Source organism: Malus sylvestris, chromosome 17 (genome assembly GCF_916048215.2).
Source record: "Malus sylvestris chromosome 17, drMalSylv7.2, whole genome shotgun sequence".
NCBI lineage: Eukaryota > Viridiplantae > Streptophyta > Magnoliopsida > Rosales > Rosaceae > Malus > Malus sylvestris.
Genome location: NC_062276.1, coordinates 33523409 through 33593832, shown reverse-complemented (window position 1 = coordinate 33593832; position 70424 = coordinate 33523409). Strand labels below are relative to the sequence as shown.

The 70424-nt window shown below is 38.3% G+C and overlaps 8 protein-coding genes across 10 annotated transcripts in view; 3 read left to right on the top strand and 5 right to left on the bottom strand.

Moving 5' to 3' along the window:
- Window positions 1-119, top strand: part of LOC126612074 (two-pore potassium channel 5-like) — a 2397-nt gene extending 2278 nt beyond the window's left edge. Inside the window, exon 2 of the mRNA XM_050280377.1 lies at window positions 1-119. This exon is cut by the window's left edge and continues 458 nt beyond it. The gene's annotated coding sequence lies outside the window, so the exon portion shown is untranslated.
- A 13153-nt stretch (window positions 120-13272) lies between these two features.
- On the top strand, window positions 13273-16380 carry LOC126612374 (uncharacterized). Of its 2 annotated transcripts, none has more exons than XM_050280777.1 (4): window positions 13273-13698; window positions 13834-14417; window positions 15178-15693; window positions 15824-16380. In XM_050280777.1, exons 1-4 carry the CDS (start codon window positions 13410-13412, stop codon window positions 15956-15958), a joined length of 1524 nt encoding a protein of 507 aa, XP_050136734.1. In that variant the 5' UTR covers window positions 13273-13409; the 3' UTR covers window positions 15959-16380. The 2 variants fall into 2 exon arrangements, with proteins under 2 accessions (XP_050136734.1, XP_050136735.1); XM_050280778.1 differs by having other exon boundaries at window positions 13275-13653.
- A 2217-nt stretch (window positions 16381-18597) lies between these two features.
- Window positions 18598-34386, top strand: LOC126611443 (uncharacterized). Its single transcript, XM_050279738.1, has 14 exons — window positions 18598-18750; window positions 19023-19305; window positions 19651-19767; window positions 20560-20627; window positions 20850-20967; window positions 28625-28696; window positions 29371-29430; window positions 29539-29668; window positions 29757-29950; window positions 30097-30281; window positions 30966-31093; window positions 31604-31899; window positions 32674-32917; window positions 33324-34386. Exons 2-14 carry the CDS (start codon window positions 19042-19044, stop codon window positions 34097-34099), a joined length of 2652 nt encoding a protein of 883 aa, XP_050135695.1. The 5' UTR covers window positions 18598-18750; window positions 19023-19041; the 3' UTR covers window positions 34100-34386.
- Window positions 34387-35434: 1048 nt separating this feature from the next.
- LOC126609907 (protein RADIALIS-like 6) lies at window positions 35435-36592 on the bottom strand. The gene is made up of 2 exons (XM_050277837.1): window positions 36103-36592; window positions 35435-35902 (listed from the first exon to the last, which is right to left on the bottom strand). Exons 1-2 carry the CDS (start codon window positions 36474-36476, stop codon window positions 35875-35877), a joined length of 402 nt encoding a protein of 133 aa, XP_050133794.1. The 5' UTR covers window positions 36477-36592; the 3' UTR covers window positions 35435-35874.
- A 5995-nt stretch (window positions 36593-42587) lies between these two features.
- LOC126611992 (pectinesterase-like) lies at window positions 42588-44330 on the bottom strand. Its single transcript, XM_050280279.1, has one exon. It carries the CDS (start codon window positions 44328-44330, stop codon window positions 42588-42590), a length of 1743 nt encoding a protein of 580 aa, XP_050136236.1.
- A 2155-nt stretch (window positions 44331-46485) lies between these two features.
- On the bottom strand, window positions 46486-50335 carry LOC126610399 (uncharacterized). Its single transcript, XM_050278453.1, has 3 exons — window positions 49890-50335; window positions 47857-49339; window positions 46486-47767 (listed from the first exon to the last, which is right to left on the bottom strand). Exons 1-3 carry the CDS (start codon window positions 50179-50181, stop codon window positions 47617-47619), a joined length of 1926 nt encoding a protein of 641 aa, XP_050134410.1. The 5' UTR covers window positions 50182-50335; the 3' UTR covers window positions 46486-47616.
- Window positions 50336-54913: 4578 nt separating this feature from the next.
- On the bottom strand, window positions 54914-57994 carry LOC126610400 (pto-interacting protein 1-like). Of its 2 annotated transcripts, XM_050278456.1 has the most exons (8): window positions 57708-57991; window positions 57353-57441; window positions 56912-57162; window positions 56693-56819; window positions 56183-56456; window positions 55781-55913; window positions 55508-55594; window positions 54914-55292 (listed from the first exon to the last, which is right to left on the bottom strand). In XM_050278456.1, exons 2-8 carry the CDS (start codon window positions 57435-57437, stop codon window positions 55161-55163), a joined length of 1089 nt encoding a protein of 362 aa, XP_050134413.1. In that variant the 5' UTR covers window positions 57438-57441; window positions 57708-57991; the 3' UTR covers window positions 54914-55160. The 2 variants fall into 2 exon arrangements, with proteins under 2 accessions (XP_050134413.1, XP_050134411.1); XM_050278454.1 differs by lacking the exon at window positions 54914-55292 and having other exon boundaries at window positions 55300-55594; window positions 57708-57994.
- Window positions 57995-61974: 3980 nt separating this feature from the next.
- Window positions 61975-64203, bottom strand: LOC126611319 (S-adenosylmethionine synthase 1-like). The gene is made up of 2 exons (XM_050279541.1): window positions 64049-64203; window positions 61975-63319 (listed from the first exon to the last, which is right to left on the bottom strand). The coding sequence occupies exon 2, from the start codon at window positions 63314-63316 to the stop codon at window positions 62135-62137; it is 1182 nt and encodes a 393-aa protein (XP_050135498.1). The 5' UTR covers window positions 63317-63319; window positions 64049-64203; the 3' UTR covers window positions 61975-62134.
- Window positions 64204-70424: the final 6221 nt, after the last annotated feature.

Below are 70424 nucleotides of genomic sequence, written 5' to 3'. Positions count from 1 at the left end.
ACAAAGAAAGCCATGTGGCATTGGCGCGTACACGGATTCCCTTTATTTACATCGTGTCACTGGAGATACTCATACTCTCATGAAGGCATTGAATAATCTGATATAGTTTCTCACCTTTACCCATCCGTTTTCGTGTTTTGACGTTATAATTCTTTTTTGGTAGTTTGCTCAATCGTAGATGCAGTGAACTGGTTCCTCGGTGTGTTTTACTATACAGCTTGTGTTATAGTCTAGGCCGACTTGAGCAAAACTTAGCATTTGTGGATTCTCCTGGTGGGCACGGCGTTCCTCTTTAACCCATTGCATCTTGAATTCAAATCATCCCCTCTCGTAGAAACATTGCATGTATTAAGATAACAAAAATCACAAGGGATGTTGTTGAGATTGACATGTGTGTGAGACAGTATCAAACCCCCTTTCCCTCCACATGTTCTCTGTAGTTTAGCTCACTTCACGAGTTATCGCCATAGTTTTAGGAATTTAGGAAGCGAATATCATTGGGACAACTCAATATACCGTAGTTATCCTAATTGACCTTCCAGACCAAGTGTTGGGGACCTTTTGATCAAGCAGAAATTGGACTTTGAGACGCCTAACTCTCCTGGTTCATTTCCGGCATCAGACCCTGAGATACCTTCAAAGAAAAGCATGTTTTCGGAGATATTCCAGATAAATGAACAACTTCTTTAGTAATGATTGAATAATTATAACAACAAATTGTAACTTGCTTGAGTGATGCGTGGTGTAGGAGCTAAAAGCCTACTAAGTTGGCGTGAGAGATATATCATTGATGGTTAATTAGGATTTCTAATGGGGATAATTTTGAAGGGTAAGGGAGGCTTATTGCAAAGGTTAGAATGAAGGAAAGGCTAGAGCTCATGAATTAGGGTTTTCCATTTCTTAGAGATTGCTTGCTCTGCTTAGTCCATCCCCTTATTCAAGCGTGTTGAAGGCTTCAATTTATAGATGCGGGAATTCCTCAAAATCTTCCTGGAGAATTCTTGGGCTTTCTCTCTTCTTGTTTTGTTAAGCCTTCCCTTATCTTTTCCATTGTTGTAGCTACATCATGTCTCATTGGGTTAGTATTGTACGAGTTAATTGCCTCGTGAAAGCTAGGTTGAACATTCTGCTAAGAATCCCCTCTTTCATGCACCTAGTCCCACAACAAAGCTCCATTTTTTGCTACGCTCATTCTCTGTTTTCTTCTTCATTTCTTGCGCGAGCTTGATAAGATCTAATTCTCAATTCCCTTAATCAACCTGCAAGTAGCACAAGAAAGCTATGGAAGAAGAGGGAAGGAGAGAAGAAGGAGCAGAGCTCCAATATTTTTTGTATTGATTTCTTTGTTGTAAATTCTGATCTGATACATTTGGGGGAGCTGGGGCTCCTTTTATAAAACCTCTACACTTTTAAATGCCAGCTGGCATATTAACAATTCCTCACAGTAATAAAGCATAAAACCTCATTAATAATTTGGGTCATAACAATACTTCCCCCTTGAAAATTAGCCTTGTCCTCAAGGCTTAAAAATGGAATTGTAGAACTTGACTTTGAAATCATTATAATCCTTCCAGGTATGGCAGCTCGCTTGAACTGAGTGAGTGAGTTCTTGTTTCCTGTAGCCTCTCCATAATTTTCTTGTGACATCTCCTCAAAATTTTCAACCCGAGAGAGATATGAAGATTCATCAAAACCAGAACTGAAATTAACCACCATGAACTTTCTTGTGACAGCTCCCATTTGCAGCCTTTGCAGTTGCTTTTCCCATAAAAGATTTCTGCCCATAATGTCAAATGGAGACACACCATGGACTTGCAACCCATCTTTTGATGCTGCATCACCAATAATGGAAGTGGAGTCCTTAAAGATTGTCACCTTTCTGACGAAACCAAGCTGCTCAACTGAAGTGTTCTCAACTAGTAGACTCGGATCACCGGTTCCCAAAACAGCATCCACATTTGCTTCCTGAGTTTTGTTTGAACTAGATAGGATGGATTTACCAATCATCAGCAGTTGAGATATAGCAGAACACCACCAATCATCGGAGTGAAGTCTCTCCAATCTTACAGTAGTACTACAAATTATATTGTTAACATGTCCTACCAATGCACTTTCGAACCTAGTCGCCATATCCACAGCCTTGTTCACGCTTAAATCATGCAATCTCTTCATCTCATCACCATATCCATCATCTCCAGTTTTTTGCTTTTTGCCCTTATTCAAAGTTTCAACACTTCTATCCAATTGTACCATAAAACTACCAAACTTGGTTATTTTTGTAACCCTGTTAAGCCACTCTGCCTTGACATTTTTAAAATAGAGTATCATCTTAACAGTTTTAGCCATTGCATCTCCTGGATCCCATAAAAGCCGACAGTCAGGGTTACAAGTGAAAAACAGAGAGAACTCAACATGTAAATCAATAACTAAGGCACCACCAAAATTGCTTTCCAGGTGACTAAGAGAGCATACTAAATCTAAATAGGTGCCCATAGCGCATTCACTCATCTTCAATGTATTTGTTGTTCCGTGCCCAGCAAAGTCATTGCTCTTGCTAGCTACCTCTCTAATTAGAGCTTCAACAACATTTGCCATATTATGCCTTGTCACATACATCACATCTGAAAATAACCAATCTCTCCACCACATGTAACAATAGCCCATTGCAGCAAGTGCAGCAAGTGGAACTAAATATGAAGCATAATTCCCACTAGAGGAAGAATTCTCATTGTAGATGGTTACAGGTCGAGATGAGGTTAACTCCCTGATTTCTCGAGCCAATTGTGGAATCTGAGCTTTAATAACGGCATTATCAAACTTCTCCGGCAAGATATCAGCTTCATTTACACCTTCCAATATATCCTGCAGCTGTGCAATAAGATCAGACAATCGCCCATTCCCCAAAACTATCAAACTAATCAAGCCTTGTTCCATCTCCTTTAGCTGTTTGGCACTAGCAGTAACATCATTCATGTTCCCAACAACCTTCTTAGCCTCTTTTGGTGACCCAAGTTTAGTAAACCCAAGACTTTTTGCATTGACACCATAGTTGCCCATGGCGTTGTCTGAAAGATTAAGATACCTCAGAACACATTTTTCATCGGAGCTATGGTATTCAGTAATCTTAATCTCAATGTGAGACACATTATCTTTTTCTTCAGAAGACACTTCTTTAACCCTTGGCTTGCTGCTACTACCATCCAGTTTAGGGCTAGCTTCTAAATCATGCATATCTAAAGAGGCCACATAAAGCACATGTACATTTGCACTCCCTCTCTTAGACAGACGATCAAACAGTTGCAGTGCATAAAAATTCTTCTTCACAAATTGTCCCACAAGGTACCAATTACCCCATCCACATTTATCAGTTAAGAAGTCGTCATACATTATCACAATAACACCAGTATAATATGCCAGAATAACCTGCAAAACCCAATACCATTTGTCCTTCCGATTTGTAGAATTGGAAAGCAAGGATGTCAATACCTTGTGTCGACGCTTCGTGGTGTTTGTATGCGTTAAGGGCAACATATAGAGACATATAGTATGTGGGTTGAAGCTCCAGGAGAATGGATCATCGTTGAGTCGAGGAAATTCAATTCGTTACGGACACTGAATTCGCTGTGGGCTGTCGTCCCCGTCGTGGATCCCAAAACCCTGCACAGTTGTTGGAGCTTCCTGGTTGCGCGAAAATGGTGTGCTATTGTTGGTGTGAGCTGCCATTGAAGCGTTCGAGTTCAACTGTGGTTTGACGGACGGAACTGCGATTTCTCGCAACAATGGTGATGACGAAAACAACGGCGGAACGGAATGGACTTCGATTGGAGATGGAAGTCTCGGCGGATTATCGTCTCCTTGAAGTTCGGGATGACCGAGATCGATTGATTGCGTGTGATCGAAAATCGTCGGGACTGGATCAGAAACTCCCGCAGCTCTGAGAGCCGAGTCGCGGCGGAGCAAGGCCCAATCACGGCTGAAATTCGTCGTGAGATTTGCGAATGCAGAATCGAAAGCTTCGCGAATTGCATCACGGAGCGCAGCACGCATCGAAGCTTCAAAAGAGTCGATTGCAGCGGAGAGGCGTGCATCCATGGCAGGAAGACGGGTCGGGTGGGCGTCCACAGGAGGGAAACCAGGATTCGAGAAGGATGATACCATTGATAAGATCTAATTCTCAATTCCCTTAATCAACCTGCAAGTAGCACAAGAAAGCTATGGAAGAAGAGGGAAGGAGAGAAGAAGGAGCAGAGCTCCAATATTTTTTGTATTGATTTCTTTGTTGTAAATTCTGATCTGATACATTTGGGGGAGCTGGGGCTCCTTTTATAAAACCTCTACACTTTTAAATGCCAGCTGGCATATTAACAATTCCTCACAGTAATAAAGCATAAAACCTCATTAATAATTTGGGTCATAACAGAGCTTAAAATGGTTAGGTTCTTCCAACACGTTAAAACTAGGTGCATGGCTCAAGGTCGGACTCTGTCAACGCATAAATCTAGGCGAATTGGATTTTTAAATCTTGTTGGTTTTGAAGTGTTTTAGTTGCGTTGTAAGGGAATGAACAAAGAATGATCTCTTACAACATTTCCACGTGAAATTAAAGTTGTGGTTCTATTTTTTGGTGCTCCCATGTAGCCCAAAAGATCCACAAACTTGAATTCCACATAGGCCCATTGAACTTTTGTAATTGTCCACACCACAACTCACTCGACAAGCCCTGTTATGTGGCTCGGGCCTACTTAAGCATGTCAGGTAAAGAGTAGTTTGGCATAATTGGAATTAAAATGTTAATGTATTAATATTGTAAGCTTGTTTTGATAGCCTGGCATGATGAATACACGGGGGTTTGTATGGGCTTAGTGTGAATTTTCTGAATGTTTGGATTATGAATTATCATTTCTTTTGGCGTGTCATGATCCTAAATTTTCTAAATATCCGAATATAATTAAGCTATAAACTTAGTTTCCAAAAAAAAAAAAAACTATAAACTTTTGTTGGGCCCTACCACCAAGAGGTACACGGAGGCTAGAAGGCCAAGAAGGTTCGTAACAAGTGAAGGTTGAGTTGGGCCATCTTCCACAATGATTATTTGAGAATACCATTTACTTGATGGGTTTTTATTACAAATGATATCTGAAATTGACCATCACCATTAAAATGATCTCTGAAATTGATTATCAATCAATATAATCCCTGAAAATAGGTATTGCAAATCAATGTGGTCATTCCGTCACAATTTTGTTAAAAAAATTTGTTAATTGCAGATGTGACACATAAATGGACCCCATAAGTTATATTTTTTCTCACAAATGGGCCTTGAAATTGACCCATGACATCAAAATGGTCCCTGAAATTGATCCGCGACATCAAAATAATCCTTGAAATTGAAAATTGATCAATGTAGTCCCTCAAGTAAGTGTCTCGAATCCATGCAGTCATTCTGTCACAATTCTGTCAAAATTTCTATTATGTGTTGATATGACACATAAATGGGTGGCACAAGTCTAATTAAATTTTAAAAAATATATTACAAATAGGCTTAATAATTTAATAGTTAATAAAAAAATTGTCAACCAAAAAACCCAGTCCTGCAATCACATTCAATCTCAATCCACATTTCTATATCTCATTCACTCTCAATTCTCTAAAAAAATCTCAATACACCAATCTTTACACACTTCGACACCCTTCACCGAATTGAACCTAAATTGAGATCACCTTTGGTGACGGCTTGACCCATTGGCAACGACTTTTGAAACATCACCGTTAATATTTAGGCGATCAACATCCTTAATCTTGGATAGCTTGTTCGGCACTTCCCTGGTGGTCTGGTGATGCAAAAAATGACGAGGTCTACCTTGAGATAATGAGGTTATAACCGAGGTGTGTCCATTGTTGGTTGAAAACTATTTCCACACCCCCTCTTAGGCCTTGGTTAAACCTTATGCCTTGAGAATTTATGGAAGGGAACTTTCTTTGGAGTAGACCTTACTATAAGAAAAAAAAAATTCATTGTGCAAAAAGGTATTTCGACAACTTTTTAAATTAATTATTAATCCCACATCAGCACATAACAAATTTTTCACAGAATTATGGCGGAATGATTATATTGATTTGGACACCTATTTTCAATGACTATATTGATTGATTTTCAAGTGCAAGGACCATATTGATGGTGTGGGTCAATTTCAAAGACCATTTGTGATAAAAACCTGTAAATCTTGTGGGGCCCATTTATGTGTCACATTAGCACTTAACAGAATTTTTAACATAAGTGTGACAGAATGACCACATTGATTTGCGACACCTATTTTCAGAGACTACATTGATTGATTTTTAATTTCATGAACCATCTTGATGGTGAGTGTCAATTTTAGAGACCATTTGTGATAAAAATCCTTTACTTGATTTACATTGGTATTAGAGCCCTATTTGGCTTGTTGATTTGCCAATTCGGTGTCTATACCTATTGCTCAGGGCATGTTTTTTTTTTTTGAGAAATGCTAAAGCGATTCTCTAAAAAATGGGACACTTTACTACTTTATATTTTTGATACAATGTTTTATAAAATTAGCACGGAAATTGAGTTAAACTATTAGGTGGTAGATAGTTCATATATAGTGAGTGCCACTTTGAGAGAGTTTCTCTAGCATTTCTCTAATTTTCTACGTACGTGGAAATAAAAATACATTTATGAAAACTATGTAGTTAGTGTTTGGAGTGTCAATAACAACACTAAAATGGAAAATGGTGACAATATTGTCAAATTGTGAAATCCCGTTCCTCAATTTCACTATTTAATTTACGTATTTTGTATTCTCATAATTTTATATTATTTTTGCGAATTTAAATTAATTTTAGATTTTAATTACTTAATTACAAAATTTGAATTTTTGAAAATAATTATTTAAATTCGTAGACCTTCGGGGGTCACTCTTAATGTTTTCGAATTGAGCTCAACCCCACGAGCACATAGGCGAAGGCAATTTGTGAATCAGGACGAGAAAGAAGACGTTACGGACGTTAGAAGTTTCTTAAATAAATTAGAAATTTAATATTTTTAGGGTTCCCATTAATTTGGGAAGGAACCAATACGAGGAAAAAAACAAGAAAGAAAAGAAATGAAGATTAGAAGCTGCCAGATAGCAGCAAGAGAGAGGATTTTAATTTTCTTGTGGTGGGGTTCGGGGGACACACACTCTCACTTCTTCCCGTCTCTCCCACTTATTTCTTGAACTCTCGAGAACTCTCACTCTATCCCTTTCTTCCCTTCCTCATACGACACAGACAAGGCCAACAAGGAGTCGAAGCGGTGTTATCCAGCAAACCTAAATAAAAAAACTGTTCATAATTTCGAAGCGAGTTCGCGCGAGAGTAATTTCATGATGGGTGACCCACTGGGAAGTTCTCGTGTGAGTTTCTAGAAACAAAACCGTGAGGGCGTGGTCGGGGCCCAAAGAGAATAATATCGTGCTACGGTGAAAAGCATGTGTATTTTGGTAGAGGAACGAAAGACAGAATGTCCAGACATTGCAAACAGAAGTAACATCCTTGTCTACTCAATTGACTCTCGTGTTGCGAGATACAAATGGGCAAACTGGAACAATGATTAAAGCTATGCTTGCGAACAATGGAGCAACGAGTTCACTTGCAAGATGAAACAAGAAAAGGTACATACTTTAATTTTATTGTATTGTTTGTAGTCTTTGGCTAAAAGAGGAAGAATTAAGCATGATATAGGTAAGCTAACGCATTGAAATAGAAGTTAAATATGGTTTCTGGATAGTTTGGAATTGCCTTGTAAATTAGATTAAACGAGTATGGGTTCTAAATCACCGGAAACTTATTCATTTTGCAGAGAGAAACTATGTTTCAAGTAGCCTACTTTGGCTCTTGATTTCTATGTCCTTGTGAGCTCCTTTTGATCTAATATTGTGTGTTTTGAAAATAGACATGTCCGTAATCAAAACCCATTTGCTTTCACTTAATTCTGTTGAATTTTGATTGATCAAATTCATGTCCAAAGTTGAGTCACAGGGCTGCCAGACAGCAGCAAGTTTTGTATTTCTAGTTTTGGGACTCCATTTTATAGTAAGCATAACTTTCAATTTAGGGCTCCATTTTCTACCAATATTATATGATGTTAATGTACACAAAACAAGCCTCCAATAAATAAATAAAAACCATTTAAGTTGATACCATTTGGTTTAGGTTTGAGTGTTCATTATAAGCTTAAACTTGGTTGATCAAAGCAGTTTTATTCAATTCTTATCCAAGTTTTTCTTTAAATTACTTTGCTTTATACTAGTGTCGTTAATTGAAGTATATGTTCTACTAAAATAATGTCTATGTTGCATGTTAAACAAAAGTATATACGATGTTACTTTGGCTACTAATTGATTAGTTTCAAATGCAAGAAAGGATTAGGGAACCAACTACTTCACCTTTAGTCAACCTGTAGCTTGCACATATGGGTAAACCTTCCAAATTTCTTTATTCTTCTAATGAGTGATTATACGTTGTTATTTACAGAATTAATATGGTTTATGGTTCAGAAAAGTACGAAGTAGTAATTAGAGGGAAACATGATGGCTCTTTCTATTTTGATTCATTGCTTTATATATATACAACATGATATGTGATTTGTATAATAGGGATTTACAGTTGAGAATTATATGCCTATTGGTTTTTATGTATAGAGGCCGATACAGAGAAGGTTGTATATGGTATATGATTATCATTTAATTAATTTCAAAAGATAGCATACTTATATTTGACTTTTACATGTTCCATGTTTTCTAAAGTTGTACTCGTACAAATGTTATGTCGTGACCATGTTGTTATTTACGTATTGTTAGGTTAGGTGGAGTCGATAGTGTATATCCGTGAAATTGAGATTCACGATGAACTGACGTATGATATAGAATGTATGATGCAATTGCACCATGTAGCAATGCTACATGGATGGTCCTGCTTGGTATATCCGCGATGGAGGACCATACGTATTATAGGGGTGATCATGCTTGGTATATCCGCGATGGTGATCACAGCTTGCACGAATAAACTATGCTTATTGTTCTGCTTGGTATATCCGCGATGGGGCACCATATGCATTCTAGGAGCGATCATGCTTGATATATCAGCGATGGGTGATCACTACCTAGAGCTATAGGATACAGTCTTGTTTGGTATATCTGCGATGAGGGACTATTAGGGGTGATCATGCTTGGTATGTCCGTGATGGGTGATCACTACCTAGAGTTAGGATGTGGTCCTGTTTGGTATATCTTCAATGAGGGACCACACGTATTATAGGGGTGATCATGCTTGATATATCCGCGATGAGTGATCACTGCCTGCACGCTTAGATTATGCATATGGTTCTGCTTGATATGGTTCTGCTTGGTATATTCGCAATGAGGAACCATAAGCATACCAGAGGTGATGAGGATTAGTGATACTTGGAACATTTCGGTAGGTGCCATATTTTAGTTGGATTTCGTTGAGTGGTCCGAAATCCTTGCTCTTGCTCATTTTCATAAGTTAGTTTAAACCCTAGATTCAAGTGAATGGGGATTAATCACGCTAGATCTTGTGAATATAAATGAAATTTACCATGTTATTACTTATAATCAAAATAGGGAATTATGTAGAGTTCTTTAATTAAATTCATGAAATGATATGTTATTTCATTGATTGATTAACATAGTTAGACATTAATATCGTGCATCTTTGATTCTTGGGATTGATTAATTGGAGTGATTGTGGAATGATGTTGGATATGATTGTTATTACTATGATTAGATTCATTGACCAGTGTGGATAGAATAATATTGTGCTTCATTGGGTTTTTTTTTTTGAGATCTTGCATACTATAAATTGTGATATTATGTTGAAACATAGTGATTTATAAGATGGATGAAATGGAAATCTTGGTTATCATGTGCGTTTGTTATGTAGCCTTAAATCTAGTAATTCATGCTTGTCAAGTCCCAATAATTGATTGATGAATGTTATGCCTTCCTATTATAATGCACTGGGATAAATGTCTGAGTTTAGTGAATGGTGAACTATGAATGACTTGATCCATTCGTAGGGTACGTAGGCAGTCTAACGCTAAGGTTAGATGTAGCCATGAAATAAAAGAAAATGAATGCGTGGTTAAATCAATAATTATGTTTTGGTCTTGTCTCAGAGGCAAGACATGATAGATAAACAGGAATGTGATGACGTTACTTGTCGATCTTGGTCGTATGTCGGGATCAGGTTATGACATAAATACCCTACTCTAGTTGGTGCTAAAATAAGAACCACTTATGCCCTATTTGGTAACTATCTCATGTTTTGTTTTTGGTTTTCATTTTTTTTTCCCGTAAGAGATGAGGAATATATATAGCGGAATAGAGGGATGAAGAAAGAGTGGATAAAGGATGATTGGAAAGATGTAAAAGAAATGCGTAATAAAGACTAGTTTTAGTTGCTTTCAATTTCAAGATTTTGTTTTTGTTATTTTCTCACATCACGCTTTTTATTCCTCCTTTGTCCCAATTATTTTTCCTCATATCAGACACAAAAGATGAAGCCAAAAATAAAAAATAAATGGTTATCAAAAGGGTTATACTAGAGAAGTTGGGTATCAAATGTGTGGTTTGTTGTTGTTTTGGAATACGAAGCAATGATTCAAGAGAAGTTGAAGCTCCATGGTGACTAGTTTTGGTTCATATGGTGCAGTTGTGACTTCCACATCAACATAGGAATGGATCTTATACTTGTATGTTCTCACAAAGGACTAGACGGTTAACTAGAAATAAGACATCAATTGATATAATTTTACAACCAATGCGAGAAAAGTGAAACTTCTTGACATATTTAGAAAATCTCTCCAAACATAAAGGGTATAAATGTATTTAGCCCAAAAATATTATGCTAAAGTATGAAATTAGAAAGGTCTCATTGCACTCTCGAGTCGTGTTAGGCCTTAATTTGTTTTGGGACTGACTCTTTCTTTCTCTCTCTCCATCACCCTTCTTCATCCTTCTTTATTTTTTTTTCTACATAGTCTCAAATAAAAAAAAATAGAATCAAAACTAAAAAACAAAATTATTATCAAACACGATCGTTTGTGTCACTATCAGATTGTCATGGGCATGTACTCGTATCGTATGTATAAAATTAGGAGAAAGAAAATGACTTAATATGGTGGCAAAAGCAAGTTGCAAAGAAGATGATCAGGTAGAGAACACAATATATTGAGGAGTAAGTAGGCATATATGAGCCAAACTTATCTGTGGGTGTGTATGTGCATATATAAAATTATAAATATATCATTTGACCAAATTTGTATCCACCACCTAACGTTACCTGTTCCTTAATAACTCAAACAATTCATATGTATGGTCCCTTCATTCATGACAGGATAAGGGATATATATATTAGTTTTGGTAATGCATTCTGGTGAGTGGTTTCTCTGGTGCGTGTGAAATGTTGAAGCTCGATCGGATTGCAGGCAGCCAGGCATGTTCTCAGCATAAGTGCGTAGGCATATTACATAATTATGTCTGGCCTTGTATTAAACTATGACCATCTCACTAATCCAAATGTAGGGTGTGGTTGGAAGTGACTTTAAAATGATTAAAAATCTTTTTGATGAAAGTGTTTTCTGAAAAAAAAAAAAAAAACACAATTGGTGTTTCTCTCAAAATGCACCTCAAGTGCTTTTGAAATTCAAAAACACTCTCACCGAAAATGTTTTTATTTATTTTAAAAGTATGTCAAAAAAAGTTAGTAATTATATACATATAGTCTTTGTACTTATCTAGATGGAATAATGATTACGATTAATTGTGGGAAGATGCACTAGGCTGGAAGGAGCAGGTAAACAAACTCATTTAGGAGTCTTAAGTTGAATTGAATTTGTAAAGCTAGTAGCTAGCAAGTGCCATGTATAATAACACCATCAATAAGTGGACTACTTGACTTCCCAGCTAGATATTATGTTCGTCGACTATTTCTACAAACACGCCCATATTCATTATCTTTTTTTAACTTTTTATCTTTTTTAACTTTTTATTATCCACTGACATGACACGACAAACGATAATATACAATTAGTTTCTTAAGTGTAAATAAAATTCAAGTTGGCCCAAAAAATAAGCAAAATGTATTGAACGGTTAAGATTTGATTTTCCAGTAAATGGTTGAAAAGGTCAAAAAGGAGAATATCAGTTTACACTCCAGGCAAAAAATTTAGGTTTCCTAAATCTGATAAATATCTGTGACCATCCCAACTTTCATTACGAAAGTGATAAATTACAAGAAGGAGAACTAGTGCTCATTAATGGACAATTGCCACCCTTCACCACAAAAATAAACACTAAAAATTAGAAAAGGCAAATGAATATGAATAAAAAGAAATTTAGGTTGTAAAACCTTATTTGTGACAACCATGTATTTACATGCAACGAGTTTAATGCAAAAATGGCATACCGATCTACATACGTCATTATTTTATTAAAACGAGGGATATGTAAAAGTGTTCTTGAGTCATTCTTCTGAGTTGTTATTATCTCGGAGCTCTTGATATTTCGTTCTAAGGGCGAATTTTCTAGTTATGAACCCGGCGGAACAGAAACCGACCGAGAACCCGAACAGCTTGACTTCCTGACCCTTTTAGGTCCTTCTCTCTTTCCATTCCAGACTAAATCCAATTCGGCTCATGCGTCTTTTACACCATAAAAGGTCCCACTTGTGACCGACGATAGAATCCCCTCCAGGCTCCAGCGGATCGATAGTTGCTTCTAGTTGGAGTCACGCTATTCAATTCAAAACTAAAGCAATAATATTGAAAATAAGAAAAAGAAAAGGTCGAGGTTTTAGAGAAATGGATAATTTGATCACTTATTAGCTCGACTTTTATCCTAAAAGATCTGGTGTAATTTATTAAATATATGCTAGCAAATTTCTTAATTTTGTGTTGTAATTTGTTTTATCAATTGGGATTTTTAATAGAAATAACAGGTCTGATTTGATTATTTAACAATATGAGAAAGAATAGTATTATCATATATAAAAATGGGTGTAAACAGTATTACTGTATGAAAACAAGTCAATTTAGCTTGAGAGAGACAGAGGGTCCACAAAAGACCTTTGTTGCTTTAGGTGAAACGAAAAAGAACAGAGTCTATACTTTTATAACTTTTAACAGATTAATAATAATCCGATTAATAAACACATATTCGGCAATTTAGTTAGTTAAATATTTTCAGAATAAACAAAAAGTAGAGGGAGGAACTGGCCAACATCCGCACTTCACCAGCATTCCCAAAATACCGTAGATATATAAGTTGCACCATCTTGCTCTTTCTCTGAGAACAGAAGAGAGAGCCCTGAAGAAGAATCAGAATCAGATGATGATGATGCATGTTTCATTGTTATTGTCACATCTGATTCTTCTGCTGCTCTGTATTATTAGTATCATTGATGGTGCTTTTGCTTCTGGGAAAAGTGATTATGTCACAGCAGTTGGAGACCCAGGAATGAGAAGGGATGAGCTGAGAGTGGCCTTGGAAGCTTGGAACTTCTGCAATGAAGTTGGAGAAGAAGCACCTGATATGGGCAGTCCCAGAGCTGCTGATTGCTTTAATCTCACAAGTAAGCACAACCACCATAAATCAACAAAGAAACTGACGAAAAATAGTGGGGTTTTTTTTTCAGATTTGCTTCAATCATTTATTTATTTGCTCACCATTTGTTCGATAAATGTTCCAATTTCTTGTCAATGTTTGTCACTGCATAATTCTTAATTAATTCCGATTAATCTGTTAATCTTAGGTACTTCCTTAAAACACGGAGTGAGCAAAAAAGACAACTTGCTTGGGGTTGGGACTCCATTCCCAGGGATAAGCCAGGGGGCTTTAAACAATGTGGACCTTTATGCAGTGGAGAAGGAGCTGTATCTGGGTTCTCTATGTCAAGTCCAAGACTCTCCAAAACCGTGGCAATTCTGGATGATTATGCTCAAAAATGGAAACTTTGACACAATGGCTGGGCTGTGCCCTTCCAATGGGAAAAAGACACCGCCTTTTAGCGATCCCGGAAGGTTCCCTTGCTTTGGGAAGGGCTGTATGAATCAACCCACTGTGGTCCACCAGAGGACTCTGCTGGATGGTAATACCACAATGCGAGGAGGTTTCAATGGGACTTATGATCTGGGATCCAACCCCAGTGATGGGCTCGATTCGATATCTTTCTACGAGGTGGAATGGAAGAAGAAACTTGGTGTTGGAAGCTGGGAGTTCAGGCACATGCTCAAGACTTCAAAGAAGTATCCATGGCTGATGCTCTACCTCAGAGCTGATGCAACCCAAGGATATTCTGGTGGCTATCACTATGATACAAGAGGAATGCTCAAAATTGTAAGTAGAATAATCGATTCATCCCAATATAATTTCAAGCACTCGAATCCAATTACTTTTCTTTCACTTTTAATTGTGTACACACAGTTTAGTCTTATTGCTTGTCTTGGTGATAAGAAAATATGTAATGTAGTGATTGGCAAACAGGACATATGCTTTCCTTGTTTGATATGACAAATAACCAAGTAACAATTAACAAGACAAGGACCTAATTGGACGGCTGAGAATCCGTTAAGCTAACTGGATTTTTCTGGTGTTAATTTATTCAGCTGAGGATTTTTATGAATAATTAATCTTGTATCTGTCTCTGTCCTTTTTGCATGAAACGATTAATTATTCAATCCTGTTAGATAGCATTTCATACCAAATCATGGTCAACGGTGTTAGAAACTTCATATTCTGGACCTTTTTTAATTGTTAGTGGTACTATTAGGCCAACCCTCGAGTTGTTCATCTAGTGAAGAGTTCATCTAGTGAAGGTCACAAGGCCACTGATTTAAGCGGTCTAACTACGAATTTTCGCCTAAAGCCGCAAGTTCCGTGCCTTGGCTCTACATCTAATTCAATTAAGTAGAGATGAATAACTTGTGTTCAATTATAAGCATAATCATCTTTGTTTGAGCTGGATCTGCCTATGTTCATCTTTGTTTGAGTTGGATCTGCCCATGTTTTCTAATATAATTGCTTCTAGATTATTTTAGAAGAGATGGATTATAAGTCCATTTAATCGGATAACTTACGATTCAAAGTCAATTTTCAGCCTCCCGAGTCACCCAATTTTAAAGTCAGGCTGACTTTGGACATCAAACAAGGAGGAGGACCCAAGAGCCAGTTTTACCTCGTTGACATTGGTAGCTGTTGGAAGAACAATGGCAAACCCTGTGACGGCGATGTGCTCACGGATGTGACCAGATACACGGAGATGATCATAAACCCGGAAACTCCTGCTTGGTGCAGCCCCACAGGTTTAGGCAATTGCCCGCCGTACCATATCACTCCAAACGACAGAAAAATTTATAGAAACGACACTGCCAACTTCCCATATGGGGCTTATCACTACTACTGTGCTCCGGGAAATGCTGAACATTTAGAGAAACCTGTAAGCGTATGTGATCCTTACAGTAATCCCCAGGCACAAGAAATAGTTCAGTTGCTCCCTCACCCCATCTGGGCCGAGTACGGGTATCCAACCAAACAAGGGCAGGGTTGGATTGGGGATGCTAGAACTTGGGAGCTTGATGTTGGTGGCCTATCTAGTCGACTCCACTACTACCAGGTAATTTTTGCTGATTAAGTGAACTAAACTTTGGGTAATTTACGGTGTGTTTGGTAACTATTTTGTGTTTAGTTAAAACTATTTATGTACTTCATGCGATTGATATTCATTTTTTGTTTCTGATTTGTAGGATCCAGGCACCACTCCTGCTAGAAGGATATGGGGATCAATTGATGTTGGTACAGAAATTTTTGTTAGTGACAAAGATGAAGTGGCAGAGTGGACTCTAAGCGACTTTGACGTTATTTATACACCCCCAAAATAATTTATAACGCCAGATCCATACCAGCATTTTTCTCCAACCATTTTCATCCTTTCAATTGTTCATCCTAAATATGTTTAGAGCTAGGTGTTGTAGGGTTTAGACCGATTGAACGAAGAGAAATGTGTTCCTGGATTTATAAGGGTGATGGGAGTAGGAAAGCCAAAACAAGCCCGTAAGGGTCGCTTTGCTTCCCCACCAATCCCCGGCCCTCCCTGTACTCCTGCTTGCCTTCAACTTGAAGTCATTGTGAACATTCATCAATTCTTCTCAATATCACAAGGAGATCATCAAATTCTGCCTCCAAATGTGAGTGTATTTTTATAGTGTAAGCCCAATAAAGTTGTGAAACTACGAGCTTCGGGTATCTGGGCATAAGCCTTTAATTACTTGAGCAACAAGTCTATTGCAAAACCATTTGTTAATACCTCTAGTTGATATTACATATTATCATATTTTTTCATCACATTACAATTAATAGTGGATTTGAAATACTAACAAAATGGCATGAAAGTCCTCTCCTACTTTGAGTTGCTTGGTTGAGGTTGGCGATGTACAACGCAATGGAAAAAGCAAATTGCAGAAGACTTTGGGAGGGTGTCGTCTCCATTTGAAGCAAGAACCACCCACCACACTGCTTTGCAACAAACCAAACCAATATTTGACAAATTGGTCCAATCAAATGACTCAGATTTACACCACCATGTGCCATGTGGGGTTGGTGGTGGGAAACGCACGAGCGCTCAAAGTTTAATGTGGAAACGAGACTTTTTGAGTCACGGGATCGTCTGACGCTGACCATCCATCTGCATCTGTTGTGTTGGTTAAACACTTGGCCTTCATGTCTCGCACCTTACGGCATATTCACGGGAGCCCTGAAACGCTTGACAACAAATTCCATTAAACATCTCCAATGACATTGCTAGAATTAAATAACTAAAATTGTACTTTGCCGACTTATGTGGCAGCTTTACTCATATGTTCACAAACATGAGTTTAGGTTAGGGATGGGCAAATACCTATCGGTTATGGGTAACCGCGGTTACCCGTCCATTTAAATTTTATGGTTACAGTTATGGGTAACCGTTTAAATAAATAAACAGTTATGTGTATAACCGTTTACCTATGAAATTTAAATAGGCTGTTATGGGTATTAACTGCGGTTATAAACGGGTAATCGTTTACCCATTTATTTTATATATGTAAAATTAACATACACCATGTTCCGTATTGGACAAAACTTAGATCAATGCTATTGACTATAGTGCATGATATATGTAGCTAATATAATATAGTTTTCCTTAACCACTTTAAATTTCATAGTCCATTATATATATTATGTTAATACTTTACATTCCGAGTTAAATAACCCATAATATTGTCTTTTAACAATTTTTATAACCCAAGAATACTTAGCAAATTTTATATTACCTTTACTATTAACAGTTAAAAATGTCGTCCGTAAACTATTATTTCAATTATTGGAATGGAATAAGGATTTAAAAAATTAAAATGCGGAAATGTATGATGAATGTACCTATAACGGTGTTTAATTATTAGAAAAATAAAATTATGACAAATTTTTCTTTTTTAATTTTCAAGTTGTTAAAAAAACACGTAGACGGGTGAAAAATGAGTAAATGGTAAAAAAGAAAGGATAAATGGGTTAAAAAATGATAAATGGGAAACGGTTACGGTTAAATGGGTACACGGTTATGGGTATGGTTAACCGTTTATAAACGGTTATGGGTATGAGTATAACCATTTAGACAATTACTCAACGGGTAAACGGTTATGCGGATATGAGAATAAACGGTTATGAATAAATAACCGCGGTTACCCGCCCGCCATAACCGTTGCTCATCCCTAATCTAGTCAAGTGGTCCACTAAAATTCAAATTTTCTTCTTGTACTATGATTTTTTCTGTAATTGTTTTATCGTTTTGTCAAAAGACAGAAATTAGGCCAACGAGGTCAAAAAGGAAGTATTCACACAACCAAATGTGGAAATGTGGTATTCCATTCCTGGAAATCACCTAACATACTCCGCGAAAGACGTATGAAAAGGAGAGGATTTTGGATAAAGGGCAAGAAGAAAGATGACACCAAACATCAGCTGCGAGCTGTCACTTGGAGAAAAAATGGTTAACACACGCACTCTCATCGTGATTAAAGTACAAACATGATTAACAGTAAGAAGGGTGATGTTGTTATCCACACGTAAGAGCTGGAAGAGTAGGCTAAGTTTCACAATAACCTAGCAATAATGTGGTTCGAATTCGACTTTGTCGAGAATTAAACCTAAGACTTCTCACTTACAAATAAAGATGAATACCACTAGATTATAGTACTAAATGATAATTTACACATCTTTTTTACCACTTCATACGTATACACTAGCTATTTAAGGGATACTCCGAATGTTTTACCCGTTATACAAAAACTAAAACCGGTAAAATACTAGGAGTATCCCATCTCTTGGAAGACCTAACTTTTTTGGAGCGCTCGCCACACTGACTGGGCTCGAGTATCCCATCTGCTGGAGGATCTAACTTTTACGGCGTGCTTACCACACTGACTGGGCTGTAGTCCAAAAGAAAAAAAATCTAAAGCCCATCCGAACTGTATGTTTAGCCCATCGTTGCCGCCCCTAAACAACCTGCAGCTCCCCCGGCACCCTTGTTCTTCACTTGTCACAGTAAACGCATCTTTCTCCCAAACATTCGCCTCTATTAGTCTCTTCACTCACTTCTCACACCCCCATCTCCTTCTCCACCAACCTTGTCGGATATTTGGTAAGTTTCTTTCTGGATTTCCATTTAAAAATATAAAAAAAATTATTCTGCAAAGTGTAAATTTGAATATTTATTTGAGAGTTAACTATTCATGGTATTTTACTATTTTGTGGGGAAGGGAAGCAATGTAGGAAATTTCCTTACACTGAAAGTTATTGACTTGGGTTGAATTTTGAACTGTAACATAGACCAAAGCTCCCTCCCATTAGGGTTTAACTACCAAATTCATAAACCCTAAGGCCCTCTGTTTTTTCCTGTATGTTCAATTTCAGAGCTTAAGCTTCGGCTCCAATGGCGGCATTCGACCATGTCAAAGACATGTACGATGTTGCTCTAAGGCCCCGTCTGTTGCAAACGATCATCAGAGACCTCCCCGACGATAAACACCCGTCTGCGAGTCCATCGGAGCTGTCGAAGGTAGTCTACGCAATCAAAACCCACAACCTCCTTTGTGAGTCTGTACAAGATGTGACTGACCAAAAGCTAATCACTACGTGGAAATCCGCCATGGATTCCTGGGTCCGTCGCTTGGTGCAGCTTGTTTCTAGTGACATGGTATGTGCGTATTAGTTTTTTTTCTATTGCAATTTAATTGAAGTTACTTGTTTGTTTACTTTTTTTTTTCAAAACGATAAATTTGATTTTCTTTAGTTTACTGAAAACAATTGGGTTTAGTACTATGGGAAAGTCCAATATATTCATTTTGAAAGATAAATTTTCAGTTTTAGCTATCAATGTTAGGTTGGCAAAGTGCACCCTGAATTCCATGTTATGACGAGAGGCATAAGTAACAGTTTGACACCATGTTACGACGAGGCAACTAAAGAACTATCTGTTTTCATTCTACAGAGTTTTCATTGTCTACCTTGTGAATTCTTTTGATCATATTTTCTGTTGTAGCCAGATAAATGTTGGGAAGGAACTTGTTTGATGGGGGTGACTTGTCGGGAATGCAGCTCTGAGCGGTTCTTGGAATCATACTCTGGTTGGTTCCAGATACTTCTATCACATATTCAGGTACCAAGATGAATGTTTGTTTAAATTAAATATTCATTATGCGGTAGTTATGCTTGTTTTATGTAAAGAAAACATTGCTTCTACAATAACACGTCATGCCTTGCCAACTGTGGTTTTGATTCAACTGAACAAACACAATATTAGATTTGTTAATCTTCCTATGAATATTAATATTATTGATCAACACATGAGGCCTCATCCGGCTACTTTAAGGAAAATTTGGTGCATTTATATTGATGGTATGGTTACGATGCTAAACATGGCCCTGGTGCCCAATTGTGCTCCACTTGGCATCGATGCCTTTACTAAACAAACCAGTCTCACGTTCGTCAATCAAAATATAAGAATTCACAGGACTACTTATGTAACAAGACCCATGCTCACAATTTTGGCACATTTTCGAATTATAGAAACTACAAACATTCCCCTTCTTAATGAATGATAAAGATAAAGAGATGCCAGATATAAATACACAAATCCTAATATCCTAACGATCTGTAAAACCCTCACGTTTGGGATTATACTATATGTTGCTTAGCTATTTTTTTACTGCTACCCAAGCATTTCATTTTTTGCACTCTGTCCTTTCGGATCACATGATCCTCTGTTGCAATTTGTTTTTGGAATTTTGATATAGCTCAGACTGCATTTGTATAGGTTTAGATGCTGTCGTGGATTCTGTCCCTTGAACTTTTGGTTTTGTTGTGAATAAACTGATTTATATATGAACTATCCCGCTTCCACCCTCTTAAGGTAATATTTAACTTAAATCTTATTCTGTGTTTCATTTAGCAGCCCACAACAACTTCTCAATTTGTGAAGGTGGCCTCTTGTGCCTCGATGTCAGATCTCATCACAAGGTTGTATATTATATCTGAATTAATTCCTCAAATTTTCATTGGTACTTATATCTGTTATCTTGCTTTATAATATCAAGTTAAGATTTAATGTTGATAAATTACATCAGCAATTCTGTAATGGAATTAATATTCCTTATTGCTTATCCAGTGTAATTGAAGGCCATATAAATTAGTACTGTGCCAGTCCTCAAGTGTGAAGCTATTTTCTTTTGTTTTTTATAGGTTGGGTGGATCTCTAAATGCAAAAAGGGATGGAACTGCACATGCCGGGAAACTTGTTCAGCAAATTATTCAACCAGTTTTGAAGTTGTTAAATGATGATCATTCAGAGGTTGTTTGGGTAAGCTGCTAATCAATGTTGTATAACTGTGAAAGAAGCGTTTTTTCTTTCTGGTCGATTTTTTTTGGAATGAATTTTTTTGGAAGTGCCCAAGGACTAGATGGTGGAATCTAAAAGAAGAAAAACAAGTCATTTTCAAAGAGAAGGTAATCACCCAATGTGTGTGGGATAGAGAGGGGGAAGCTAGCCAAATGTGGGATTCCATGGCTAGTTGTATCCGAAAAGTAGCAAAAGAGGTATTAGGAGAGTCCAAGGGCTTTGCCCCACACCAAAAGGAATCTTGGTGGTGGAATGAGGAGGTACAAACAAAGGTGAAGGCTAAGAAGGAATGTTGTAAAGCCTTATACAAGGAGAGGACCGATGAAAATGGTGAAAGGTATAGAAAAGCGAAGCAAGAGGCGAAGAAAGCTGTCAGAGAAGCTAAGTTAGCGGCTTACGACGATATGTATAAACGACTAGATACCAAAGAAGGAGAGTTGGATATCTATAAATTATCTAGAGCAAGGGAAAAGAAGACAAGGGACCTAAACCAAGTGAGGTGCATCAAGGATGAGGATGGAAAGGTTCTTGCTACAGAGAACGCGGTTAAAGACAGATGGAGAGGTTATTTTCATAATCTTTTCAATGAAGGACATGAAATGAGTGCTTCTTTAGGGGAGTTGAGTAACTCAGAAGAGTGTAGAAACTACTCTTTTTATCGTCGAATCCGGAAGGAAGAAGTGGTTGTAGCTTTGAAGAAGATGAAGCATAAAAAAGCAATAGGCCCAGACGATATACCAATCGAAGTGTGGAAACTTTTGGGAGAGACAGGTATAACATGGCTCACTGACCTTTTCAATAGGATTTTGAAAACGAAGAAGATGCCAAATGAGTGGCGAACGAGCACTTTGGTGCCTATCTACAAGAATAAGGGCGACGTACAAAATTGCATGAACTATAGGGGTATTAAGCTAATGAGTCATACAATGAAGCTCTGGGAGAGAGTCATTGAGCATAGATTGAGGCAAGAGACACGGGTTTCGGACAACCAATTCGGGTTCATGCCAGGGCGCTCAACCATGGAGGCAATCTATCTCTTACGAAGATTGATGGAAAGGTATAGAGATGGGAAAAAGGATTTACACATGGTCTTTATAGATTTGGAAAAAGCGTATGATAGGGTCCCAAGAGACATTCTTTGGAGGATTTTAGAGAAGAAAGGAGTACGAGTAGCATATATCCAAGCTATAAAGGATATGTATGAAGGAGCAAAGACTGCCGTAAGAACTCATGAAGGACAAACCGAAAGCTTTCCCATAACTGTAGGATTACATCAAGGCTCATCCTTAAGTCCTTACCTTTTTGCGTTGGTAATGGATGAGTTAACAAGACATATTCAAGATGATATTCCTTGGTGTATGCTTTTCGCAGACGATATAGTGTTGATAGATGAAACTCAGGAAGGGGTAAATGCAAAGCTTAACCTTTGGAGAGAAGTGTTGGAATCTAAAGGTCTTCGCCTAAGCCGATCAAAGACAGAATATATGGAGTGCAAGTTCAGTGCAAATGGAGGCCAAAACGAGTTAGGGGTGAGGATCGGAGATCAAGAAATACCAAAGAGCGACCGTTTTCGTTACCTAGGATCTATCTTGCAAAAGAACGGAGAATTAGATGGAGATCTCAACCATAGAATACAAGCTGGATGGATGAAGTGGAAGAGTGCATCCGGCGTGTTATGTGACCGCCGTATGCCACTGAAGCTCAAGGGAAAATTTTATAGGACGGCAATAAGGCCGGCGATGCTGTATGGCACAGAATGTTGGGCGGTGAAACATCAACACGTACACAAAATGGGTGTAGCGGAGATGAGGATGCTTCGTTGGATGTGTGGGCACACAAGAAAGGATAAGATTAGGAATGAGGATATCCGGGGTAAAGTAGGAGTAGCCGAAATTGAAGGAAAGATGAGAGAAAATCGGTTACGGTGGTTTGGACATGTGCAAAGAAGGCCTACTGACGCTCCGATTAGAAGATGCGACGATGGGACAGAGGTTCAGGGCCGAAGGGGTAGAGGAAGACCTAGGAAAACTTTGGAAGAGACTCTAAGAAAAGACTTAGAGTACTTGGATCTAACGAAGGACATGACACAGGATCGAGCACAATGGCGTTCTAAGATTCATATAGCCGATCCCACTCAGTGACTTGGATTTTCCAAGTCTCCAACCGAGAAGTTTTCCTCACTCGGAAAATTAAGGGAACACTACCCCAACCTACATGCTCCACTCAGAAAGCTTCAACATACAAGCTTCAACAAAAGAAAATTCAAAGAATTTAGCGAAGAAGGCTTTGGTGTATTTAACACAATACGTTGAAATGAAGGAAAGCTTATTTATTGATATCCTCGATAAGCTACAAATATGTACATATACAAGAGTCAAAATAAACACACAAGAGGGAGCCTTCACAAAGGTTGCTTAGGAGAAGTCTTAGCAGTCGGTAGAGCCCCAGAAAGAGAAGGCACCGGAGGGGGATCATTTGGAGCCTCAGTACTGGACAGAACCCTAGAAGGAGGAGGCATCAGAGGTTGATCATTTGGAGCTTCATTACGCGCTACAGCCCCAGAAGACGAAGGCAATAAATGCCTTTGGAACAAACCTACAAATCTCTGATGATCAAGTAAAACCTGACCATCAGTTTCCTTCATCTGGTCAAGCTTCCTCTTCATGTTTGTAGCATAATCATGTGCGAGCCGGTGCAACTGTTTATTTTCATGCTTGAGCCCTCTAATCTCCTGTTTGAGACTCATCACTTCAGCCGCCAATGATTCAACTTGGCGGGTTCGAGCAAATAGGCGTTGGGCCATATTAGACACAGAACCTGCACACTGAACACTGAGAGCCAGCGAATCCTTAACAGCTAACTCATCAGACCGTTTGGAAAGTAGTCTGTTATCTTTGGGAGTGAGAAGGTTCCTGGCCACCACCGCAGCGGTCATATCATTCTTCATCACGGAATCCCCAACGGTAAGAGGACCAGTAGGGGAGACGAAGGATGGGCGCCATATGTTGTCTGGAGAAGGCGGGGCTGCCTCTTCAACAAGGTTCAAGTCAAAACGACGGTCGGAGGGGCCAGACATTTTCAAAGGTGTTGAAGAGAGAAGAGGTCGGACAAATCAAGATCTTAGAAGTGCAAGAATGAAGCTTCTACTGGTGGAGATTCAAGTGTGCTTTGGAACTTAATGCCAGCCCTTATAAAAATCTGCACTCGACGGAGCTTCAGAAATCGAAGAGGCGCCTGCTCAGAAATCGAAGAGGCGTTTGCTTTCTCAAAAGCTGGGCTGCTTAGAGATCACGAGGGTTGATCTCAGAAATCTAAGAGGCGTTTGCTTTCTCAAAAGTTGGGCTGCTCAAAGACCACGAAGGCTGGTCTCAGAAATTGAAGAGGCGCTCGCTTTCTCAAAAGCTGGGCTCCCCAGAGACCACTAGGGCCGATCTCAGAAATCGAAGAGGCACCTACTTTTCCAGCCTTGTCAGCACCTGTCACACGCACACTCAGCTTTGCGGAAATTATGGGCATTCTGTCGAAGACTTCTGGGGAAGTAGAAAACACATGAATCTTACTGTTCAATCACCCACTTCCCACACGCAACAATAGCTCATGGGTACCACAGAAAACTTTGCCAAAGTTCTCTGCCAAAGTTGAGCACGTGAAGCTTGCAGCTCCCACTACATCGCTCTGACCAAGAAGGGTAAAAGAATAGCAAAGAAACAGCACTAACAAAGTTTAGACCCATAAATTTTGAAGGTCTAGCTACCATATTATTACCCACAAGGGTAAAGGAACAGTACCACTGCTGGATAATTGGACAGTCCCTGTGTGTTAACCTCTGTGCTTCGTGGCAAGGTAGACTAGCAAACATGCCCAACCTTTACTCACATTCGAGAAAACACTCCCAATAAGATTGCTTGCTCCAAAATCGAAGAGGCACCGTCCTCCGAATCTCGAGAGCCAGACTCCCAACATGACTACTTTCTTAAAAATCGAAGAGAGGGTAAAGGAACAGTACCATTGCTGGATAATTGGAAAGTCCTTGTGTGTCAACCTCTGTGCTTCGTGGCAAGGTAGACTAGCAAACATGCCCAACCTTTACTCACATTCGAGAAAACACTCCCAACAAGATTGCTTGCTCCAAAATCGAAGAGGCACCGCCCTCCGAATCTTGAGAGCCAGACTCCCAACATGATTACTTTCTCAAAAATCGAAGAGACACTGCTCCCCGAATCTTAGAGAGCCAGACCCCCAGCGTGACTGCTTTCTCAAAAATCGATGAGGCATCGTTCTTCGAATCAATCGAAGAGGCGCTCGCTTTCTCAAAAGCTGGGCTGCTCAGAGACCACGAGGGCCGATCTCAGAAATCGAAGAGGCACCTACTTTTCTAGCCTTGTCAGCACCTGTCACACGCACACTTAGCTTTGCAGAAATTATGGGTATTCTGTCGAAGACTTCTGGTGAAGTAGAAAGCACATGAATCTTACTGTTCAATCACCCACTTCCCACACGCAACAATAGCTCATGGGTACCACAGATAACTTTGCCAAAGTTCTCTGCCAAAGTTGAGCACGTGAAGCTTGCAGCTCCCACTACATCGCTCTGACCAAGAAAGGTAAAAGAATAGCAAAGAAACAACACTAACAAAGTTTAGACACATAAATTTTGAAGGTCTAGCTACCATATTATTACCCACAAGGGTAAAGGAACAGTACCACTGCTGGATAATTGGAAACTCCCTGTGTGTCAACCTCTGTGCTTCGTGGCAAGGTAGACTAGCAAACATGCCCAACCTTTACTCACATTCGAGAAAACACTCCTAACAAGATTGCTTGCTCCAAAATCGAAGAGGCACCGTCCTCCGAATCTCGAGAGCCAGACTCCCAACATGACTACTTTCTCAAAATCGAAGAGAGGGTAAAGGAACAGTACCATTGCTGGATAATTGGAAAGTCCCTGTGTATCAACCTTTGTGCTTCGTGGCAAGGTAGACTAGCAAACATGCCCAACCTTTACTCACATTCGAGACAACACTCCCAACAAGATTGCTTGCTCCAAAATCGAAGAGGCACCGCCCTCCGAATCTCGAGAGCCAGACTCCCAACATGATTACTTCCTCAAAAATCGAAGAGACACTGCTCTCCGAATCTCGAGAGCCAGACCCCCAGCATGATTGCTTTCTCAAAAATCGAAGAGGCATCGTTCTCCGAATCTCGAGAGCCAGATACCACAGACCACTTTTTCAAAGTGCTCTGACAGAGTTAAAACATGTGAAACTGACAGCTCCCACTACCGTGCTATGACCAAGCAGGGTAAAGGAATAGCATTACTACTTGTTAGGGAGACTCCTATATATGTCAACCTCCATCCCCAACGGACAGGCAGACCTGCAAAAATGCTCAACCCTTCATCATATCTGAGAGGGCACTCCCAACGAAGCCTTTCGAAATATTCAGCTTTCTTTCCCCCCGATAATACCTCTGCAAACAAGCTATACTAGAGCAAGAATATCTCATATCATCAGGGTTAAAAGCAAGAGTATCCCATATCATGCTTTTTCCCTGTCTTTTCCTTTGGCCTTGTTTTTACCTGCAAGACAAGGAGAAAGAGAGCAATCAGTCAGCACTTGGAATCAAGCTTCCAGCCAAGAACTGACTGCCTGGAACCCCTTACCTGATTACTTACCTGGCATTGCTCTCGAGTACTCATCTTCAACATCTTATGTTTCCAGGGAAGATTCCGCATCTGCTTGAGGAACAGATAGGGCAAGTGCGAAGGATACAAGGAAGCATGTGGAGACAAGCGTAACAGCACACGTGCCGATACATCCATTACTCTGTCAAAAGCAAAAGTATCCCATATCAGCAGGGTGGAACGTACTCTAGATTTGATGGACTTGTTTTGACCCTCAAATTCTTCAGTCGGCCTTATACTCTGGAGGAAACCAGAAAACCCTCCAGCTCAGTTCAAGAATAAGCCTGTGGAAAGTTACTTCTTCAAAAGCAAAAGTATCTCATATCATCTCTTCTCATTTTTCTTCTCTTTATCCTTCATGCTGCTGCAAGATGGGGAGAAGGTGAACAATCAGTCGGAGCTCTGATTGCTTACCTTGTCTGTCACCTCTTTCAACAGACCCCCTAGCTCGGCGACTTGGGGGACTCCTACTACATGGTTTGTATCGCGCTTGACCAAGCCTGAAACTACAAGTAAGCTTCAAGTGAAATTGATACATTACCTTGTGCATCTCCACCAGTTAAAGATACCACCCCTGGATGGAGGAAGAGTACTTCCAGAGAAGATGCCACATCTACCTATGAGACAGATAAGGCAAGTCAAGACGACTCCACACTCCGATACTTAGAAGTTTCGTGATTACGAGATCATTCTCCCACAATATTTCTTAATGTCATTTGTACTAAATCATTCACTTGTACTCACTAAAGGAGAGCTTGAACCTATGTACTTGTGTAAACCCTTCACAATTAATGAGAACTCTTCTATTCCGTGGACGTAGCCAATATGGGTGAACCACGTACATCTTGTGTTTGCTTTCCTATCTCTATCCATTTATATACTTATCCACACTAATGACCGGAGCAATCTAGCGAAGATCACAAAAAGCGACCGTTTTCGCTACCTAGGATCTATCTTGTAAGAGAACGGAGAATTAGATGGAGATCTCAACCATAGAATACGAGCTGGATGGATGAAGTGTTAGAATGCATCCGGCGTGTTGTGTGACCGTCGTAGGCCACTGAAGCTCAAGGGAAAATTTTATAGGACGGCAATAAGGCCAGCGATGTTGTATGGCACAGAATGTTGGGCGGTGAAGCATCAACACGTACACAAAATGGGTGTAGCGGAGATGAGGATGCTTCGTGGGATGTGTGGGCACACGAGAAAGGATAAGATTGGGAATGAGGATATCCGAGGTAAAGTAGGAGTAGCCGAAATTGTAGGAAAGATGAGAGAAAATCGGCTCCGGTGATTTGGACATGTGCAAAGAAGGCCGAATGACGCTCCGGTTCGAAGATGTGACTACGGGACAGAGGTTCAGGGCCGAAGGGGTAGAGGAAGATCTAGGAAAACTTTGGAAGAGACTCTAAGAAAAGACTTAGAGTACTTGGATCTAACGGAGGACATGACACAAAACCGAGCGCAATGGCGTTCTAGGATTCATATAGCCGACCCCACTTAGTGGGAAAAGGCTTTGTTGTTGTTGTTGTTGTTGTTGTTGTTGTACTTATAAAATAGAGACCATAATTTAAGGCAGTTGTAAGGCAACATCTTTGGCCATGTTTTGCAAATTTGGATGTTCTAAGATAAAACCCTGAAGAGGCCAAGCTGGCTAAAGCTGTAGTCATTCAATAGCTCGATGTTCTTAGTTTTACTGTGTATAGTCCGAATTTACATAAGTGGAAAAGAGTTCCACCTAGAACCGGGAATAAGTAGCAAGGACCTTAAGGTAATGCTAATTAAACAATGGTAAGGCTAAACCGTATCATTTACTTAGTCTTGTGAATATATTACATTTGTCCAAAATAGAATATATAATTCAGTAAGACAATATTATTATTTTTTATTTTATTGATGTTAGTTATGTATGAAATGGTTTCCATATTACATGCAGGAAGGAGCAGTTCGATTGTTATGCACAATTATATCTTTCTTTCCATTGAGCATCAGTCGTCATTATGACAGTGTAAGTTCCTCGTCCTCCATACAGAGCTTCCATTACTGGATTTGTACACAGCTAAGTACAGTAAATATTATCAAATAAGTTTCTTTTTGGTGGATGAAGTATATTTGTATTATTCGATTTATTGAAACTTGTTTGCCTGTTCTTATAGCAATCAAATGCCAATTTTACCAAATTGGATCAGACAATCATCTAATTTCTTATTGTGTGGGCATTTCAGTTCTAAGTTGTCAACATTAAGTTACAACGTTATCAACTGCACCTTGCGATAAAGACACAACTTCTCTTTGTGAGATGTGGCCTGCTAGAAGCTGAAAAATGATGTTAATACTGCAGAGAGTACGTCATTGTAGGGGGTCATACTATCTCATCGTAGATAATGCATAGAAACCTAATAATGGTTGGCTAGATATATGTCCTCTTGAATTGTTCTAGAGGTATATTCATCATACGATAGGTATGTTAAGCCTAGTTAACGATACCTTAGAGGTAAACCTTATTTGATCCACTTTACATGAAAAACTTAGAAGATTTTCTTGTTGCTTGAAATAGCGCTCAAGAACATTAAACCTCTCCTCTCCAGACCCCTTATTTGTTGGACAAACACTAGAAAAGGACTTTCTCACATCTGCACTAGACCTTGCCCGCTAATGAATTTTAAATGTACGTTTATGCAGGTTGAAGATGTTATTGCTTCAACAATTTTGTCAGGAAAAGGAAGTGATAACATGCTGAAGGTAAACTCCTGTTTGTTTGAACCAAATTATGTGAGGAAAATGTAGTGTTAATATTCTGGAACAATAGTTGGCATCTGCAATAACTTCTGTCTGGTATTCAACGTTCAGAAACTTGCTTATTGCCTGGCAGTACTACCAAAGTCAAGAGGGGATGAGGATAGCTGGTCCTTAATGATTCAGAAGATTTTATTGTTGATTAATGGTCACCTGAATGATGTCTTCCAGGGGTTTGAGGAAGGTACAGTTATGATGCTATTATGATATTTTTTTGTATTCATATTGGCGATAAGGTAAATAACTGATATTCATAATAACTTGTATTACAGAAACGAAACGCCATGAAATTATTAGATTATTGATTCCCCTAGGAAAAGATCCCCCTCCTCAGTTGGGAGGAAATAAAGTGTCAGGAAAAGATTCGACGAAGGGAAGAAAGAGTTCTCAGCGTTTGACAATGTCTAGTATCTCTGCACTGATGGTTTGCTGCTCTACAATGATAACAACTTCGTACCCTGTTCAGGTGGGTTTCTGTGAAAAAGAGAAAAAAAGAAAAATAGATAAACTGAGTGTCACTATAATATTAGGTTCCACTTGTCTTTCCTTGTTTTATGCACAATGCAAATGAATTTGATAGTCCTCAAGTATCTAATATATTTATAATAATAGGTGACTGTTCCTATTCGGTCCTTATTTGCCCTTATTGAGAGAGTGCTGATTGTGGATGGTTCCCTCCCACACTCTCTGCTGCCCTTTATGACTGCCACACAGCAAGAGTTTATTTGTTCGGAACTACCACTTCTGCACCTGTATGGTTTAGAGTTCCTCACTGCTATTATAGAGGGCGTGCGCAGGTAAATCTAGAATATCTTCTTCTATTATTTACCAGATGTGTCTTACTGATATAATTTGAGTTATACATTTAATTGTTATTTTTTGGTATGGGTTTTAACTTCGACATAGTTGAATGCTAACCTGGAAATTTGTTAACAGGGACCTGCTATTGTTGGCTTTTGCCCGATATTGTGCAAGTGTAGATAATCTAACTCTCATTTTCTGTCTAATTGCATAAACCCCAAGAAAGAAAGAAAGAAAGAAAGAAAGAAAGAAGAAAAAAAAAAAAAAAAAAAAAGGAAGGAAACAATGAGAGAACAAATGGTTTTTTCTTTGAGCTGACAATTAGTGATGTACAAGCTTGAAATATATAAATTGTCTCTCTAGTGGTATTACTTTCTTTGCCATTTGTCAATGAATATCTTAGAACAACATAAGTTTTTGTTCAATAGAACGTTTGGGTAATAGGTGACACCTTAATTCTTGAACTTGTGATATTCGGGGGGATGCTTACTTGATATCCCAACTATAATGTGAGTTCAATATGCCGAGTCCTGAACTTAGGACTGCTAGAGATGTTTCTTTTAGGCTCTATTTCTCTCAGCTATTAAACGTCTTAAAGATATTTCCTTCTTTAGTTTGTTTCCTAGCTCTTGAATAGTGAGAATGCTAACTTTCTGGTAATCTTGTTGTCTTCCTTGCAGTCAACTTTTACCACATGCTGCTTATTTAGTGCATCTTCTTTCAGTGTACTTAAAGAGATGTGCATTGCCAGAATTAAGGATAAAGGTCTACTCAATCACAAGGATTTTGCTGATATCCATGGGTTTTGGTATGTAGTAATTTCAGAAAATATATTTTAATCTAGTTTTCGTCCTGCTGCATAGAAACCTTCCTGTTAAATACTAATGTCACATTACAAAGACGGGGATGGAGCAAGATATGTTGACCAATCCAGAAAGCCTAATCCCTCTAGAAAGGAACTAATATGCATAGCCATATTACTAAACAAAGTCATTCCTTTGAGAAATCCTAGAAATAAAGTATACGCATTGATCTTATTAGCTATCTTGTGTGGGGAGATGGCTACTTCTATCCTGAATTTGCATTAAAAAGTCAAATTTAGTAAGTAACCACCCTTCCACTATGTTCCTTTACTTCTGATATATTGCCATGGTCTTGTGATGCTTCAGTCCATGATCCTCATTTATTTATGACAGCTATTGTTTAGGGAATCTGCATAAAGCTTTCTCCTGATACCCTTTATTTTGGTTGCCATTTAGTGCCCTTCTTCTGTAAGTCATTTTTTGGTTTTGTTAATTGGGAACTATATGCTTATCAGGTATGACATTAAGCTTGGCACGGGAAGTTGCTAACAATGCTTTGATTGATCTGAATCCCATTGTGAATGAGAGTGGTGGTGCACCTTCTAGTGGAAACTCGAAGCCTTCTACTGAAGCATTGCTTCAAACAACACCACAATCTAGCCATAGAAAGAGGAAGCATGGAGCTTCAAGTGGATCTCTTGAGTGGCATAAGACTAGTAGTTTGGGAGAGGGGAACCCCAAGAGCCATACGATATCTCCTATTCCTGTGAAAATCGCTGCACTTGAGGCATTAGAAGCCCTTGTCACTGTGGTATGTGTAGTCCATGTCCTTGTTTTTTCTTTTTTCCTTTTGTGGAGGGAGAGTGTACTCTGTATGTCCTTGAATAGAATGTTGATTCAAATGCATCTGTGTATGATATTTATGTCAATCCAAGGTCTTGGATCAGGTTTCTGTCAATAATTAATGTAAGAAATAGTAAAGTCCTTCTTGCACAAGTAGAAGAGTAGAGATGCTTGACTGCTGGATCCTAGATTTCAATTTGGAGTCTTCATATCTGAATTTTAGTGGAGTTTTGGGATAGAGTAAGACACTGGGCAGCCCTTTGGGCTTCGGTTTCAGTGGAGCTTAGAGAGTACATCTCTCTTCTATATTTAGGGATTTGTTAGCAGCCGTTAATTGATTCGGTTTAGCTTTTCCTCTGTTCAATTAGTTTTCAGTAGGGGTCCTTGCTAATTTTCTTCTAGCTCCAGGTGGATATCTTTTCCACGTGGTTTTCTTTTCCTCTTTTGTAAACTCTTTCGTTTCCTTTCAAAAAAAAAAAATTCTGGATTTTAGCAACCACATAATCATCCGCCCACCTTGCTGATTTTGTTGAGTTCATTTTTTTTTTCTTTGGTGATGAAAGATATTTAAGTGGTCAAATTTTGTCTTTATTCTGTCTTAATAGAACAAGGGTGTGGTCTTTTAAAGTTCTTATGTTCCTGATCCACTTGTGTAAGTAAAACTTCAAATGCTTGTGGATCATTCTTTCTGACCTCAAAGGACTACTAATGAGTGACAAGAGGTTCTATGTCTTTTGCACAGGGTGGTGCGTTGAAATCTGAAGGATGGCGATCAGATGTTGGTCTTCTTCTGATGGACATAGCTACAAATTCTATGAAAGTGGGACGTGCTGGTGATAACAAAAACATTTACCAGCTGAAGGAACCTGTTGATATCTGGGGTGATTTGCAGCTTGCTGCTCTACGTGCACTTTTGGCATCGTTACTTTCTTCATCTGGTGTCCGCCCCCCTTATTTAGCTGAGGGTCTTGATCTTTTCCGCAGAGGTAATTCCTTCAAGAATAAGTGAAATCTCTTTTTTCATTTTGATTATCTCGTGGATGTATCAACAACAACAAATAGGCATCTATTACAACTAATTACTGATGTCGAGGAAGGAATTACACCTCTTTAATAACACGTGATTACTCATAAGGGAAAACTACCGAGTATGAGACTGGCATTGTTTTCTGAATCTACAAATTAAAACTCAATGACAAAGCATGAGACATCTCTCTGAAAAAGAAGAGACATGTATATGAAATGATATTAACCATCTCAATAATTTTTCTTTAATTAGAAAAGTATATTTTTATGCAATATGCCTGAGTGAAACGGCTACAGATGAATTTTGTATTTCTTGTACATGTATTTCCTTAATTACTGTAACCACATGAAAGTGGTTTTGTGCAGGCAAGCAAGAAACTGGAACCAAAGTTGCTGGATTTTGTGCTCATTCTCTTTTGACCTTAGAGGTCCTTGTACATCCCAGGGCACTCCCACTAGCAGGTTTCTCGGTTGGAGTTAGCCACAAACTCCCAGAAAACATGTACTCTGGTAGTGTAAAGCACCAAACTCCGTTTTCAAGTGACATACAGGGAATGGTGTATGATGCTTCTGATTCAGATTGTGACGACCTATATACTAGCTGGCTTGCAACTGGTAAACAATTAGAAGCACCGATGAGTGACCTAGACAAGACTATGCAGGCGGGAGAGCCATCCAAAACTCTAACAGTTCATCGGGATAAAAAACTTGTTGTAGATGGTTCATTTGGAAAAGAGACTCTAGGAGGAAGTGCACAGGAGCTCAAATTATCCATTCAGGATGTGGATATGAGAGTCAATGGGGATGAAAATATGGTTGTATCCTGCCAATTTCAAGAATTTGCAGTGCAACTTGAGAATGGTCTGTCTTCAAAAGTTGCCTCAGTGGCTGGAACTAGAGTTGCTGAAGAAGTCTTTGGGAGGGTTGCTCTTGGAAGTGGTCCATCTGATCAAGCAGGTAGCATTACGGTTACAACCCATGATGTTCCGGTGGCTAAAGGTGATGGGTTTCTTGGCAGAGAGAAGAATTCAGCGTCTACTTCAAATCCTGAGAAGGGCAAGGGAATTGCATATGAACTGGGTAATGATTCAGATGCGGATTCATTTCCTGATATTGTGGATCCAGATTCTGATTCTGAATGATGTAAGAATTTTTGGTTGATTGAGTTTGTTTTCTAGAGACTCTAGAATTCGTCTTGGGTTGGGAGGAATTAGGGAGTTGGTTCACATTGTTTGTGTCGTTAGACGTCTTTAGTCAAGTGTTTGGTGAAGGGGAAGAACTTCAGAAATTGACTCAAGTGAAGAAGGCCCTTGTCATCTTTTTGTAACAAAGTTTTAATTTTACAGATTCGTGATGTCTTTTGAGATGTTGAAGAAGCTATTCCCAACCTTTTATGGAAGTTTTGCCTAAATGTGAATCCGTTACGTAATGTTCATCTCTTAAATTTTGATCCGTACGCAACAAAATCTTGCCTTACCCAAAAAATCACCTCGACCACTTTAGTTAAAACAAACGTCGTAAAGGTCGTACCCAGTGCACAAGGCTCCCGCTTTACGTAGGGTCTGGGAGAGGTGAATGTCGTAAATGTGACGATTGATGATTGAGCTACCTTCATCACCAAACTCATCTAAACCCCAACCTACCACCACTTTAGTTAAAACAAACAGTAAAAAAAAATAAGAAATGTTTATGCAGATAGAGGCAAGGCCAACTTCAATCTGGTGTGGTGGTAGGTTGGGGTTTAGATGAGTTTGGTGATGAAGGTAGCTCAATCATCAATCGTCACATTTGTCAATTGTTGTGGGCCCTTTCCATAACTCAAATTACTCATTAGGTTTAGGCGTAGGCACTACTTATTTGGTTTATATACAAACAGCTGTAAGGGACAAATATTATACCCACCCACAAGTTGAATGAAGCAGATGGAGATGGAGGCAATTATCAATCTCAAATGCCAACCAACTGGTAAAGTATATGTTTTATTACATGTTGATTATTGAGTAATTGTAAAGAGAGTTCATAAAACAGACAAGAGGTAGAGGGATTTGGATCCTCTCCTGAGCCAATGGAGAGGATCCTCCTAACCAAGCATTGTGGACCGTTTGATTTTTATCCAACGGCTATAATTATTATAACTTTAAAGAGATATTCCTGTTTGTAGCTGTTGGATAAAAATTCAATGACTCAATATGTTTGGTTAGGAGGATCCTCTCCATTAGCTCAGGAGAGGATCCAAATCCGAGGTAGAGCATGGATGGAGTTCCAATCAGCAAAATAGAACTCTTGCGGCCCTACTCATGCAAGGCATTGCCTCTTCTGGCTTGGTTAAGTCCCGCAACAAGCGCAACCCTTGTGTCGGTTGATCGTAAATTCTGTTTCCGTTGTCCCAATCAAATATGGTTTCTTTTAGTAATGTTCTTCTCATCTATGGCACAATTTCGTTCATAAAAAGCAAAATGTATCTTAATCAGAACAGATTGCAAAACAAAAACAAATAAATAAATGTCATTACAATTTTCTCCACAATGAGCTCTGTTCCCAGACATCTTTGCCTAGCAGTTAGCAGAAATCTCATCAAAGGCGAAGTAGCCGGTCGATCACCATATAAAATTATAAACATTGTTTAATGATGCAGATCATGTATAAAGATATATAAGTAGCTAGAAACTAAGTGAGGATTTAATTTCTATGAGATGAATCAGAACAGAGTACCCTATTTAGGGTTTCTAGTGTTAATCTATCTCACTTGATTTCACTAAACTTGTGTTTTACAAGAAGAGAAGGGTGGATATGTTACAAGCTGCTGACAGAGCTTTCAAACTGTTACACTTGCAATGACCAGCAGCTTCACTTCATCCTATTTTGGATACATGCTTGAACAAGAAAGCTTTGACAGGTAGCAATATGCCGGAAAGATTTAATTCAAGTCCAACTGAACCAGCAAGCTGTTACACGACATTTTCTAAACATCAGAAAAAAAAAACTCAAATATCCCATGGAACTGAATAAACAAGATTAAGACTAAACTAGCTATCTGACAGGAGGGTAAGAACAAGTTCTAGTAGCTGTCCAAGTTACAAATGAAAACAAATAAAAGCATTTTTTGCAGTAATCAATGACTTTAATCCACAAAGATTTCACATACTTGTTAGTTTCGTCAGTCCAGCATACGGATTGAGTGCAATGATCCACTTGAACATAATTCTTCGGCGGCTGCTGTCCGAGTTTGTGATCCAGTTTACCAGATTCTATGACCTGCAAATCCTCCAAAAGAATGACATAATGTTTCTGGACATCCTCTGCACTCTTTTTACCTCCAACCAAGGCTGCAACTACATCCCAGCGCTGCGGATCTTCCTCGTCAACCACTGCCAAAGCCAGCTCGAACAACTTGTTCTCCTCCCAACTCCACCCACACACAAGCTTTGGAAAAACATTCACGTCCATGTCAGCAGCAGAAACAGATTGTTTATAAAAAAAAATTGGAGAAAACAAGGATGACCCAACAAAACAATTCATTCACATATTGTTGCTACTTGCTAGGTATCCAATGAAGAAGAATAAATAGGGTTAGATTCTTTTGTGACCACCTATTGTTTCTGATGGGTGTGTCCGAGTATTTGGTTATTTTGTAAATCACATGAAGTGGTTGTTGATGACGGATTATTAGTTAAGTGTTTATTAATGTGTTTATTTCCTATTGATGATATATAACATGATTTAAAATTTTGGTCTAAAAGATTAGTCTACCTAGTATTACTCTTCTTTTGTATCAAGAATATATTTTGGTCCTCCTTAACTCAAATCTAAACCATGATTCCATGTTTAGCTTTTTGTTAAATATGCTAATCTGTCTCCTTCAGTCCAGACACTTCTGGACCCAGAGGATTTGCATTTTGCACCATATCTTCCGGGCTTTGCTCATAGCCTTGTATATTTCACCATCACATGTTAATCTCGTGTGCAAGTAATTATTGATTTTATAATTTTAATGATTATAAACTGGTGAACTGTTCTTAAGGGTCCGTAATGATAATGTTATTGTTTTTTATTTTATTTTTTTCTATTTTCACTTTTTGTGTTAGTGGTAGAAGAGAATTACGTGCGAGAAATTAAGGATGAAAATGACTTGTTTTTATTAACACTTCACATTCGTTTTTTGTGTTGCTTTTCCTTTTCACTTTCTATGTTAGTGACAGTGGAGAATTATGTGGGGAAAATTAAGGATGACTAATGACTTGTTTTATTAACACCTTGCATATTATTGAATGCATCCTAATTCCTACATCCTACATATGTAATACATCTTATATCAATACTCTTATATTTAGTTTTTCCTAATAAACCTCAAATACTGTCACATCCCACACTCTCAACATACACTATATTTTTACGTACACTCCTCATTTTCTACTTGCGCTCCAAATTTTTTACATACACCTTGAATTTTCTACATACCCCCCCCCAAAAAAAACAATACCCTTCACATCTTCAAAATTTTGTGATCAGACATGGCTTAGGGTTTATTACGTGTGTGATTCTCATCATCAATCATACTTTTCGATGATATCATTCATAACGCAGTTATAGGAATGCCAATGTTGTTGAAATCACTAAGACAATTAAAAATATGGTCTTACCTCATGCAGAGCTTTTGAAACGTCAATTTCATGTGTCATTCGTCAAAATAATTTTTCTCAATCAACGTGTTGTATTTCATTGGTTAGAGTTATGTTCTACAATGGAGGGTGAAAGTGGTTCTAGAGTTGAAAAAAGATAAAATAATCTTGAGATATACATGGTAAAAGTGATTTGGGGTGTATTTAGAATTTTGTTTTATTTTCTTAAACCTTATGAAGTCAAAATTGTCATTGCGTATTAAGGTATATGAGTCATTTCATATTAAATTTTAATGTGAGGTGTATTCAATTATGTGATATACTAATAAAAAAAGCCAAACTAAAAACAAACAAAAAAATTATATGTTATTTTAACTTTCAAGATTGTGCTTTTATTCATTCATTCTTTTTTTTTCCCCTTTCTCTCATCATCATTTTTTCCTCATATACTTTCCTCATAGTACAGATCATCTCTGGATCTAAAAAAACTAAGCCCAAGGATCAAATGATCCGGACCGTTGAAATTTGATGTAACGGCTACAATTATTATAACTTTTAAAGGGGTTCTCTGTTTGTAGCCGTTGGATCAAATTTCAACGGCCTGAATGATTTAATTCTTAGGCTCAGTTTTTTTAGATCCGAAGAGGATCTGTACTCCTTTCATCATATCTTAAATTTGAATCGTTCTCAAAGACACCAATGGTTATTTGGCATCCGGTCATCACTTTGTTAAATGAAGTAGGGAACATTAGATAAAAACAAACAAACAAAACCAGCACCACCTTCATCATCTTAAAACCTAGTCCTTTTCGACAGCCCCCCACCATGGCACCTCACAATGTTATGAATACACCCCATTTTCTTTTATTTAGTTTGAATTTCCTTTTCTACCCTAATTTAAATTAGATAAAAACAAACAAACAAAACCAGCACCACCTTCATCAAGTTTCAGTACCTACTCCTTTTCGATAGCCCTCCACCATGGCACCTCCATTAACAAAATGATCTCAAGTATACCAAAACAAATGCCGATGTACAATTAAACTAGCCAATAGTCTCATAGAAAGTCAATTCCTAGTTGACATAGAAGGATTGCTTCTCTGCAAGTAGCATTTTTCAAAATTTTCACGGCCATCAAGTTGGTATCCCTGATTAGGATGATATCGACATTATAAAATTCAATTTTATGGTATTTCATATCCTGCAAAATATTAGTGGAAGTGAGAATTCTATAGAGAGAGAATGGCGGGAAAGGGGGTGGTTATCATTGGCCGACATCGACGAGGAAGGTGGCAAAAGGGTGAGCGGTTGAGATAGGATGTTAGAAGGTTTTAATTTCTTAACTATTATAAAAAGGTGGTCTTAAACAATGAAAGGGCTAATATTGGAATTTTAAAGAATAATTTTGAAGTTGGGGTGTATTCATAAAATTATGGGGTGTTAATAAAAACACCCAATTTAAATCTCATAGTTTATAACTTGCATAGATTAATTAACGGAGAAAACCAGATTACATGGTATAGAATCCACATTTGAACAGCAAAGGGAGCGTCTCTCTCTCTCTCTCTCTCAAGTTGAGGCTCTCAGCATGTATTTTGTTAATTAGAGAAATAGAAGAATCAATCATGGTGGTTTTATCTTTGTTTTGGTTTGGGTTAAGAGATAACATTTAACGAAACCCACTTGTTTGTGTGGGGCATTCCCTTGCCTTGCCGGGGGAGAAGATAATGATTGATAATTAAGGGGAGACTTATCATACCAACTTGCGAAAGGTCAGTTTTTAATCTTTATTTCTTTCAACTCAATTGCCAATAACCAAACATTTGGACTTGACAACTTGGAAGATTACCAATTTGGAGCATTAATTATCTCGTTTCCTCCATTATTCCTTGCAAACTTATAAGTTATTATTCATGTTCTGAACAGTCCAACAAACACCACACAAATCACTTATCGAATTGCTTAAACTGATATTTTCTACCAAGAAAAGAAAATACAGAGTTGCATGGTTGAGTTTAACTAGTTTATGCAAGCATTTACGGATGAATGCCGTTTTTGGGATTATATTTTAATTGCAAGAAAGAGTCTCTTGTGAAAGAGAGGAATGTACATAACAAATTAGTAAGCAATTATACTATTTAAACACACAAAATTAACACTTTATAACACAGATGAGCTCAATCCATGTATGTAATAGAACACCCTTTTTTATAGAGGGTTTTATTTAGACAATTAGACCTTAGTAATTTGCCAAGACAAAAAAGCGCATGGTTGCGTTGTTTAGAATAACAAGTTTATGCTCACGGGAGAGACAATAAAGTACTCTATCAGTCATCTAGTTGTAAAGGTTTCCTTCATTTTAATCTGTCAACCTTTTTTTTTTATATACAACGATATATTTATAATAAAAGAATTGATTTTGCACTAGTTATTTATGAAATTTGAATATAAAACTTTTAACTTATAAGTAATAAAGAATAACGTTAAACCATAATATTAAATAGTTTCACCTCGCAACCTCAAAACTCATAAACTTAATTAATTCAAAAATGGGTTTGTGCTTTGTGCAAACCATGGACTTTGATGCCACTTGTCATGAGTCCACATAACTCTTACACGTATTGTTTTTTACTTAAATACCTTATCACGTTTTCCTTTTTAATGATATAATTGGAAATGGAGTTTAGGACTTAAAGACTTTTTTAGTATCGAGGAGACAAATACCTCAAGATAAAAGCTAGTTGATAACCAATTTATTTAAGTTTAAATGAAGATTTATCTTAAGTTTTCGCGCGACTTAGGAAAAACTTTGCAAGATTAGTGGTAATTTGAATAATTCATGCTTCAAAGGAGATTAAAGCAGAAGCGAGGTTCAGTATATACTAAATTTAGATCAATTTCCCTTACTTTTCCAAAGCCCAAGGATAGTTGAACCTAGAAAAAAAAAACTTAAAGGAGAAGGGAAGAACTTGTATCTTTCTACCTCTTGAAGTAATGTTTATTCGGTGGTGCTATCCACACACTTATTTTTACTTTTTACATATTTTTTAATTTTTGGGTGTGAAATTGAATGAATTTAAGAAGATCAAATAATAGAAATTAACAAAAGGTGTAAGAGGTAAAAAAAAAGTATGTGGATAGCAACATCCTATTTATTTTCACATAACTTTTATCCTATGGTGACTTTCACAATCATATTCCTTTGCTCTCCTCGGTTTGAATACAATCTCAAGTTCTAAAGTTATGAGTCCTCCTTTAAGCCTATACACAAAGATAGAGATCTGAAGAAGAGATGGATTTTGAGCAAGTTGGTGCTAGTATACTCCTAGATGGGGGCTATGGGTGGAGAGAGCACGTAGAGAGAGATGTTCACAAATCCATCAAACAAATGATCCAATATGAGAACAATGTTCTTTATATATAGCAAAGTGGGTCTAAGTAGACTAGGCAGTTTTAAGTAAATTTATTACATATCATATAAATAATAAAATATTTAAACTTAAAAAAAAGCTATACTTGTATTGGAAATTCAGGACATATAAAATGCAGAATAAAAGAATACACAAATTAAAAAGTATTATAACTTATTAATTTATTATAAGAAGAGCTAGTTATACATAATATGATGTGAATGTCAACATTTGAGTGTTGGCTTTCCTTTTAAGGATATTCGCCCTCTCCATTATTTCTTAGGCCTTGAAGTACAACGATCAACAGATGGTTTGTTTCTCCATCAAGGCAAGTATCTTCTTAACTTGCTTCAGAAAACAAAAATGGAAGGTGCAAAACCATGCTCCACAATTGTGAGTTCTATCGAGCTTGATCACATTGGACCACTTCTATCTTATCCTACAAAATATAGATCCATAGTTGATGCCTTGCAGTATTTGACGTGGACAAGACCTGACTTGTCATTTTTAACCAAATTTGCCAATTCATGCATGCTCTAAGAGAATCCCACTTGTGGGCTGCCAAAAGGATTTTGAGATTTCTCAAGGGAACTGTTACACATGGATTATGGTTCAAAAAGGGTTCAATTCATTTCACTGCATAGTCTGATGCAGATTGGGCATAATATACTTTTGATAGAAGGCCTACAAGTGGTTACTACATCTTTCTTGGTACTAACCTCATTAGTTGGAGTACAAAGAAGCAATCCACTGCTGCTAGATCCTCTACAAAAGTACAATATTGTTCCTTAGCACATACTGCTACAGAAATTACTTGGATCTGTGAAGTTCTTCATGATATTGGCCCTTCTATCTGCTCAAAGTTCCTCAACTTTGGTGTGACAATATCTCACGATATCACTTGCTTCTAATCCAATTTCCCATGCTAGAACCAAACATGTTGGAATAGACTATCATTACATCCGAAAGTTAGTTCTTGCCAATTTAATCAAGGTCTAATATGTATGCAGTCAAGATCAGTTTGCTGATATTCATACAAAGTCATTGTCCAAGACCAAGTTTCAGTACTTACGATCGAAGCTTTCTCTTAGTTCCTTAATTTGATACCAAGTTTAGCTTGAGGGGTTGTAAAGAGCATCAAGTCTAGTATCAAAATTGGTTTCTGTTTAGTGTAAGCTTGTTATAAATGTACATGTGATTAGTTAGAATAGTTAGGGATTACAATGTAATTGTCAACATAGCACAATGCTATAGATACCAAGTGTATTTTGTAATTATCACTTAATGAAAGAAGACGAATATTCAGTAAACAATTTGTCATTTCTGTTTTCTCTCTAAGTTTCTATAAATTGTACATCGATTGAGGATGGGGAAAACAATTCATTCATTATAACCTATGCACCTATATATGCATGCATCCATCTTGTACGTACGCCACTAAAGTCATTATGTTAATTTGATATATACATACATACATATATATTGAGAGAGACACAGCGCTACATGATAGGAGGTATATTATTATGATGTGATATATGCGCGTACTAGATCTCTTCTTCTCTCTCTAGGCTGAAAGTCAGCAGCTAAAGACTCTTAGAGTCTTAGGCATCAGCACTAATGAAGCCGGGGAGGTACGGAATGTTAGCAAATTTCAACCAGCGATCAGCCAACAGGGCGGGTTGAGCTGTGAACTGCACGGCGGTGGCCCTGTTCATCTCTCCGTAGAAGCCGTCACCACTCCACCTGGCCCTCTTTGCAAGGTTGGCACCGGGGCCACGGTTCTTAAACTCTCCGAAGAAGGCGTGTTGGGTGTTCCCGGCCTTGCCGTCCCAAGCGGAGTATCCCTCCGGCCTGATGAAGTCTGCCAAAGTGCTCTCCATGAAGACAGCCCTGGAGTAGGGCTTCCACGGCCTTCCCAAGTATGTCCTCACCTCGAACCTCGTGGGGACGAGCTTCTGCTCGGGGACGATCCTGCAGTTGTGGATGATGATGGCGCCGATCTCGTGCTTGAACTGCCTTCCGGGAGCGGTGATGAAGGCTTGATTCTGCTGCGGGTTGGTTGACTTCCTCACGATGATCAACGAGTTCTGAATGTATGCGCGGGCGTCACCGAAGATGTAGTCCACGTGTCCGGAGATAACGCAGTTTCGGAAGAACTGTCGGCCGGACTGCATGTACAAGGTGTCTTGGTATCCGCTGATCCTGCAGTTGAAGAAGGCGATTTGGTCCCCGACCGTACGGAGAGCAACGGCTGGCCTTGCCTCTGGACCGGCGGTGTTAATGATTCCCATGGACCTTCCAATGAAACCCGGTCCAAACACTTGGAATGTACCACTGGTGGAGATTTTGTCACCGGTTCCAGCTTCGCTCTTGCTTCCAGTCACGACGGTGGATCTGGGTCCATCTCCGTACATGTAGACGTTGATCATTTTCTTGTCCACGTAAACATACTCATTGTAAACTCCGGCCTTGACGTAAATAATGTATCGCCCTCTCTGTCCGTACGGGTACGCCTTAAGCGCGTCGTTGATGCTCTTGTACTGGCCAGACCCGTCCTTGGCAACAACGACGTGAGGCCTCAACCTCCCGTTGTCTTGCAACCCCATGAGCTTGCGGTCGGAAGCCGAGAACCAGGTCGGGATCCCGTCGCTGCTGAGCTCGTTTTGCAAAAGCCGGCGTTGAGTTCCTCCGCCATTCAAGGCCTTGTCCTTAACTTTGACACCGAACATGCCGAGGACATTGCTGATCTCACCAACGATGGCCAATGCATTGTCTGTGCTGGCAGAGGCGTTGCCGATGGGGTCCTTCAATGCCTCGTAGAGGTTGTGGTCGTTTTCGCCAATTATATCAAGGCAGGTGGTGGAATAACTGATGACGCTTCCAATCCAGGCCTTGAGCTCCATCACGCGGTCCTCCATGGTGTGCATGTCAGCATCGCCCACGTACGAGGACACCGCCTGCACCTCGGCAACAGCTTCCTTCAACATGTTCTTGCACTCCTCGAGCGTCCTCTTGGCGGAGGTGCCATTTTTGGCGTCGACGAGAAGTGAACCGGACGTGTTCAAGGCCTTGTTGGCCTCCTCAGAGATGGACATCAATGCGGCCTTTACGTAGTCCTTAAACTCGGCGTTGTTATTTTGTGAGACGGGGCCGAGGCTCTTCTGGCATTCCTGTTGGTAGTCGGTGAAATTACAGATTTGGGTCACCATCTTCTGCTGCGCTGTTAGAGACTCGCTTCCCGGTTTCTTTTGGTAGTGGACTACGGCCACCACCGCTCCGATGACCGCACCAACCACAAGTATCAGGGAAATCCCCGATACTACCACTTTTTTATTAAGTGCCATGTTTTTGTTTTCAGCTTCTTCTTTTTTTTTACCCTAATATCCCTCCGAACCGCTTTATTTTCTGCCGCGACAGAAGGGAATTAACACATGAGCCGGCGGCGGAACGGAGAGAAATACTATTGAGAGAGGAGATGAGAAGAGAGAACCCTAATTAATTAATGTCTACGAGAAATGAGGGAGGTTTGCATGGGTATATATAGTGGTGGAATTTTCCTGAATTAGGTTTTGCATGGAACCGAATGATGTTAATGTTGCATGGTTGACCGCTTTTTGAGATTGATTTAAGGGTGGATTATGGTTATGGATATGGTGGCTTTGGCTTAGGTCAGCCCCGAGACAAAACACACCGGAACGTTGGAGAACTGCCGTCGTCGTCATCCTATTTTTTTGGCACGGATCACTGGATCTCATGTCTTTAAACAATCAACAATTAACCAGTTAGTTTGTTTTGTGTCAAACACTGTATTTGTCATGTCTTCTGCTATTCCTATATTCTACATAAGAAACGATATTAAACAATGTGGAAGAAGGAATGACTTTGACTTGAAATGTGGCTGGAATCCACCAATGTTTGCTTTCAAATGTTGACTAGGTGGGATATGGGGTCCATCGTTTTGGAATAGAAAAAGATAAGGAAAGAAAATGGAAAAATCAAGTTTTCTGTTAAATTTAGTCATGCGCACATAGTATAATCAAAAATACAAGTCGGTACAATATATATCATAATACAAGTGCAGAAAAATTATAATTTTTTATTTATATTATTATGTATAGTTTACGATCTTATGTTCTGATTACATGTAAAAATCTTTTCATGTGAACAAATGACATATCTATATTTGAATTATGAGGTCTTATGTTTTGGTCACAAGTATTTTAAAGTTATGTTGATGGAATTATGTGGTATAAAAGATTATATTGAAATGGATGACAATTTGAAGGATATTAAAGAGAAAAATAATTGTGGCCAACTACAGGTATGAGATGATTACTCAAGAAGAAGAATCATTCATTCTAATCTTTCACAAAATGATAGGATTATAAGAGAAAAGTTTTCTTCATGTCTAAACCCTTTTTGATTCCTTTAAAATGAAAAACCGTTCTCCTCTAACGTCAGTATGCCTTGACTTTATAGGAGTATTCTTTTCAACTCAATCCTATGTGTCAAATGAGGCCACAAAGTATGGTTGCAGAAGTATTCATGATATTTTGAGGGATAATTCTTGTTGCCCACCTGCTTTCGGACCTCGCTTACGCGTCTACTTAGTCAGCATCCCAAATCCGCATATCCTTGCTTACTTTAACATGCTAGTACACAAGCCACTAAAGCTAGTAAGCTAGTATACTAGCATTTGCCCTATTGCTTTAACAGAGGCTTGACCTCCAGGTTCCCACCTGTCTTGTCCAAAACTAAGGGAAAAGTCGATTTGCCAAATCAGAACATGAACTCGAGTACACATGTTAACCACCTAGAATCAATCCACGACGGCTAAACTAAAGAAGTTCTTTACCAAGTAAGCTACGCAACCGTCATTACCCGCCTCAACCAATCTTAGCTTGGACATGCAAACAGCCAAATTTTTAAACCACAAAGTACGGTTGTAGATGTATTTCATGATATCTTGGGGGATAATGCTAAGGAGACCAAACTTTTAAAACCAAATGATATGGTTATTAATGATTGGTTATTACTTGAACGTTGATTAACATGCTTATTTCTTATTGATGACACATAATTTGGTTTGCAACTGTTAAAATTAGTTATGTAATACATAGCTGCTTACAATACAATTGTGTGGCATGACTCCACTAAAATTACTAAACTTCAAATTACTAAACTTTGTGGGCCAATGATGTAGTTTAAGGCTAAAGATATGGTAACACCTTGCCACTAAACACCTTCATACGTCACGTTCTTACCACACGTTAACTTGTCGCCATATCACTAAAACATTATAGTACACAATTTCTCCGACGTACTTGTGATTCGTGAGGGACGAAGCCAGGAGAGACTCATGGGTCCCTAACTTGAGCCACAATCTTAGGTTTAAAGATACAAGTCCAAGCTACCGGCACAGCAATTTTCCGGCGAAAACTCAGTTGATATGATCAAATCTACAAAGGGAACCAAACCGAAATCATGGGGGCTTACACATATTTAACACAGCATTATTTCTGAGTTGAGCTCCAGGAGCAATCCAAACTTAACAGTTCAGTCTGAACTCCAACGAATGAAAGCTCGAGTTGCAGACAACAAACATAAAGGATGAACACAAGTAGTTATATTATACAACTCTATTCTCCTAGAATATATTTCAAAACATACAGCGTCGCATAGGATACGATCTAAATTTTGCGTTCTCTGCAACATCCAAGCATGTATATTATTGCCATACCAGGTTCCAGAAATCGCATCCCTCCTACGTGCATGCAATTGCAGGTACGTATGGCTTACCTTGGCATCCTTCTGAACCCAAGACACTTTCTTAAATGTGCACACTTCCAATTGCTGTTCCAATGTCCGAAGTTGCTTCAATCTTTCTTCCACTGCCAACGTGTCTTCGCATCAACTAATAATGTCCAGTACAACATCGAACCACATCCACTTGGTTTTACGTACCTGATAATGACAGTCTTCAATGGAGCTCATCAGCACGGACAGTTGAATAATAATGTCCAGAACATAATCCCGTAATCCCTGATCATTGTAAAACATGCTCAAACTTATCCACAGCTATATAATCTTGCATATGCACTCATATGCTGAAACATGATACTACCACTTCCAGATGCTGTTGCTGATATACTTCGTCACTTACAAGGAAGGGTTTAGGCAGAACGATCCATTGATTTGTAATGGACAAAAAGCCTCACAATGCTGGTACAATCAACTTCTCAAATAGGCAGCTCGCAAGAACTTTGATAGCATAATAGGTCTTGTGTTAGAAGCATTTTTACCTATTCCTTAGAAGCTCCTAAAGTACCCCAGAGAGGACAAAAGAAAAAGAAAAAGAAACGGAAGAAGAACAAGAACAAGAAATAAAAAAGGAGAAGCCGAGGGGCGGGGCAGGGGCAGGGGATGACTTGGATCACAATGTAAAGGTTTCCATCCCCCTAGTTTTTTAGATACTCTAGTAACTGTATTTTGTTTCAAAAGTAAACCCAGTTGGTCAAGGTCCGATAAACTGATAATATTGTTGCAGATGTAACCATCTTAAAGCCACTTCTCTGCAATTTAGAGTGTTGTTGACTAAAACAACTACCAGTTTCGGCAGTTGTTTCAGCTTTAGTCTAGGGTAATAGTAATCGGTTGCCATCCAGATTGATGATGAATGATCCATTTCTTCATGCTGACTACCATATTCAAGATCTGAAGTACACTGCCCAAAGCAAGCTCTTCTGAGCATGCTTTTCTCAAAATAATAGCTGCCTCATATCTGTAGAGGAAATAAGATGATCAAAGCTTATTTTCAAAACTCAACAGTAGAGGAAGCATAAGTAGCTGAATATTCTACTGTAAACATACCTGCATTGAGAAGCCATTAATGCCGATCGTCCATCTGAGGAACTCAGAAAGTTCTGTATCCGATCCCATGTTGCTTTAGAGTAATGATTAAGATTGCCCCCTATAGGATTCACACACTTCCATAATTTCTCATTCTTACCAACATAAAACTGAAGTGCACCCAGTCTCTGCTTCACTACCATATGTTGCTCTATTGCGTAATCCAAGGCCTTCCTTACATCGGTATTGCGGTGTTTCAGATCACCATAACGAATGCAATCGATAATGTTTGCTTCAGTCGGCATAATTTTTTCAACTTTCAGGGTGTTCAAAGATAGTAAAATAACGCCAATAAGGCCTTGAACATGTTCAGATGGTGGTGTGCAGCCTTGAGCTCCCCAAGTACCATTACCAGGTATGTTGTTTCCAACAGCAGGGGAGGATTGAGGAGGCTGATACTCAGAACCATGAGGATATCTGTTGTTCATGGAATCATGATGAAACACCTGGCCACTCTGCATATGATGGCCTTTATGAGGCACATTTAAGCTAGCTGAATTCAGTGAATCGCTAGACCTTGGTCTTCTAAACTCTTCCCCATTTCGATGAGGGAACCTTTGTGGATTTTGAGCATAGTTGTTATACTCACGGATATTTAGGTTACTCATGTCAGGCACATTTGTAGGTGGGGCTGAAGAAAATCTAGGGCCATCAGGTCTGGGAGGAATGGGTCGAAAACTATGACTATGAGAATCAGGAGGGAGCATAGTATCTGGTCCAAAATAATTAGGTTGCATGTGGAAGTTGTTTGGCCTCGAAGAAGGAGGATACTGATTTGGTTGACCTAGGAAATTATTGCCATTACCGCCTGAAGGATCAGAATTTCCATGGAAGAAAACGGGACTGGACCTACTTGTGGAGACTGAAGTCTCACCAGAACCAAATAATTCGTGTGGAGCTTTCTTAAACTGATTTGCCTGTGTATGTTCCGACTGGTAAGAGTAATCAGTATTCTTGTCATCTTGGTTCCCAACTGGCATACTTGAGACTCTTGATGTGTAGGGTTGATTTGGGTTTTTCCGATTGACTTTCCCCTTGTTTTTAGTATCACCAGCCCTTCCGTTGGTAGAAGGCTTTTGATTTCCCACAGGATGTTCAAAATAAACTGGAGGCGGGTTTATTTCAGGCATGGAATGCTGCCGCATTTCAGAGTTATAAGAATTGTTACCATTTGCAAGCTGAGATGATTCCCCGCTTGAAAGTGGGGGCCCTCCAGCTGAGAGGCTCGTCCAAAGCCATACACTTTTTGCTGCAGCGATGAGGGGTGCGGAAGCCTTATGTGGTTGTGCCAGAAGAATATTATATCTTCTCATGCGCAACTGGTGTAGAGCATTGGAGAAATCCCTGTCTCCAGAAATGAGCAGGTAGTTTGCTGGTGCAGGGTTATCTACTGCCCAGAACAACATATCGACTAGAATCTTCTTATCACTTGCATCTTTCACACCTGTTTGAGACAATGAGCTGTCAACGAAGATGCTAAGGACGATGACAACTTAACTACCATCATGAATCATTTGAAGAGAAAAACCATACAAAATACCAATTACAACAACAACAAAACATTCAATAATCTCAACATATTAACAAGAATGAATACGAGAACATAAAAAGGAGGTAGCATACGATCAATCTGCTATGAAAAACACAGCTTGTAACGTAAATTCAAGCACTTGAGGTATAAACAAAACAACTAGTTGCTAAACTGAAGCAATTTATGAATTACCCAAAAACAGCACCATATTGATTCAGTTTGCTATTTCAAATTGAGGACTGACAAGATTAACAAAAATCATTGACAAAGCAAATCAGTAGATCACTATACTACAATCAAATTACACTTGACACAATCAATTTCACTCATCAAATTAAAAAAGATTAAAAAAAAATCAATTCTCGATGCTATCGAATCGGAAAATTAAATAACAGCAGCAGGCCAAGAAAATACAAAATTCAAAATAATAATAATAATATTTATAATTAAAAAAAAAAAGTACCGGCGGGGACGTGGTTGAGTGCGATGCCGGTGCTGGAGAGGGCTTGCTGAACTGAAGCAGGGATGCCATGCGTGTCGCCGTAGGCGCTGATGGAGACGGGTCCACAATAATTCATATTCACGAGGGCGGAACTGATGTTCTGGGCGATGGCGTGGACATCGCAGACCTTGGGAACCTGGCAGTTCTCTATGTCCCACCACACGGACGTTTTGGCCTTCTGGTACTGCGCCTCCGCCATACCCATGGAGGCGGCCCCCGACGCCGTGCTGCTTCCGTTCACATCCACAGGCATTGGCGCTCTCTAAAAAAATGGAGATCTGACGATTACTGACGAACGAAGACGATCGGTTCTTCAAAACATAAACACCGAATGGAAATGGAAATGGAAATCCGGTGGATTGATTCGCTACTTGTTTTTCTTTACCTTCTACTTTGATTCTCTCCCACTCGCATACTTAAATACTATCCTGCACCGCCACGACCACGGTGGGGTAGGGGTCAGTGATTTTCCTATTTTAGCCCTCCTTATGCAAGCAGGCCTAACGGTAACGCGAGTTGTGGGATACTTTTGTCTTTTAACACTATATTTCCTGGTTGTAGTGGGGATAACATTCCCTTGTTGAGACTAGTAACTAGTTAGGTGGGTGGGTGGTGGCGCAGATTCACAATTTCTAACGTCGAAACTGGGCAAGATGACTTTGACCAAGAAAAAAATGAAAAGAAAAAGAATGAGTCTATCTCCTGACCCTAGTTAATGCCGAAAGATTGGGGTTAGTGATTCTATGACCACTAGGCCACTACAAATCCATAAAGAAATACCCAATACATGGGGAAAAGGATCCTGCTTTTCCTCACCAGATTTTTTTTTGGAGATTATAGAGATTTTATAATCGTAATCGTTCATCGTATATTATGCGGTTAATTTTTGTTAGGTATTATTTATATTTAATTTTAAATTTTAAATTTTGAAATGATTTATGACCGCACAATGTACGATGAACGATCATGATTACGAGATTTCTAGGATTCCTAAAAAAAATATCCGGCAAGAATCCTTTTCCAATACATGACTCACGCCTTTTTTCGTATCCTTTATATTTTTTTTAACTTTTTCAAAGCTACTTTCTTCTCTTCATTACAATTTTCAGTATGTTGTAGGCCTATTTGACTAAACTATTCTAAGAGAATAGAGAGGGAAGGTTGACGGCAATAAGAGCGAGTAGATAGAGATTTAATTGTGATATGTGTGTTATATCACCCCATTATTTCTTTATTTATAGTGGTGGGATATGTTACATCCCTACCCTTTTAGAATTACAACTATAATAAGATATTAACTACTAAAGGGAATATTCAAAGATATCCCTAGATACACCAGGATTTACACAATCACATTCATCTTCTAAATATGACTGCAACACGTATTTATTTTCCAACAATAAATGTATTTATATGTATGTTTCTTTTCTTTTCTTTTTTAGGAAATACTTGTTTTATTAGGTTTTATTGAAAATTAAGAGGTGTAGTCAAACTTGAATTTAGAAGAATTTTAAAAGATTTAAAATTTCTAATGTAGTCAACCAAAGGATTTTAAAGGATTTTTAGAATCCATGCAAATCAGGGTGTAGTCAATCAAGATTTTAATAATCAATTTTAATGTCCATCCAAATCTAGGTATATTGAAAATTTAAAGATTTTGTAGAATTTCATTAAGTTGTGGATTTTGTGAGATTTAAGAGCAATAAGTATATATAACTAGGATGGCTCGGTATGGGATACTGAACCGAAAACAATATACCAAATACCGAACCGCAAAGATTCGGGATGAGATTTCAGCAACCGAAACCAATCCGAAATTTCGACTTTCCCGAATTTCAGTATTCCCGAATGTTTTTCGGTTTTTCGGTACGGTTCGAGACGCCGCCACCACCAGCAATCTCCACGGCTTCCGCATCAAGAGAATCAACTCTCTTGGCTTCTTCACAAGCCTCCTGAGAGATCTTAATACCCTTCTCCTCCACCATTCTCAGTAAGCAACGACCATGGCGGCGACTTCGAGTCCACCTCGCTCCCAATCCCACACGGCCACACCCACTCCTCTCCACAATCACATCTTCTTATGCCGTTTCTGCACAAATCCTTCAGAACCCACATGCAAAAATCCAATCTTTTTCTCTCGAACTTCAGTGATCATGAAATGGAATTATTTGTTGTGGGTTATAAATCGTGCATGCGCAGTGCTGAGGATTCATAACCCAGAGACGAGAGAGCTTCAAAGAGGATAGAGAGGGAAATGGGTCGAGGCCAGAGACGCGAGAGCTTCTTCCTATCTCTGCTTCGCAACACGAAGACTGCTTCTCTCACTGCCTCAAGAATCAAAACCAAAACAAAAGCTTTGTGCTTTTCTCCCAAACAGACAAGGCATCACCATCACATGCCTTTTCCATTTTATTTTATTTTTGTGCCTTTGCTAGTGGGACCGAAGGGCTTCTTTTTATTTAATTTTTTCTTTGCAAATGTAGTGCTGGAAAGTAGGAACCAAAACCAAAAGCAAAAGCAAAAGAAGGTCTCAAAACTTCAGAATTTCGGGAATACTGAAAAAATGAAATCTGGAAACCAATCTCATACCGAATATTTTGGTATTTTTTGGTATGGGATTATCAAAATTCAAGATAGTTTCGGTTTAGGATTTTTCGGTTTGGTTTGGAATTTTTGAGAATTTTTTTTCACCCCTATATATAACTAAGATAAAATATAATCCTACCTCACACCTTGGGATTTCAAACCCAAGAACCTCTCCCTCTTCCTCTCACACTTTATCTTCTTCCTTCATCTCTGCAATTTTTTCTTTTATCATTGCAATTTTTCTACAATTCTTTTTGCAATTTTGTGCAATTTTTTTCTTCATGGCAGAGAAGGGGAATTGGAATTGGGTTGTGAATGAAGAGGAGTAAAAGAAAGTCGCGAAAAAAAAGATTAGAGGAGTATTGACAAATAAAAAAAGGATTGGAGGAGAGAGGTTAGCTGGAACGGAAAAGAGAGAATAATTAAGTGGGGAGGAAATAGGATTGGAAAGGGGTGCGGCTGGAGACTTTTAAGTAGTTGGGTTTATGTGATAATCTTGATTTTTTATTTCAGCTTTATTTTGGTGGATTCATGACTTAAATACATTTATCACCATTTGATTTATTTGACGGTCAAGATTCAACGCTGTAAAATCTATCAAAATCTACAGAAATATGTTATATAAATCTTCTCAAGTATTCCAAAATCTATATGGATTTTGTAGACGTCTCATAATCCTATGAAATCCATCACTTAAAAAAAATCTATTAAAATCCTTTCAAATCCTAAGTTGACTACACCCCCTAAGTCGAACTAAACATAAGTTCAAACTTGTTTTAATGAAAATCAAAAGCTCATGTCTAGTTTACAAACGAGCCGAACACGAGCTTGAAAAAAATATCAGAGCCGAGCTTGAGCTTGCAGTTATGTCACGACCCGGTCATAAATTCTTGTGTAGTTAAGTTTAACTTTTGGTTAGTATCATATCTCAAATCAGCTTGAAAGCGCAAATGGTTTTTATTGGATAATCCGGGACTGGCAACAAAGAGTTAGGCAAGATAACTAACAAATGGTACGGGGGTTAGTTCGTATAATTAGTCACTCATGGTCAAATAATATAAGCACAGAATGGAACGTGCGTGACCTGGGTGTTTAGTTATACAAATTAACAAATATAGATGAAGAATTTGCATTGCACTTAGTGGTGGGTCTATAGAGGGACCTAGGTGGTCCCAGGACCCCTTGGTGATCTGAAATCCTTGATTGAAATTTCCCAAGGACCTCTTGAAGTCGAAAGCTGGTCCTTTGGATCTGTGTTCAAGCTCAGCAGTGGCGTCTTCACAGAGAAGACGACCGTGAAGAAGAAAAGAATTTTTTTTTTTAAATGATTTGGCCCAAAACACGTTGGTCCTATTGATAGGCTTCAAGAATTGGAAGAATGCAAGAAGATGTTTTGACAAACATGTTGGTCCTATTGTAGCGTCCACAATACAGCTAGAGAAACGACTAATTATCTAATGAATCAAAAGACACATATTAAAGCAATTGTGATCAAACAATTGGAAGAAGAGTGTATGAACTATCATCTTTGCTTGAATGCATCAATATATTGCACTAAGTTCTTGTTGTGATAAGGCTTTCTTTTTTGTGGCCATGATGAAAGGAATACTTCGAATCATAGGGGGAGAGCTATTTAGAGCTCTTACAATTCCTTGTGGATCATGATGAGCAAATAAAGGCCTTTGTGTTGGAAAATGCTCCAAAAAATCTCAAGCTAATAGCTCCTTCCAAATGATCTTGTAAATTCATGTAGCTTCAAAACATTTTTAGACTATGAAATTTTGTCATGGACGACTTTATTAGGATTTGTAGCTTGTAAGGTTATTTTGAGTATGATTTATGAATGAAAATGTATTATCATTTAACTTTTCAGTTGTTTTTGTCTAAATTTTTTTAATTTTTTTATTATTGAGACTTCCGAGTTTAAAATCTTAGATCAGTCACTAATTGCACTCTGCATTGCTATCGATAATAATTTGATATTTGATTGTATGATGCCATGATACTTGATTAAATAATGTCAATTTAGTATGGTAAGATTATGTCCCTATTAAATTGTTGAAGTTCATCTCTCCATTGTTTATGCAGGTTATCAGACAATCAAGAGAGTACAAAGGATTAGAACGATTTAGATAAAAAGTAAAGTGTTATTTAGCTATTTACTTTAAATTTAGCTCATATTCTAAGTTCGAGAATTTCTACCAACCCTGTGTCCGGACTGTGACAGGTTATGAGCTTTTTCAGATTCGGCTCTCGTAGGCGGCGGAGATGTTGCTATGACCAAATGCCCTCACCTTACTGAGTACACATGTTCTTCTGACACACAGATCAACATAGAAGCTCTCTTTTCACTTGTATAAATTTGCTGAAAGCATCAAATGAGAAACGATAACGTCCGCTAAGAGAAAAATACCCCCTTGCATTATGAACAAATCAAATACACCGCAAATAATGAAGCAATATGGTACACAACTGTCGAAAAGAGGAAAAAAGAAGAAAATGAAGCATATAGAACATTGTGCGAACAATATACCACCACCCTCTGAACACACTGCCTTAGTTACAATAATTGCATGCTGATTTACTCATACATGCACACATGACACACCTATAGAGGCAAAGAGAGAGACACGGAGATTGGGAGATTCACAAGTTTGGTGATTCACCGGCGGGTCCATGCCGAGCATTTAACAGGGGTTGGAGGGCTTTGACAACAATGCTCATGTTTGGGCGGAAATCGGCCTCATATTGCACGCACAGGGCAGCAACTGCAGCCATCTATAATCAAGACAGAAAAAACCATTCAGTTATAGATGTTTGATCGCATAATCAGTATTAGTAATATTGTGGTATGCTGACACACAAATGTATGGGGAGAAATGGAAAAGATAGATGTTCAGCAACACCACCCTCGTGCCAATAGAAACAAGAAATAACCGGAATTGCATATTTGTGCATGTGTGTATTATGTATGTACATGATCTAGTTATTACCTTTGCAACCGCCTTTGGTGGGTACTCTCCTCCTAGTCTTGAATCAATGCACTGCCTAACTTTGTCTTCACTAAGCTTTGGTGTAGCCTAACACAGTCCAAATACTTTAAAAATCAGTTCACTTGGCCCCCCAAAGAAATAATAATAACAAGAATGAGAACATATTCTTATCTCTACAATTCAAAATAATAACAAGAACGAGAACATATTCTTATCTCTACAATTCAAAAAACAGATGGCACGTGCTATGCATAAAGAGCACAGATACAGTACCCATGTTACTAGACTCTGCTGCCCCCGTGGCAATGTATGATCAACAGGTTTTCGTCCAGTCAAAAGCTCAAGCAGGACAACACCAAAACTGTAAACATCACTCTTGGCATTCAACTGTCCAGTCATTGCATATCTGCAAACCACAAATAAAATTACTGAATATTGGGGATCATGACATGCACCCTGATACCAAACTTTCAGGATGCAGTATTTAGTAAATTAGGTAGGTTATTGTCTAGCCTTTAAAACTTAGGTTGGTAATTTTAAAATAACATGTATTTATTCTTTCAACAAAGGATCCTCAGCAATCAAGAACAACATACTCTGATTTCAAGTTTAGAATAGAGCAAATGCGGTACGTCGTTACTAGATGAAATCTTTGAAGAACTATTAAAAGCTTACTCAGGGGCATGATAACCAAAAGTTCCTAGCACACGAGTGGAGTGAAGACGTGCTGCATTATCAGGAGCTTGATTGGACAAATCAAAGTCTGCAATCTTAGCAACATCATCATCAAATATTAGTACATTGCTAGATTTGATGTCGCGATGAATGATGTGGGGATCAGCCTTTTCGTGCAAATACTCAAGCCCTTTTGCAGCACCCACGGCAATTTTCACACGTTGCGCCCACGACAAAACTGGACCAGGCTGTGCCCCTTTAACACCTTTCCTTCCTGCATTAGCAAAATAATCAGGTCAAATACTATAGAGTAACAGCAAAAACAGCCCTCAAGTAGTCTATTCTCACTCAATGAAAGAAACTGCTTACGCTAGAATTAAGATTAGACAATAAAAAGCAACTTAGTTGATTGCCTTGCACAAAAAAATGCATCAATAAAGACTGCGCGGCTATATAGAAACATTAAACTCAAACGTACCCTTAAGGTTCACTTTTATCTCTCTTACATACCGTGTAGAATATCATGAAGAGATCCATTAGATGCAAACTCATAGGCAAGAACACGTGAAACCCCATCAACGCAGTAACCAAGTAGTTGAACAAAATGGTCGTGTTTCAGCCTTGACACCATAGAAACCTGTATCCGTCATTCATCGATTTAGAAATGAATTTTAACTTGTTTCAACAACACGGCAATAACAAAAATAAAAACAGGTTCCCTTGTCTAACCTGCGCCAGAAATTCCTCATCAGGTTGTTTGCTGGCATCCAACTTCTTGATTGCTGCATGCTGCCCACTTTTAAGCACCCCATAGTATACTCTTCCATACGAACCCTCTCCGATCAGAGCACTGGTCCCAAAGCCTTCCGTAATCTCCTTTAGTTCGTCTATTGGTATCGTAGGAACTTCGATAGGCTGGACCCTTACGGGTTGAGCGCCTCTGGGTGCCGTTCCTGAAGCATGATGACTTCCCTCATTTCCTGTGACGAGATTCAACTCAGTACGAAATTGATAAAATTGGCGACGGAAACAAACAGATACAAGCAGAAATTAAGTAAACTTTACAAACTTTCCAAAAAACGGAACACTGCGAAATAATAGTTAGTTGAAGTGTATGAGGCTAGATGCAACACAAGGCCTCAGCTATAAGAGAGTGGATTGGATCATTACCTGCCGGATTTTTCACCGTGTATTGACCTCCATGGTCGTTCGCTTTATGCATACCATCGTCTTCGCAACAGCCGAAGCAGCCCATGATTCTTTACCCACACAAAAACAAAACTAAAATTAGTACAAATGTAATTATACAAGTTTCAGAACGTGTTATGTAATCAGTAATCAAATTCAGTTCAGCCATCGAACACGGAGATCAAACAAATTGCCATCTAAAACAAAAATTCGTAATTTTTTCACATAAAATTAAAAAAGGTGAAAAACGAGTAGATCGATATCAGCAGCTGAGAATTCGAGTAAAGAATCGGAAAATGAGAAAGCTTTAAAACAGAGAGATCGCAAGAGAGCGTACCTGAAAGAATGAAAAATTAGAGAAAAAAAGGAGACGCCGGTGCTGCTTGCTGTTGTTGTAAACTAATTACAAGAGACTAATCTTGTGTGGGGTGTCTGTCAGTGTGTGTGTAGAGAGAGAGAGAGAGAGAGAGAGATCTGAGAGCTCCAAATCCGGCGGAGGAAGCGCGGCGCAGGATAAGCTGGAAGGGGTGCGCAGGATAAGAGGACACCAGCGAAAGAGGGAAGGAGGTTGAAGTCTTTGTAATTATTATTAGTTCGTATTTTAGAATATTTTGTTTAGGTAATCTTAGAATTTAAGAATGTATATTTATTATGTTTAAATTTGGTGTTGGCCAAACTTGACTGGGTACGGAGTCCATTGACTCCTTCCTTCCTTGTTTTCGACTTGGATCGCTTACTTTCGCGTGGCTTCTTCCCCGTCAAAGTTACGTACGTAGATTCATAAATAATTATTAATCCCCTTTCATTCAAGTTCTAGTTAGGTACTCTACAAATTCATTGTAATTTCTTAGTCCCCATTCATTTCCTTTTCCTTCAAGTTGTGCGAGCTTTCCGAAGATTTAATTGTAACGCGCGAACTTGCTAATTGCGTCGTAATTTCTAGGTCTTTAACCAAATAGGAACGAGTCGGATTCAAACCTTTATTTTGATTGGTTGGTTTTCATGTAACCTTTTCTATTCCATACTTGGCCATGCTTTAAGTCTTAATATGTTCTCCTTTTGGGCTCATACATTCAATTGATTATTATTATTTTAATACATGAGCTATTTTATTACATATTGACGACATATTAGTCATTTTCTCATGCAATTCTGGTATTACATGAGGTGACAGACATCTTACTTTTAACGTTCATGTCAACGCTAAAACATAGTCGTTGATCATAATAAATGCATACATGAGAGTTTGAATCAGAATTGAGCCGTATTCCAAATTTTAATTCGTTTTTTACTAAACCAAATCCTTCGATTTTCAGTTGATTAAAACCTTAACATATTTCTTTCTTTGTTGTGTGAGAAAGAATAAAAATGGAACAAATCAAAATTTTCAGAAAACCGCAAAAGGAAAAGCTCTGAAATAGAAGATTACTTTTCTTTTGCTTTATAGATGCCAACAGTGGCTTTTGCTTGGTTCTTTTGAAAACACCATCACTGATGGCATAATTAGAGAAATTTTTCAGTGTGACCGTCATATCGGGGTGATACACCTTCTGTTGTTATATAAATGGTGGAATATGTGTGTTCAAAAGTTATTAACTTAAAAAATAAAATTTCCCACCACTTACATAAAAACACATGCCGTACCATCCGTGTTTCGGCCACAACTAAAAATTTCTCATAACCGGCTTAAGCTCACAACGCATGACGATGCATAGTTTGTCAACGTGTAATCACGCACGCACTGCCAAATTGCCAATGCCTCGAGAAAACGGGTGCATATATGCATGAAAAATGCAACAAAATAGTAAAGCAATGCAGCTAGCACTTGCAGGCGCCTTCCTCATCTCGACCATATGTCCTTATTCCATATAACTTCTTTTTTTTGGTCGATATGCCATTAAACTATTCAATTTCTCTACTTTTCCACCAAATCCCAGTTCACAGATTCCTACTTTTTAACTATTGCCCATGCATGTATAATTGTACGTCTGGTAATGACAATTTTGGCCTCCTGAACTTCGTCTCCTGCTTTCAGAAATATAAAATACCCTTAATTACTAAAGGGCATGTTTGGTATTTGAAATCATACCCATCTCTGAAGCATTCTCCTCAGTCAGTATATAAACTCCTGCGTATTCCTCATACTTGGCCATCAACTGAGCTTGCTATCTCTCCTTCTCAGCAGCGACCGGCCGTCCACCGACCTAATTGAGAGTGAGAGAGAAAATGGAGGTGACAAAGAGGCCTTTGGGAATGTTCGCAACGGGCTTAGCTCTTCTTCTTTGCTTTGCTGCTGCACAGGTGCGCTCAAAGTCATTATACACGTTTATATTGTACTTGTAATATCTGCTCTTCTCTGTCCCAATCAGTGCATGCATCCGCAATCCACATTATAGCCTTGTTGCAGCGTTGCATATACTCGACGTGGAATTGCATTAAAATGTGGTGACACTTAAGCCTTTTTAGGTGAAACTAGCTTTTGCTACAAGAGCTAGAAAAGTTGATTTTGGCCCAAATTTCCTAACATATTTTAGGGAAATGGGGCAGTTAAATATATTTACCTTCTCTTTTCTCTATCGTTTTTACAAAACTTTAATCTTGGTTTTTTTTTTACCTGATCAGGTAATGTTCATGGCTTTATTCGTTTAATGATACATCTTACTCTTTAACAAGACATTCTTTGAGCCGGAAAAGGACCGCATCTTATCCATAAAAAAGGAGGGGATACTATGAAGTGCTTGCCAAATGTTATGTCATTACATAGGTCTTCCAATGGATCCAGAAAGAAAACTAGGACAAAAAAGAAAATAATGATATACGGTAGATGGCTTGTACGTAATTTTGAATAAATTTTTATCTATTAAAATGATTAGAGCATAAAATAAAAAAAACATTAATTATGGATGGGTAAAGAATTTCAAAGAGTAAGTTTATAAATAATAAATGTGCTATAATTACTTAAACATGGTAAGTTTTAAAAATAGAAACTTATATTAGATTTTGAAAACCATTCAGGTTAGGTTAAAATCTAAAAACAATCTTATTGAAACCCTAAAATCTAAAAGGCGATAAACCCTAAAATCACTTGTTGTATCTAGAAGAAAACATAGCACAATTTGAGAAAAAAAAATTATTCAGAATATACGGAAGCAATTGAAGATGTTTGCAATCATAGGAAGGGCATGATATATACAAATTTTTTTCAAGGAGATTTATTTGTTTGATTTAAGAAATGGAAGTGAAGATTTTGATTGTTTTCTTAGGATATCGGAAACGGTGGGGCAGTTGCAACATTAACATGGTGCATTGCAAAACCGTCGGCAGATGTTGAAAAGCTTCGGCACAACATTGATTATAGCTGCGGCCAAGCAGGAATAGACTGCAGGCCGATTCAGCCAGGTGGCGGTTGTTTCAGCCCAGAGAATGCCGTCTCACATGCTTCTATTGCCATGAATTAATCTGTTTTTCAGGGCCACCGGAAAGCACTTTTGGGACTGCCATTTCAATGGCACTGGCTTAGTCGTTTCTCAGAATCCATGTACGTCTCCAACCCCCTGCCGCTTTTGCTCCAATTCTCCTTTTATTTATTTATATAATTATTATTGAGTTTCAGTCTTTCATATTACTAATGCAATTGTAATATTTGATTGGATGGCAGCTGTTGGCACCTGTGAGTATCTAGTGTGACGACGGATCATGATTCATGGGGATATTTGATTAGTCGAGCAAGGACCTACATCAATAATGCAGAGATATATTCTCCCCTGTCAAAATTTAATCAGTTATTTTTCGAACTGTACTTGTTGTTTTGTACTTTCAATCGAATTTTACTTGTTGTTTTGTTATCTCATGTGCACTACTCGGTTACTTTTGTTTTCAATCAACTTATGTCAGTATTTGGCGCACTCTTTTTTCATTCCCACCTCTTTAACCCTTCAAAAGGTAAAAACTTTAAAAGGAGTTTGTAACTTAATTGATCAAGGACAGTATGCTTTTTACACAAAATCCTGATTTTGAGTTCAATTCCTTACTATCACTTGTAGATATAAAATAAAAAGAATTTTTGGTGCGATGGCAAGTGCCTTCGCCCATGAGCGGTAGGTCTCGGGTTCGAGCCTTGGGAGCAGCCTCTCCATAAATGGGGGTAAGGCTAGCCGACATTCACCTCTCCCAGACCCTGCGTAAAGCGGGAACCTTGTGCACTGGGTACGACCTTTAGTGTAACATATGATGCGGCAAGTAATGTATATATATTTGTTGTATGATTAAATATAAAAGTTATGAATAAAATATATTCAAAATTAACAAGGAACATGGTAAAAGAAAATTGATTAGTAGATGCAGACAAATAATAAATAGCTATAAAATTTAGAATTTTTTTTATCTAAATACAAAATAACTCTGGCTTGAAAGTTCTGAGTTTTCTATTCTCCATATTCATTCCAATTTCAATTCCATTATGAAGAAAATATTTGTATTTAGAAATTTTATTTCATTGACGCGTTAATTCTTCTCTAAAAACAACTTCGACAAAATTCTATTTCTTTTTATACGGACATTGGTGATGAACATATCATATTACAGAAAACAGAAAGCCGAACAAATAATAGGAAAAAAGACCTTAAAAATAAAAAGTATGAAATTAGAACATTAGAAATTTCCTTTTCAAGTTGTAGAAGAGCAGCAATTAAAACACGCAAATTATTCATCCAGTGCCAATTAATGCAAAAGCTTCGGCAGCAGGGGCGGTATTTGATCCATCTCTCAAGACTGAGGCTTCTCCCACTTGAGGGGCTTCACAACCTCCCAGGTGAAATCTGGGTCGTCCCTTCCAAAGTGTCCGTAGGCAGCTGTCTTCAAGAACCTTCCACCGCCACCCCTCTTGAGATCGAGGTTGATGGTGATCATACCAGGCCTGAAGTCGAAGGTCTCCTTCACAATTTTAAGGATTTCCTTGTCAGGGATCTTTCCAGTTCCATATGTGTCAACGAAAACCGACAAGGGCTCTGGCACACCAATGGCATAAGACACCTGCACGATGGCCCTGCGAGCCAGCCCATTTGCTACAATGCTCTTGGCAGCCTGCCTCACAATGTAGGCGCCACTCCTGTCGACCTTGGTAGGGTCCTTTCCGGAGAAAGCACCACCACCATGGGCCCCCCATCCACCGTAAGTGTCAATGATGATCTTGCGTCCGGTAAGACCTGCATCACCATGAGGACCGCCAATCACAAAGCGGCCTGAGGGGTTAAGGTGGAAAATTGTCTTCTCATCAAGGTACTTCTCAGGGACAACAGGCTTAATGACATGCTCCTTGAGGTCAGCGGCAATCTCATCGTTTGTGACAGTCTCATCATGCTGGGTGGAGATTAGAACAGTGTGGACACGCACTGGAACCATAGCTCCATTTTCCTTGTAGTACTCAACGGTAACTTGGGTCTTGCCGTCGGGTCTCAACCAGGGGCAGGTACCATTCTTCCTGACCTCAGTGAGGCGAGCACCAAGCTTGGTGGAAAGCACATGGCTAAGAGGCATCAATTCGGGGGTTTCGTCAGTGGCATATCCAAACATGTGACCCTGGTCACCAGCACCAATCTCCTCAGGTCGCTTGGTAAAGTGACCATGAACGCCCTGGGCAATATCTGGGCTCTGCTGCTCAATGTTAACCAGGACCTTGCAGTTATCGGCATCAAGACCCACGTCATCAGAAACAAATCCAATGGCGCGGCAAGTGTCACGAACAATCTTCTCATAGTCAACATTGGCCTTGGTAGTGATCTCTCCAAACACCATGACCATGTTGGTCTTGGTGCATGTCTCACAGGCGACCTTGCTGTCAGGGTCCTGGGCAAGGCAGGCATCTAGCACTGCATCAGAGATCTGGTCGCACAGCTTGTCGGGGTGACCCTCGTTCACGGATTCAGATGTGAATAGGAAAGTCTCCATTCTCTACACAAGATAACAGTGTACCAAAGACACATCCATATCAATATAAGCAACAAAGAGAAGTCATAGCTCTAACAACACGAAAGAATAAAGATAAAAAATTCGTATATCACTAAATTCGCAATTGTCGTAAACCTGAATGCCACATCAATTGTACTTTTGAATTTAACAAAAGTAAATATTCCCACAGAAAAGCAAATACAGAGTGAACAAACATATCACTAAAGCAGTTAAGCATCACACATCAGATCAGATATAAAGCCCAACGGAATCTGCACTCCAAAACAGATACAGTGAATGACAACGTCAAGCTCATCTTCAAGAAAAGGGCAGTTCACTAAAATATCCACCATTAGCAGGGCCCTACTAAGAAGTACAGTATTACAAGTCACACCAGTCTAAGAAAAATCTTCAGAATACATAAACTTGCAGCCACAGGGAAAAATGGTAATCCCATAAAACTACAAATTATCAGATCTGCAAATTTTACTGAAACAAAATCCAAACACTTGAATTTAACTTGTCAAATCACAGAACACAAGGCGAAAATGCTAACGAAAAACAATCACTTCAAGTTAAACCTGCCAGATCTTTCATTTTTTTCCAAAGCGAAACTTATAAAGTCCCCCTAAAAATCCCCCAAACCACCAGCCCGCTCACATTATAATCAAACCACAAACAGCAAGGACAAGGAAAACGAAAACCCAACAGAGAAAAGCGCTAAAATGGTACCTCTGAAGCGCGGATCTGGAAGTGGAGGAAGTTGGAGGGAAGAAGAAGGGGGCTGTGCTTTTCGAACCACACCCTTTACGCAGAGAAAGCGGAAGAAGATCGAACGACTGCAAATGTCCGAAATGCCTCTTATTCGTATTTATATTATTTAATCAACCTCACCGGTTTACCGGACGCCTCCGTTTCGATTTGTTTTATCTTCGTCGGTCATTAACCATAGAATGGTTGCGAAAAGATCAGCCGTTGGATGTGAGCAAATCCAGGGCCAAGATTAATCCAGGGTTTGGTGAGAATATCTAGTACTTGGGCCGTAGGTATTACCGGCTGTTGTTTGTCTTTCACCAACCCTAACCGGTAGTCGGCCCACAGGGCTTGGCTTCTTCGGTTTCAATGGCTTGGCTTTGATGTATATGCATGCAAATCTCGTCCAAAAACCAGCCTTTTTCTTTTTCTTTTTTTTATTTTTTATTTTTATAAATGTGAAAACTACAAACAAATAAAATAATGAGAAAAAAAAGAAAATCTTGGTTTATTTCTAGAATAAATAGATTTTGTTGAGGTTCACATCGATATCAAATCAAAATCAGATATTCATAAATAATTTACCTTTTCTAAGTTAATTATTTGCCTTTTTTCGATGAAGGTTCAATTTTTTTTTGTCAAACCAATAAATATACAATATTGATTGATGTCGCAAAAGAGTTCAAAAGTGTAAATGTGATCTCATTGTTTAACAGATAAAAATACAATATCTAGTGGCGCATCGACGGCCGAATTTCGTTGCTGACTTGCAGAGTAAAAAATTAGACCGGCGGGTCATATAGCCCGAAACTCAATAAAATGATTTAAAACTGACCCAACCCAATTTACCATGAGTGGATTCTTGGGCGGTTTGTTCAAAAAATTGCCCACTCACAATTGAGGAGTGACTGAAGAGCCACCTGCTTCTTCGATCGTTTTCTCCATTATTTTCCTAACCCCATTAATGAACCCATAACATACAAATGAAAGTGGGACAATTACTAGTGAAGTTACTAAAAAGACCTTTTGGAACTAGACCGTGAATTTTAGTGGCAATGGCATTTTAGTCTTCGCGGAGCCACCGACAACACAGTGAGAACATTTGAGCTGGGAACAGAAAGCACCAGGTGTCCTCCTCTTCCATAAAATCATTTATTTTCTTGAAAGGGGAACGTGTCACCTATTTTTGGAGAGCAATTCAGAGAACAATGGTGTTTCCGTCTAATAACATATTGTCATATGTTATTTTACTACACTTGATATTGTATCAGTAGATTTAGCATGTCACAGTGATCGTGCATCTAGTACATCTAATCATTCTTCTATTTTTAGGTCACAATAAGATCTTCAAATAACAAAGTTTGGCTACTAAACAATTAACAGTATTTCTTATTAAAAAGTCAATGTGGTTGATCCCTTGTTTGATACATGTTAAGTTCTTCTCTCTGGAAAAAAAATAAAATAAAAAAATGAACGTGTATCAAACCAAGGAGCAACTACATTAACTTTTTAACACAAATGCTGTTAATTATTCAGCATCTAAACTTGGTTTGTAAGTATATTATATAAAAGTTGGCATTGATAAGTGAGCCACATTTAAAAATTCATCAATAGAAGACAATAACACAAAAACCCCACATTCTTTATTTTTCTTTTTTTTTTTTGCTTTGGTTGGAAACAAAAAGAAAACTAAACTCAATAAATTAAAGTAGAGAAGAAGATATTGTTGATTGTTTGTACTCAATGAAACTTATTATTTATGAGAATCCTTGCCAATCAAATAATTCTTCATGTACAAGTTTTAAGATATCTCTAACTGAATTACATTTATTGTCCGAAATACAAAAACAAAAGTTATTCCATAAATGCTTAAAAAAAAGAAAAGAAGAAGTTAAATCCGCTATCGTATTCATTTATGTTTTTCATGTTATAGGATATTCATATTTTGATAATTACTAATAACCGAATGTATTTCATTAGGCACGATATACGATAAATTAGGCTAATTACTAAATTAAATAACAAGTGTGATTGAACTTATTAATTTAAATAACAACTTGACATAGGTTAAATTAGTCGAATTTAAGGATTTAACTTATTATTGTCTCGACTTGCACCAAACGAGACATGAGTGATACTTACTTGGTCACCAACCCAATTGAGTCATTCACCAATGCACTCGTTTTTTTCTTGAAGATATTTTTTAGTGTGACCGTCATACGAGATGGTACACCACCTGTCTGTATATAAATGGTGAGTTATGTGTGTTAAAAGATTAATAACTTAAAAATTAAAATTTTTCATCACTTGCATAAAAACACGTGATATATCATATGTATTTCCGTCACAACTAAATATTTCTCTTTTTCTTTAGGAAAGAGTGGGGAACATAATTTAAAGAACCAATCGAACAGCAAGGCCAAGAAGTTTGAATCCAGCTGCCATGCCATGGCTTTCGCAATGACTTGGCATCAACTAAGCAAAAGTGGCACGTATTGTAGCGGTTGGGTTTTGTCTAGGGCCCGGCTAAGGTACGTGCGATTCCCAGTTCCCGCCCAACACAAAAAAAAAAAAAAACAAAACAAAATAAAACGAAAAGCTAAAAGGTATAGACAGATTTGTAATATTTTTGGACTAAATTCCCGTAAGCTTGGGGTAACCGGCACCTATGACCTGCGAACTTTTTTAATTATGACGGGAATACAGATGGTACACCATGTGTTTTTATATAATTGGTCGAAATTTTTTATTTTTAAGTTATTAACCTTTTAACACATATAACCTACTATTTATATATAGACACGTGATATATCACTTTGTGTGTGAGAACACTGAAAAATCTCTCCTATGACCTGGGGTTTTGGTGGGTGAAATTGTTTTGACTTTTGAGTGCCCAATGATTAAAAAGGACAGAATTTTAAATAAATATCTTTCTTTTTTGTTTTGGTTCAAAAATTTTTAAACAAATATTAAATATCATAAAATCCTTTTATATTATTTTTCTAACGGTTGGTGAAGTTGTCGGCCTTCCAATCTTATATTGGACCTGTAAACTTGACCAACTCATGTCCCTTCCCTCGTACAAATTACAAAAGCCCAAGAATACAGAAATTTATTTTAATTGAAATGTTGCATATGGGATTTAGACAACGTAGAAGATTTGATCCAAGGATGTGGTCATAACCAACAGACGGATGGATGGATAATTTGTGGTTGAGCTGAATTTATGATTGTGTGAGAATTGGATTCAAACGCAAGTTAAAACATGTGTTTTTGGATGAAATGTCAAACTAGTATTATGTCTTTCTAATTTAGAACTACACAAACTTCATTGTATAATAACATCTCACAAATGCATCGAAATCGAAAAAAATAGAGTTGGGGTTAGCTAGGCCACTGAAAAATCTCTCATCTCCTAACGCTAATTCACAGAAATCTAAGAAACTATCACTGCACATAGTGCATGTTGAGAATAGTTTCTTACATGGATCCTTAACCAATGATGATTCATATCATTGGATGATCCACAATCGTCCTTAATGATATGTGGCAATAGGGATATAACACATGCCCCTTTTAGAATGGTCAATTGATTTTTATTTTTTGAATACATCAATATTTTTACACTAAGAGAATGAGGAATTCGGTTAAGTCACACAATGGACAACCTAATATGGAATCGAATTCGCCATCCACAAAATTCGAATTTAAGACATCTCATTTCCAAATGAAAAAGAATACTATAAGACCGTAGCACTATGTGGTAGACAAATTTTTGGAACACTCAGCTATCACCCTCTCCTTTTCTTTTTAAAAAATACAATGCTAAACCCTTTTTCACTGAAATATTTATAGAGTTTAACTCTTAAATCAAATACACCCCCCTCTCCTCCAATAAACCTTTGACCAACTCGATTAATATCGGTTTTCCACGAGTGAGATAGATATGTTTGTGGCGGTAGTGCAACATATTTTCCAAAGAAATCATTGGTATCACCAAGAGTATTACCATCCCAATCCCGACCAGAAGACCCATTCCCATGAACACCAACATCACCTTCACTTGGTAACCCGAACACTAGAAAAAAAAAATGCAATGGACTAAAGTATGGACGATAAAAATATAGAAAAAACCAACGTGAGATACAATGCATGGTCAATTTTTAGCCGTTTCAAAATACGTGAGATACAATGCATGGTTAATTTTTAGCCATATCAATTTTGAAACAAGCAACATATGTTGTATTATTATTGCCCATCTAAATTGAGTATGTAAATTATGTCAAACTTTATGTCACTCCAGCACATTTTTCATTTTATTGACATACATACAATGAAGTCACAACTAAATAGTTAGTAATAAGTTTATTTTATTTATTTTTAAATAGTTTTCGCATCTACAACTTGTGTGCTTTTATAGCATCATAAATATTTGAAGATGTCAATGTGAGAATTGAAGATTTCTGATTACGGAATTTTCTTCTGCTCTTGCGATTGTGTAGAAGAGTCTCTAAACATGAACTTTCTCACTCCTTCGCTAGAACAATAACATTTTTTACCGACACATTCACAATTACGGCCATCACAATCCTGAGGTTTTTGGCAAACTCCAGGAAGCTGAAAATCATGTGCTTCGGCTCCAAGATTCACACTTTCCACAAATATATTTTTTATTATTAAATAAAAAATATACATGCTATTATTGTTAAGGGTAGTAATGCAAATGATGCTAAGTGAGTGTTGTTAGAGTTGTTGTGAGAAGTTTGTTATACCTTACTTAGTCAATAAGTTAGATAGTTATCCTATATGAAAATGATGGTATATATACCATAGTGTAGCATTATTCAATACACAGAAAATTACAATTTCACTTCTCTCTTGTTCTATTGCTCTTACTGAATCTCTCTCTTTGAAGTCTAACATGGTATTTATCGCCGGTGTCTAACGACCTCTGACGATTCTTCGTCTCCCTGCGTTCTCTGTGTTTTCTCTACGCTACAAACAATGGCAGTCTCTCCTCCACCTCTCTCTGATTCTACATCGCAACCGTTTCCTACTGATTCTTCAGCCCAAAATTCGTGCCCTAATTCGGTCAATTCTTCGATCACGATTCAGAACATTGGCTAGCTGGTCCCGATCAAGCTGACAACTGCAAATTGGATCACATGGAATGCTTTATTTGCACCGATCTTTCGCCGGTACAATCTCACTGGAATGATTGATGGTTCCTTGGTGGCGCCGCCTAAGTACCTTCTTGATTCTACAGGACGTTACACTTCGACTGTGAATCCTCAATATGTGATGTGGTTTGAGAACGATCAGAACATTATAATCAGGATAAATTTGACACTCTCGAATTCTCTGATTCCTTACACTGTTGGTGTTACCTCTGCTCATGATCTGTGGGCAAAATTGGAGTCTTTCTTGCGACGGCATCTCAATTACACATTCATGAACTCCGTTCCCGCCTTCGAACAATTACTAAAGGTGATTCCACTGCGGCTGCTTATCTTTAACAAATTGAGGAAATCGCTGATGCTTTTGCGACTACTGGTGCTCCGATTGATGATTCGGAACTCATCTATATTATTCTTCATGGATTACCACCTAATATGATGCCTTTATTGATACTATTCAGTTTCGTCTTGGTTTAACCACTATTGATGAGTTACACGGCTTGTTACTCAGTAAAGAGATTCAATTGGCAAATCACAAAAAGTCTCCATTAGCGCCTTTTCAAGTTTATAATTCCTCTGCTGGCAATCTTCCTACACCACTCGGTGACTCCAATTCTCAGGCGTATTATGTTTAACAAAGCTCCAATTTCAATTCTTCACAAGGCCGTGGCATGGATTGAAATTTTTCTAACCCTATAAATTTTCAGTATCGTCCCAATCACTCTTGCTCTTCCAACTTTCGCCCGAATTTCTCTCGCCAAGGTCAACAGAAGAATAATAGTGGCTCCAGATCCAATTTCAATAATTTTACTTGAAGAAATTCATGTCAAATTTGTCGTCAACTTGATCATGAGGCTATTGATTATCCACATCGTATGAATCCTAGTTATGGCAATAAGAATTCACAAACAGCCTATCATGCTCAGACTTCTTCCACTGCTCCAACATGGCTTCTTGATACTGGTGCCAGTTCTCATATGACCAACAGTTACACCAATCTTCAAAGTCCTGAATCCTACAATGGTCCTGAGCAGGTCTATATTGGCGACGGTAAAGGATTGCCTATTACTCACTCTGGTTCTTCTAGTATTCATACTTATACTCATACGTTTGATTTGAACAATGTGTTGCATGTTCCTGATCTGAAACAAGATTTGATTTCTGCAAATCGATTTATA

What these genes read in the sequence shown, in the direction of transcription:
- LOC126612374 (XM_050280777.1), top strand. Translation starts at nt 13,410, where the DNA reads ATGATGATGATGCATGTTTCATTGTTATTGTCACATCTGATTCTTCTG. An exon ending in CAAGAGGAATGCTCAAAATT is followed by an intron (nt 14,418 to 15,177) that starts GTAAGTAGAATA and finishes GTCAATTTTCAG; the next exon opens with CCTCCCGAGTCACCCAATTT. An exon ending in GTCGACTCCACTACTACCAG is followed by an intron (nt 15,694 to 15,823) that starts GTAATTTTTGCT and finishes TCTGATTTGTAG; the next exon opens with GATCCAGGCACCACTCCTGC.
- LOC126611443 (XM_050279738.1), top strand. Translation starts at nt 19,042, where the DNA reads ATGGCGGCATTCGACCATGTCAAAGACATGTACGATGTTGCTCTAAGG. An exon ending in CTTCCAGGGGTTTGAGGAAG is followed by an intron (nt 29,669 to 29,756) that starts GTACAGTTATGA and finishes CTTGTATTACAG; the next exon opens with AAACGAAACGCCATGAAATT. An exon ending in TCTTGATCTTTTCCGCAGAG is followed by an intron (nt 32,918 to 33,323) that starts GTAATTCCTTCA and finishes GGTTTTGTGCAG; the next exon opens with GCAAGCAAGAAACTGGAACC.
- LOC126609907 (XM_050277837.1), bottom strand. Translation starts at nt 36,476, where the DNA reads ATGAATTGTTTTGTTGGGTCATCCTTGTTTTCTCCAATTTTTTTTTAT. An exon ending in TGGACTGACGAAACTAACAA is followed by an intron (nt 35,903 to 36,102) that starts GTATGTGAAATC and finishes GTCGTGTAACAG; the next exon opens with CTTGCTGGTTCAGTTGGACT.
- LOC126611992 (XM_050280279.1), bottom strand. Translation starts at nt 44,330, where the DNA reads ATGGCACTTAATAAAAAAGTGGTAGTATCGGGGATTTCCCTGATACTT.
- LOC126610399 (XM_050278453.1), bottom strand. Translation starts at nt 50,181, where the DNA reads ATGCCTGTGGATGTGAACGGAAGCAGCACGGCGTCGGGGGCCGCCTCC. An exon ending in ACTCAACCACGTCCCCGCCG is followed by an intron (nt 49,340 to 49,889) that starts GTACTTTTTTTT and finishes TGTCTCAAACAG; the next exon opens with GTGTGAAAGATGCAAGTGAT. An exon ending in TTAATGGCTTCTCAATGCAG is followed by an intron (nt 47,768 to 47,856) that starts GTATGTTTACAG and finishes TTTCCTCTACAG; the next exon opens with ATATGAGGCAGCTATTATTT.
- LOC126610400 (XM_050278454.1), bottom strand. Translation starts at nt 57,437, where the DNA reads ATGGGCTGCTTCGGCTGTTGCGAAGACGATGGTATGCATAAAGCGAAC. An exon ending in TCTTCATGATATTCTACACG is followed by an intron (nt 56,457 to 56,692) that starts GTATGTAAGAGA and finishes TTGCTAATGCAG; the next exon opens with GAAGGAAAGGTGTTAAAGGG. An exon ending in TTTGGTTATCATGCCCCTGA is followed by an intron (nt 55,914 to 56,182) that starts GTAAGCTTTTAA and finishes TGTGGTTTGCAG; the next exon opens with ATATGCAATGACTGGACAGT.
- LOC126611319 (XM_050279541.1), bottom strand. Translation starts at nt 63,316, where the DNA reads ATGGAGACTTTCCTATTCACATCTGAATCCGTGAACGAGGGTCACCCC.